Below are 67645 nucleotides of genomic sequence, written 5' to 3'. Positions count from 1 at the left end.
CATAAAAATCTCTCAATGTGTCCATCTCTCTTCTCCACCTGCTGTTTGGATGTGGGTGGTAGTGTATTAGTTACGCTGTGTAACAAATTACTTCCACCCCAATTCCTCTTAAAATTGGAACTTTATCTTTAAAGTGTCAAATAACAAACATTTACTACCTCATGTGGTATCTGAGGGTCAGGAATTCAAAACAGTTTCAGCTGGGTGGTTCTGACTCAGGCTTTCTTATGAGGTTTCGGTCAAACCGCAGTCATCTGAAGGCTCAGTGGGGCTGGAGGAGTCAATTCCAGGCTCACTCATGGGGCTGTTGGCTAGAGGCCGCACTTCTCTGTCTGATGGAGTCTCTATAGGCTATTGGGTGTCCTTGGAACCTAGTATAAGAGGGAAGAACAAATCTGACTCCATATTGGGCTTGTTTCTTTTACTTTAACCTTTGTATTTTTTGCTTTTACTACGAGCTAATCACTAAAGGGATGTTTCCTGTAAGGATAAATTATACATCTCGGGGAACACTTCCTCCCAGGTAATGAGTGTTAAGCTAATATATCTTTAGTTATTTAAAAAATATCTCATCGTGGTCTGTGTTTTTGTTTTACTTATTTATTCAGTAGTTGTGGCACGCAGTCTCTAGAGCACTGGCTCAATACCTGTGGTGCACAGGCTTAGTTGCTCCACAGCATGTGGAATCTTTCCAGACCAGGGATCCAACGTGTCAACTGCAAACTGCGATTCCCAAGGGAATTTGTTGGTTTTTTTTTTTTTTTTTTTTTTTTCTTCTCACTTGCTGGCCAGTGCTCTTGGCAAGTGCCAATTTGTCGCTGACACATGTTAAGACAATAGAACTGGGCTTCCTTGGTTGCTCGGTGGTAAAGAATCTACCTGCCAATGCAAGAGACATGGGTTCGATCCCTGATCAGGGAAGAACTCACATGCCTCGGAGCAACCTGGTCTGTTGTTCAGTTGCTCAGTTGTGTCTGACTCTTTGCGACCCTATGGACTTCGACACACTAGGCTTCCATGCCCTTTACTATCTCCTGGAGTTTGCTCAGACTCATGGCCATCGAGTTGATGATACCATCCAACCATCTCATCCTCTGTCGCCCCCTTCTCCTCCTGCCTTCAGTCTTTCCCAGCATCAGGGTCTTTTCCAATGAGTCGGCTTTTCGCATCAGGTGACCAAAGTATTGGAGCTTCAGCTTCAGCATCAGTCTTTCCAATGAATATTCAGGGTTGATTTCGTTTAGGATTGACTGGTTGGATCTCCTTGCTGTCCAACTAAATCTGTGCACCACAAGTGTTGAACATGTGCTGTAGAGCCTGGGAACCGAAATTACTGAAGTCCGTGTCCCCTAGAGCGTGTGCTCCACAACAAGAGAAGGCGTGGCAATGAGAAGCCTAGCACCGCAACTAGAGAGCAACCCTCGATCGCCCAAGGTAGAGAAAAGTCCGAGCAGCAACGAGGACCTAGCACAGCCAAAATTAAATAAATGAAATCATGTATAAAAAAAAGACAGCACAGCTGCCGTGAGCCTGCGTTCCTGCCCCGCTTTCTCTCTGATGACTGGACTTTATATGAAAGGAAAATGAAAATCAGTTGCATAAACCATTGACATTTCAGAGCTTATCAGCCTCGGTGATTAATATTGCTTTCACTAACTACAGGAATCAGTTGCCAAAGGAACAAGGTGTGGAAGTTTAAAGAGAACACAGCACTCTGAGACTTTACCCTGTGCGTGTATAACTTTGATTAAAAATAAACATGCAGTTACACGTAATAAAAAATAAGTATGAAAAAAGGAGAATAAAGACAACCCCACAGGGACTTTCCTGGCAGTCCAGTGGTTCAGGGGAGTGGGTTTGATCTTTGATCAGGCAACTAAGATCCCACATGCCTCTCAGCATAGCCAAAAAGAAAGAAAGAAAACCCCACAAACCCAATAGAAGGGAGGAAAAGAAAAAATAATATTCTGGATAAACTCCAAATGGATCTAAGGTATCAATGTAACATATGAAAGCATCAAAGCCTTTATCAGCTGAATATGGAGACAACCTTTGAACTATGACTCAAAATCCAGAAGCCATGAAAGAAAGCACTAATACATTTCAATGCATGAAACAGGATCCAATGTTCCTCCTCTTCTCTCTCCTTTTCTTTCTGAACAATACAGCCCTAAGGCCGTTATATGAGGCAGGCAAGGTGGGGTTGGGGACAATGGCCCAGCCTAGGGGCCTTGGTGGAGTAAGCAGGGTATCTGTGAGCAACTCAGCCTAGTGGGAGGATCCAAGTGGGAGATGTGCTAGAAGAGGGGGCCCTCTGGCCTGGGGAGTAAAAACCCCAGCTGGGTGATAAGGGTGGGGGTGGAAGGGTGAGGGAAGGGACGGGTAAAGTACAGGGGAGTTGATGAAAGAAATAAATTAAGGGGATTTCCCTGGTGTCCAGTGGTTAGGACTCCACGCTCTCACTGCTGAGGGGCCAGGGGTTCAATCCCTGATAGGAGAACAAAATCCCACGAGCCATGAGGCATGGCAAAAAAAAAAAAAAAAAAGTTAAAAACTTGAAAGTTGGATGAGGAGTAGGGTATGTGAACGGCTTCAAAGTGTCTCTCTACAGAGTTCTCATCAGTCACAGAGGCAGAAAGAGGAGTAACTTTGCAATGTGTAAGACTGTCAGATGCCACCTTTGAGTGAAGGAAATATCAGGTCTACGCAGAGAAGGAGAAATCGGGAGCCCCTGATATGCAGTGAGAACAGACCACATCAGCAGTTTTGCTGCTGAGGAATTTGATCCGGAGGAAATATCAGACAAACTCCTGGTAAGGGAGATTACACGAGATAACTGGCTTCTAGTCTTCAAAAATGTCAAGGTCAAGAGACACCGAAGAGCTGTTCTTTGCTTGGAGAGCTGACACCAGCAGCAATGCAGGGTTCTGAACTTCCCTCTCCTGCCATAAAGGATATTATTGGAGCAATTGCGTCCCAGCTGGCTCAGTGATTAAGAATCTACCTGCAAGGCAGGAGACAAGGGTTCGATCCCTGGTTGGGGAAAATCCCCTGCAGGAGGGCATGGCAACCCACTCCAGTATCCTTGCCTGGAGAATCCCATGGACAGAGGAGCCTGGTGGGCTGCAGTCCATGGGGTTGCAAAAGACTCGGACATGACTTAGCGACTAAACAACAACATCACTGGGGCAATTGGCGAGACTTGAAAGAGGTCTGAAGACTCCAGGATAGTAAGCTGTTATTCTAAGGTTGTGCTACGGTTCTTAGGAGAATGACTCTGTAAGAAATACAAGTTCCGGCATGTTATTAGCGTGATGATGAGACCTCAAGAGACTGAATTATGTGCAAATGGTTCTGGAAAATAAGAGCTGCTTATACTGTACTTCCAACATTTGGTGTAAATTTGTGATTGTGTCAAAGTGGAGAAAAATATTGTTTTCTTTTTTCTAAAGAACAAACCTTGTGTGGCAAATGAAAACACCTTCAGCAAAACTTAAAAGGTCAATAACAAATGGGGAGATATATTTACAACTCGTATTGATTTCTCATATACAAAGAACTATGGAAATCATTTCTGCTAAGACTCCACGCTCCCAATGTAGGGGACAGTGTTTGATCCCTGGTCAGGGGACTAGATCCCATTTACTGCAACTAAGAGTCCGCATGCCACAACTAAATATCTTGCTTGCTACAATTAATACCCGGCGCAGCCAAATTAAAAAAAAAATCATTATGAGAAAGACCAACAACCCATTACAAATATAGGCAAAAGATAAATACACAAAGTTCCCTAAAAAGGAAATTAAAATGGCTTGTAAATCTATGCAAGGATGCTTGATCTCATTGACAAAAAGAGAAATGCAAACAACTAAATACCATTTCTGTGCTTCAGATTGTCAAAAATCCTAAAGTCTGATAACACACTTTATGTGGGAAAAGGAATGCATGGATTATGGGTAAGTATACAAACTCATGCTACTTGTATAGAGGGTAATTTGGCAACATCTGTAATACTACAATGGCACCCCACTCCAGTACTCTTGCCTGGAGAATCCCATGGATGGAGGAGCCTGGTGGGCTGCAGTCCATGGGGTTGCTAGGAGTCGGACACGACTGAGCAACTTCACTTTCACTTTCCATTATCATGCATTGGAGAAGGCAATGGCAACCCACTCCAGTGTTCTTTCCTGGAGAATCCCAGGGACAGGGGAGCCTGGTGGGCTGCCGTCTATGGGGTCGCACAGAGTCGGACACGACTGAAGCGACTTAGCAGCAGCAGCAGCAGTAATACTACAACTGGGTTTATCCTTTGGTTTAGTCATCCTGTTTTGTAGGATTTAGCTTACAAGTTGGCTGTATGTATATATATGTGTGTGTGTGTGTATGTTTTATATAGATATATAGATATAGATATATATCAAATGAAGTTTTTACAAGACTGTAAATGGTTGCATTCTTTGATATGGCAGGTGATTAGAAACAGCTCAAATATCCATCAAAAGGAAGCAGATTTATGGTACATGTAAGCACTGTAATTATATGTGGCTATATAAAAGATGAAACGCTCTCTAGGTATCCATACAGAAAGAGTTCCAACATATAGTGATAGATGAAAAAAAAACCAGGGGCCAAAAAGGGATCTTAGTATTTGGGGTATTTTATGAGAAAAAGGGACTTCCCAGGTGGCGCTAGTGGTAAAGAACCTGCCTGCCAATGCAGGCAATGTAAGAGACAAGGGTTCAAACCCTGGGTTGGGAAGATCCCCTGGAGAAGGGAATGGCAACCCACTCCAGTATTCTGGCCTGGAGAATCCCATGGACAGAGGAGCCTGGTGGATTACGGTCCATGAGATGACAAAGAGCTGGACTAAATCACCACGGGAGCTCTAGTCCACATCCTGACATGTTCCAAAACACTGATTCTTGACATTACATTGTTCGGCTGGGCATGAAAATTAAGGATGACATTTTATTTCCTTGTGGTCATGACCAGCATTGTTCCACTTTATCTTGAAGTAATGCTTGCTGTGTAAAAGTCTGAGGCCATGCTTCTTTTAGTTTCCCCTGGTAAATTACATTTAGTAGTTCTTTTTTTTTTTCAGTTTGACTGCCTCACCTCTGTCTCAGCACACAGAGGTTGTGTCACACAGGACCTTTGCATTGAGGTGCCCGGACTCTCTTCTGGCTTCAGTACTTTTAGCACTTGGGCTTAGTTGCATGTGAGATCTTAGTCCCCCAACCAGGGATCGAACCTACATCGCCTGCATTGAAAGGTAGACTCTTTATCACTAAGCCACCTGGGAAGCCCGCGGCACGTCCTATTTTGTTCTTTTCTAAACCTGCCTGATCTTTTAATAATGCCGTGACTTTCCTCATTTCTGATCCTTTTTTTTTTAAATCTTTAAACATTTGAACATATTCATTTTGCAGTTGTTAATATTGTCCATCTTAAGCTTTCTTAGAAAGATAAGCTGTGACTTCAACATTAACCAAAGGTTTTCAATCAAACTGAAACCCCGGACCAGGTTTCTTGGTCTGCTGAGGAAAACAGAAACCTCTCCAGGTATTTAAAATACAGGAAATTATTAAGGGGAATTGGCTACACACACACTAAGAGGCTGGAAGAACCAGACATGATCCCTGAGGTAATAGGGGCAATAGTGACCAGAAGTAGCTGAGATTTCTGGGGCTGTGGGTTCCCCGGTGGCTCAGATGGTAAAGAATCTGCAATACGGGAGCCCTGGATTCTGTCCCTGAGTAGGGAAGATCCCCTGGAGGAGGAAATGGCTACCCACTCCAGTATTCTTGCTGGAGAAATCCATGGACAGAGGAGCCTGGCGGGCTACAGTCCATGGGGTTGCAAAGAATCAGACAGGATTGAGGGACCTACATCAACACATCTGGGGCTGTAGGAGCTCAGAGGATAGGTAGAACTGTCTACCTATCCAGGGTAGAACTAAACCTCTGGGCAGGGGGCTCCAGGCAGCTGGTGCTCTGGCCCGTGGATGATAATACGTCTGTCCAAAGAAACTGAAAATCTCCGTGCAGCCAGCTGTGGATGGACGTGCCGGGAATAACCGGTAGCATGAGCGCTTGTTGCCTGTGGCTCCTGGCGAGATGCAGACTGGAGCTCGGGGCAGGCGAAAGGAAGTTCCTTAGCCTGTCCTCCTGCCTCCTGCTCTCCTGCCAGGTCCTTCCTGCCACTCTGGTCAGTTGTCTGAAGGGATCACAGAATGAGAACGTGAGATTCACGCTGCAGAGACCGTGGTACAGCCTCGCCAGAACAAAGGGAGGGAAAAGTCTCACCCTTGCGTGCAAAACAAAGAGGAAATATTCCACATATTTAATGGGGTAGGCTCCAGAACAAACAGCCGCTAAATAATCTTGGGTATTAAACCAACAACGACTCTTAGGACACGTTGTTCGGGCTGTTCTACAAGGCGGTGACACTCTGAACAAACAGTGGTGAGAAGTAAATCAGGATCACCCAAGTCAATTTCCTAACTCTGGTGGTCATGTGGTCACAACAAAGTCTAATTGTCCTGGAACTCAGGCATGGTGTGAGTCAATTTTGGAAGAGACCCCAGGCCTGAATCTTCAGCCATCAAAACTGTTAACTCAGGTGGTAGACAAGCAAAGCTTAACTTTCTGGTAGGTAAGAAATATCACAGGTAAATATCAAGACTGTGGAATTAGGACTTCCCTGGTGGTCCAGTGGTTGAGAATCCGCCTGCCAATGCGGGGGACGTGGGTTTGATCCCTGTCGAGAAGCAGATCTCACATGCTCTGGGCAACTAAGCTCCAATAGCCCGAGGCTACTGAGCTTGTGCTCTGCAACACAGAAGGTTTTTGTGAATCAAAATCTTTGATCAAAATCGAAGCACCAAAGAACCACATGTATATCCATAATATAAATATGACATAAAAATATTTGCAACCAGTTTTTAAAAATCAATTTATTTTTGGTTGCTTTGGGTCTCCGTTTCTGAGTACACGCTTTGTCTAGTTGCAGCCACCGGGGACTCCTCTCTAGTTGTGCTGGGGCTTCTCATTGCAGTGGCTTCTCTTGTTGTGAAGCATGGGCTGTAGAGAGCAGGCTTAGTGCTTGTGGTCCATGGGCCTAGTTGGCTTCTGAGATCTTCCTGGACCAGGGATCGAAGTTGAGTCCCCTGTATTGGCAGGCAGATTCTTAACCACTAAACCACCAGGGAAGTCCTGCAACCAGTTTAATGTAAGCAAACTGATGAATGTGATCATCACTGTTCTATTTGTGGGTCTTAAAGGTCTGCTAGTCAAGGCTACGGTTTTTCCAGTGGTCATGTATGGATGTGAAAGTTGGACTGTGAAGAAAGCTGAGCACCAAAGAATTGATGCTTTTGAACTGTGGTGTTGAAGAAGACTCTTGAGAGTCCCTTGGACTGCAAGGAGATCCAACCAGTCCATCCTAAAGGAGATCAGTCCTGGGTGTTCATTGGGAGGACTGATGCTGAAGCTGAAACTCCAATACTTTGGCCACCTCATGCGAAGAGTTGACCCATTGGAAAAGACCCTGATGCTGGAGGGATCGGGGGCAGGAGGAGAAGGGGACGGAAGAGGATGAGATGGGTGGATGGCATCACTGACTCAATGGACATAAGTTTGTGTAAACTCCGGGAGTTGGTGATGGACAGCGAGGCCTGGCGTGCTGCGATTCATGGGGTCGCAAAGAGTCAGACACGACTGAGCGACTGAACTGAACTGAAGGTATTACAGTGTTTATAAGAATCTGCTATATTAGACTTGTGAAATATATGCTCCAGATGATATTATTCTGGGCTGCTCTTGCTTTCTGAGAGGGACTGCATTCTGCCTAGGGAATATTTCTCTCTTTTGATAAACCTGCTTTCACTTGGAAAAATAAAAAGATTGTATGACTCTTGTGCTTCTCTTCAAAGTTCTAGGTTTATTTAAGGGACTCTGAGGTCCCAGATTTGTAAAGTTTGTTTATTAAATTTGCAATCCTTGTTCAAATGTTTTGGGAAGTCTGAAATTGTGAAACTGGCGGCTTGCTATTTTTAGGCTTCAGAGTAGTCAGTGAATATTTAGAGAAAAGTTGATGGTTCGAAAATTAATTAATCATTACCCCAAGACCAAATAGTTGTGAATATTTGTGCACGTATGCAAAAGTTCTTCTGGCATTAAAAGATATCATTACAATCGTTTCAGCAAACGGTGCTGGGAAAACTGGATGCCCACGTGCAAAAGAATGAAGCTGGACCACTGACAAGCATACAGTTCAGTGGCTGTCAGTGCATTCACACTGTTACGCAACCATCCCCATCAGCCATCTCAGAACCTGATTTCATTACTGTAACTCTGAGCCCATGAAACAAATTCCCACCCCCACTGCCCCTGGCTGCCACCATTCAATATCCTGTCTCTATGAATTTGGCTATTCCAAGTACCTCTTTATCGGTGGAATCATGCAGTAACTATCCTCGTGTGGCTTTTTTCACTTAGTAAAATGTTTTCAAGACCCAGCCGTGTTTGGCATGCTTCAGAATCCCCTTCCTTTTCAAGGCTGAATAATATTCCATTGTATGTAGGTTGGTGGGGTTTTAAACTTTGAGTCACGTTGCATGCCTTTGAGCCTCACCTCGAAAACACGTCCTGTCACAGAATCAGAGATGCCGGGGGCCCGCGTGGGGCTTCACACTTTCCACTTGGTGTGTCACACCTTTCTTACGTGTTCTTTTCCCCCTCCCATCTCTCTTCCTCTTCTTTCACCTCTGCTTTCGCCTCTTTTTCTTTCTTTCTCTCTTTATCTTTCTTTCTTTCTTCTCTCTTCCTTTCTCTCTCCCTCTCCCTCCATTCTTCCCTTCTTTCCTTCCTTCCAATCCTTTCTTTCACAAGTGGGATGGGGAGAGCACCTGAAAATTTCCCTTTCTTCTTAGAAGCAGCATCAAAGGATGTCTGGAAAGAGGCCAGATAGCAGTGGAGGCTGTAAATAGCATGGATTTGTTTTGGGGGGCACTGGGAGTAACTTTTACCTGATAGAGTCTTGAACCTATAGAAAGTTTCAAGTTGCAGATAAAGAGCAACATAGGAGCAGGGGATTAAGGGGCATAAAACAAATCATCTACCAGAAAATACTGTATAATATGGAGAACACAGCCAATATTTTATAATAGGAAATGAAATCTATCCTTTAAAAATTGTGAATCACTATCTTGCACACTTGAAACTTATATTGTACATCAACTATATCTCAACTGAAAAAAAGACTTGTACAAAGAACTCATAATCTTAACTAGGCTCCCCATATTATCGCTATTCCTGTTCCTTTTTGCTTTCGAAAAAGCAGGCATTCACTCTCTATGTCCATATATTATTATGTGTTTACCTTTCCAGAAATATTTGAGAAAGCACTGGAGATACCATGCCCCTTTGTCCCGAAGTACTTTAGTGTGTATTTGCTAAGAACAAAGACATCCTGTTTAATAACCACTGTACAAAAATCAAAACCAGAAAATATTAACAAGGATAAATGACTACTTTCTAAAGGACAGAACTCATTCAAGTGTCATCAAGAGTCTTGTTAACATTCAGGACAACACCTGAATTGCTCAGCCAACTGTATTTCCTTGTGCTGACTCTGGTCTCTGTTCATTTAAACAGTTCTCCCACCTTCTTCTTGACCTTGACGTTTTCCCAGAGTCAAGGCCAGTTGTTATAGCGAAGGTCGCCGATTGGAGTTTGTTTGCTGTTTCCCCGTGATTAGACTCGGGTTAGAGTTTCTTAATCTTCCCAAATTCCACCCCTCCTCCCAGAAAAAACAAACCATGGGAGAGCCAGTAGGAGAACAGAAGCTCACAAACACTTTTCACAAAACCAGCAGACCGTGGAGCCCCAGGAACCCCGAAATATGAGGGGGCGGCGGAGCCAAACCAGTGCCAGGGCATGAAGAAAAGCAAAAGCGCTGTGAACTTCCTGGGACTCCCTGGTGGTCCAGTGGGTAAGAAGCCACATTCCAGGACCTCCCTGAGGGTCCAGGGGTTAGGAATCTGCCTGCCCAGTGCAGAGGACACGGGTCACATCCCTGGTTCGGGAAGATTCCATCTGCTGCGGGGCAACTGAACTCACGCGCCATAGAACCCGTGCTGCCCAACAAGAGAAGTCATCAGAATGAGAAGCTCGTGCACCCCAATGATGAGTAGCTCCTGCTTGCTGCAACTAGAGAAAGCTTGCACACAGCAACGAAGACCCAACGCAACCAAAACTATAAATAAATACAAATTAAAAAAAAAAGAATCCACATTATTCCAATGCAGGGGATGTGGATTCAGTTCCCGGTTGGGGAACAAAGACCCTATATGCCATGGGGCAGTTAAGCCCCCGGACTGTGACTACTGAGCCTGCCTGCCACAACAGCACTGCCCCAAACAAAAACAAACACACTAGAAACCCCATACAAACAAAACCAAATTGGAAATTTCCCACCAGTCCTCACCCCTAGAGAAGAAGTTGCCCTCTTGGCTGAGAACTTGGTGAGATGATCTGAGAACAGCAGGGTGTGGTGTGTGTGTGTGTGGGTGTGTGTGTGTGTGTGTGCGCGCGCGCGTGCGCAGCTTCACATAGTCCAATTAGTAGTTGGATATGGGACGCTATGGGAAGGTTGAAAGCTGCTGGGGTGGTCTGGGTCCTCAGAGATCACAGAATTACTCAAGGGAATCTCTTTTGGAAGAACAAAGCTCCATAGTTAAAAAAAAAAAAAATTACCCTTGACATCTACTGACAGATAACATTGTATAAATTTAAGGTGTACAATCTGTTAGTTTGATACATTTATATCTTGCAATATGAGTGCTATTGTAGTGAGAATTACACCTATCATGTGACATAGTTTTCTTTTGAGTACTTGGACAAAGCTCCATTCTTGTGAAAACTAATGGAAGCAAAATCCAGATTGATTTTGGCAGGAACTCCAAAGGAGAGAGAAGGTTCATGTATGGGTGGGGAAATAAATAGAGGAGGTATAGCTCTCTCTTTGAAATACTGGCGGTGTGGCTGTGCTGAAAGGTTATATTTTTTCATACTCTATGGAAACAGCAAAGAGTGAACTCTGAGAACAGTGAGGCTAGGAAAGTTATCCTGGACCACCCCACTCCCTACAAAGTGAATTCTTTTTTTTTTTTTTCATTATTTAGAGAATACTTTATTAGTTTCTGTAATCAAACTCATGTAAATAAGACCTTACATATTTAATACAGTGTGTTACCCCTGTACAAATGGAAAAAATTATGTTTAATGTTTCTAGACCAATATGGCTGTTAATTCAAAGCGAATTGTTAAATGTACTTTCATGAGAGGGGCTTTCCTGACAGCTCAGAGTGTAAAGAATCTGTCTGCAATGCAGGAGACTCGTGAGATGTCTCCTGACCCAATTCCTGGGTCAGGAAGATCCCTTGGAGGAGGAAATGGCAATTCACTCCAGTATTCTTGCCTGGAAAATCCCATAGACAGAGGAGCCTGGGGTGGTGGGGTGGGGCTACAGTCCATGGCATTGCAAAGAATTGGACATGACTGAGTGACTAACACTTTGATGTTTCAAGACCATAACTCCTGTGAGGCTGCAGTGATCAGTCAGAAACCTGGGACCCCACCAAAGCTGACCCAGCCTTTCTTCACCCCTTCCCCTGCTGACCCTCAGTGTCTGGCTCCACTAAGGCGTCCCCAGAGACTCTGGACTATCCTTGCCCTTTGACAGGACAGTATTTGTTATTCTTCCCTCATCCCTCTCCCTGACGCCAACCACGTGTTTGTGTTGTGGAACTATTTCTCTGCGGTAACTCAATAAAGGGACATTTTAAAAAATGGCACAAGCAGACCCACACCCTCATGGGAGATGTAGTTTTTGGGGAGTTCATTTAGCACTAGGGATGGTCCTAGGAAGTGTAGTCTAAACCTTTGTCTTCACGTCTTTCCTAACAGGAAAATAGCTTGAAGAGCAATATGGAAATCTAGTTGGTGGAAAGGAAGTGGGGATGGGCAACTTGCTCACTGAGATTGGATTCTGGGACAGTCATTCCTCTCCAAGGTCCATAAGCACCTGGATGGAAGCATTTAGATTCTCAAGTTCTTTTTCTGAGATCCAGGACTCTCAATCTCCAGTCCCTCCTCTCTCAGACAAGGATGCCCAGATTCCCCTGCTCTCCTGGGATCCAGGTGTCCAGATGTCCAGCCCTCTGAATCCTCAGGACTCAAAAGGGTCTTCCTAGCAACGACTGTATCTCCAGAATCCAAGAGTCCTTGCCCCAGCCCTGAGGACCATTCCTAGTGCTAAATCAACCTCCCAAAACTACATCTCCCATAAGGATGTGGGTCCGCTTGTGCCATTTTAAAAAGTGTTCCCGTTATTGAGTTACCCCAGAGAAATAGTTCCACAACACAAACACGTGGTTGGGGTCAGGGAGGGGGTGAGGGAAGAATAACAAATACTGTCCTGTCAAAGGGCAAGGGTAGTCCAGAGTCTCTGGGGACACCTTAGTGGAGCCAAACACAGGGTCAGCTGGGGAGGGGGTGCAGAAAGGCTGGGACCGTCTCAGCGTGGCTGGCAATGGAGGGACAAGGAGAGACGCGGAAGCAGACTCCCATTTTCTCCCTCAAACACACAAACTCACTCTGATCCTCCTCTCAGACTCTTTATTATCTCAAGTAAGAAAAATAAAAAAATAAATAAGATAAATAATGCCATAAATAAAGAGGAGACCCAGTACTACACAGCGGACGTCTTCAAGAAGTGTAGCTGGGGCTTCGGCCATACGAGGGTCCCACCATACTCAGGGGATCCGAGGAGCCCACGTCGGGAGGCTCGGGGGCCAAGATCCCTGGAGGATCCGGGGGCGCCGCGGGCAGGCCCGGCAGTGGAAGGAAGCGAGCAGGTCCCCGCGGGGCCGGGTCCCGGTTGGACGAGCGCTGGGGGGGCAGGCGGAGTGGAAGGCCCAGGGTCTCCGACTGGTAGACGTTGTATCCATCTTCAAGAAGCAGCTCCCGAAAGCTGCAGGCTTTGGGGTCAAAGTGCAGCTGCGGGGATGAGAGTCGGGTCAGAAATGTGGGGGTTCCGATACCCCCTTGCTCCTGAAGGACTCCCAGCCCCAACCTCTCCCAGACTCAGGAGTCCAGGCCCTCCAGTCCTAGGACTGCTGGGGAGCTGGGAGAACCCCCTCCTTTCTCAGCTTTATCGTCTAGGTCTCCCCAGCCCCTTCCTCCCAGACTCAAAACCACGGAGGCAGGTCCCTCCTTAACCCCTAGGTGGCGCTGCGAGACCCACGCACTTCCCCGCCCCCCACTTCACAGAGAAGACTATTCCAGCCCAGGGATCAGGGGAGGCTCTCTAAGTCCTGGCAGGGGCATCTGGCTAGCACCCAAGGTCATGTTCACTTTACAGGCCATCGATTCCTGGAGCGACCCTTCGCCCAGCATGAGCCAGGCCTGTGGGAACCTGTATGGTCAGCACAGGAGTCACAAGACTTGGCCTCCCAGGTCATTGTCATTCATGGGCCCTGTGACTTGGGGCCGGTGGTCGCCCTGCCAGAGCCTCAGTTTCTTCTTGTGAACGCTGATGACCACAGCGCTCTCCTCTGGGGATTGTGGCCAGGTTAGGGGCATGCGGAGAACGTCAAACCAAGCCTGACCAACATCAAAGGTGCAACCTGGTCCCTCAGATTGTGAGGATGGGGAGAGGAAGGGTGGCGGGCAAGGACAGGGATCCTGGAAACTCACCGATCCGTACAGCTTCCCATCTGGCCCCTGGCAGAGAAACCTGGATGTTTTAACTCCCAAGATCTGAATGACGCCTGGCTTCAGGGCTTTCAGCTCCAAGAGACCTGAGGGGAGAAAGTGGGTCAGGGGCTCAGAAGGCCTTGCCCATCCCCCTCCTCCCCCAGACTCGGGAGTCCAGGCCCCAATTCCCTACTGCTTCAGGATCAAGCCCTACCTCCCCATACACATACTCACTTTCGGGGCTCTGGCGGGCTGCCCCCACCACTGTGCCATCGGCCCTGATCTCCAGGTGGGCCTCTGTCTCCTGGGCATCATCCGTGTAGAGGTACCGCTGGCGGACTTGGCCCCCAAACTGGAGGAGGGGGCTGGAGTCTGGAATGGGATGCGCCCGGCAGGTTCCTAGCAGGAGGACAGCCAGCACAGGGACCCACAGTCCCAAGTGCTTGAACTTGGCCTCGTCCCAGCCCATCAGTGGTTCACGTCCTCAGGTGGGGTCTGGGGTCTGGGGTTTGAAGAGCTGAATGGTCTAGATCCTGTTTCGGAGCCCGGTTGCCCAGGAGAGCAGGTTCTCAGATGACTGCTTCAGTAGCCTGGGTCCCCTTGCACATGGACTCACAGCTGACTGGACACCCAGATCTCTTGGGATGGATGCAGACACTCCAGAATTTATATCCAGACAGACCCGCCCCATCACCTTCCCGACGCCTGACCCGTGATATTTGACCCACTTGGCAGATGCTAGGATTCCACGGTGTCCAGGTCAACCTGGACAGATGATGCAATCGGGGGTCCTTCCAGCTGGGGGCCTGGCCTCCACCATGTGAGGCACCAGGGGGATAGAAATCTGATGAACTGGGACCTGGGTGAAAGCAGCTGGAGGGCCCAGACTGTTTGGCCTGAGGGAGGAGGGAGCTGGGGTTTCAGACTCCTGGGTCTGAGGAAGGAAGGAAGGGGCTGGGAACCTTGACTCTGCAGCCTGAGCAGGAATGGAACGGGACCGCCTTTCTGGCTAACTGAGGCAGATCGTGCTCCGCAACTGGAATTTCCGCATCTCACCTGAAGTTCTGGGTTTTCTGAGGTTTGCTGATCATCAGGAAAGCAGCTAGCCACGCAGGATCAAAGCGTCCTCCTCAAGGAAACAGGTGTCATGATCTGGAAGTTACAAGACAAGCTCCTGAGTAACTGCAGGCTAGGCATTCACGCCCCGAAACATCCCAGCCTCCTCCTCCTCCTGGGTCCTGATGCAATCCTGATGTTTCTTTCACCACAGACGCGACCCAGGATCAGACAGGTGCCCTCAAAATAGCCTGGGGAAGCTGGGGGATGGTGAGAGTCTTTGACTCAGAGTTGGCAAATGATCCAGGCTATTCAGGGAAAAGTTAGACCCAAGATCCCAAGGGGAATGAGGGGGTGAGCAATTTCCTGGAACCAAAGGGTGCAAGGTCCATGGTAAAGACCACCTCCCAGGTGGCTTTGTGGTAAAGAATTGGCCTGCCAATGCAGGAGATGCAGGAGACACGGGTTTGATCCCTGGGTCTGGCAAATTCCCTGGAGGAGGAGCAACCCACTCCAGTATTCTTGCCTGGGAGGTCCCATGGACAGAGGAGCCTGGCGGGCTGCAGTCCATGGGGTCGCACATGCCTCAGCAACAGAGTCTGAACACCAGATCTGACTGAGGGTGAGTGGAGGGCCCAGATTTCTTAGTCTGAAGAGGGGGCCGGGGACTGGGGAGTCCTGGATATGGAGAAATTATGATCACATCTCTGGAGAGTCAAGTCCAATCAATCCCTGGGTCTTTGATTTCTTGAATGGCAATAGTCAGACTACTCAGGGCCACGGGGGAGGAGGGGGGGAATGGGTGCGAGTGGGGAGCAACCGTCGACAGGGGAAATGGCTTCAGGTCTGCAGAACGAGTCCAGCGTCTGTTCCTTGAAGAGGCCTGCTGCGACCTCTGAGGCAGACAGGGAGGAGAAACTCTATTCTATTTCTGCTTTCTCCGTTCCTGACCTCGGGAGAGGCGGGACATGCCCTTTTAGAAAGTAGAAAGGCAGGCGCCGGATACTGATTCCCTCGAAAGGACAGCCTAGGACTCTGGAATTTGCGAGTGCAGGGGAGCGGGGGCGGGATCAGCGGCCCCTGAGGGGCGTGGGGACACGTTCCGGCCGGAGGCTCTCACGCCGGGATCCTGAGAGCTGGAGAAGGCTTTGCATCCGCGCGTGGAACAGCCTGGCGACCAGATTCTGCACCTCGCCGCCGGCACCAGGATGCCCGGGCCAGCCCCAGACGCCCGGGCGTGGCCGGACTCGAAGCATCCACAGACACCGGAGTGGAAGAGGGAGAAGTCGACGGACCGGAGCATCCGGATCCAGCATGGCAGTTGCAAGCTAGATCTCAGTGTCCACGAAAAGATGCGGCTGCTAGGGAGGCCAGGTAGGCTGCCTGGGGCTGGAGGTGGGGGTGGTGATGGGAGGGGAGCGGGCTGAGGCGCAGGTTCTCCGGGTCGGAGGGCAGGAGGCGGGGGCTGCCGTTCCGGACCTGCGGAGCCGGGGCTCGGCGCCAGGGATGGGGCGGGGCGCTGCCTCTCTGAGGTATCTGCCGGGCCGGGGAAGGGCGAAGGCTGTGATTCTCGGAGCCGCGCCCACTCTCCTACCGCTCTTCCCCCGGAGCCTTCGCAGCCAGTCGCGGGAGGAGGCGCGGAGAAGGGAGGCCCGTCGGGTCTGGGAACCTGGAGTCCAGGTTTCCGAGGAGGGGGGCGGACGGGGGCGGAGGTGGGCCCCCCGCGGGATGTGGTCTGCACTTGCAGCCGGAGCGCTCCATTCTAGCCCAAGCCTGCTGTGGGTCCGCCACTCTCCAGGAGTTCAGGTGAGTGAGAAATGCGGATGCCTCGGACCCAGGAGTCGGGCCCTCAGTCCCAAGAGGTGCACCCCCAACCTCTAACCCCCTACGGCACCCGGGAGTCTCCTCCACCCCCGACCCCCCAACTCCTGCTCCTCCAGGAATCAAGGTCCCCCCCATCCAGGCCTGGGCCTCCTGCCTCTCACGTTCTACTTGATGGTCGCTTCCTGTCACCTCCGTGGTGGCCTCTGCCCCTCACACACAGGTACACCCAGAAAGGAGTTGGGGGCAACACTGCCCCACGTCAGGGCACCCGAGACACTGAGATTCCCGGACATGGGGACAAGCTGGTGGTTCCTGGATCACTTTCATTTTGGAAACCACTAATTTTCACCATCTTCCATTCCTGGAAATTCCAAGCCCTTAGCTCTTTCTCACTCAGATCCAAGAGCCCTGATTCCTTTTACCCTCAAGCCCAGGAGCCCAGACTTATTGTTTCCTGGTTCCCTCAGCCCTCTCTTCCCCGATAGTCATTCTCAAACTCTAATATCTCCTCATCTACTCTTGTTCTGCAGCCATGTGGGCTCCCGGCCACCATCACCTCTGTCTGATCTTCCTGCTAACCTGTGTTTTTGCCTGCGTCTTCTTCCTCCTCATCCACCAAAACCTCTTTCACAGTGGCTTAGACCTGTTCCTGCCGTGTCCAGACCGTAGCCGGGTGAGATCCCCCGTGGCCATCCTTTGCCTGTCAGGCACACTGATGAACCCCAATGCCACCTTTACCTGTCCCAGGCATTCTGCTTCTGTCTCAGGAACTTGGACTATCGACCCCAAAGGCCGGTTTGGGAACCAGATGGGGCAGTACGCCACGCTGCTGGCCCTGGCCCAGCTCAATGGCCGCCAGGCCTTCATCCAGCCCTCCATGCACGCCGTCCTGGCCCCCGTGTTCCGCATCACACTGCCCGTGCTGGCGCCCGAGGTGGACAGACACGCTCCTTGGCAGGAGCTGGAGCTTCATGACTGGATGTCGGAGGAGTACGCCCACTTGAAGGAGCCCTGGCTGAAGCTCACGGGCTTCCCCTGCTCCTGGACCTTCTTCCATCACCTCCGGGACCAGATCCGCAGCGAGTTCACCCTACACGAGCATCTGCGGCAGGAGGCGCAGCGTTCACTGAGTGGGCTCCGCTTCCCCCGCACGGGAGGCCGCCCGAGCACCTTTGTGGGTGTCCATGTGCGCCGCGGGGACTACCTACAGGTGATGCCCCTCCACTGGAAGGGTGTGGTGGGGGATCGCGCTTACCTCCAACAGGCTATGGACTGGTTCCGGGCCCGGCACAAAGCCCCCATCTTTGTGGTCACTAGCAACGGCATGAAGTGGTGCCGGGAAAACATTGACACCTCCCGGGGGGATGTGATCTTCGCCGGAGACGGGCAGGAGGGTGCGCCCAACAAAGACTTTGCGCTGCTCACACAATGCAACCACACCATCATGACCATTGGCACCTTTGGCTTCTGGGCCGCCTACCTGGCTGGTGGAGACACCATCTACCTGGCCAACTTCACCCTGCCTGATTCCAGCTTCCTGAAGATCTTTAAACCTGAGGCTGCCTTCCTGCCCGAGTGGGTGGGCATTAATGCAGACTTGTCTCCGCTCCAATGAAGGCTGAGTCTTGAGGAACAGGGAGACTTTCTGAAATAGCCTGATCCACGTAGGGCCAATAGTATGCATCTCTGGAAGCCCAGAAGATTCTAAAAAGCTTGTGGTCTTGCAGGTGGTCGACACCCATTTCTAGAGTCATTCTAGTTGTCTAGACTTGGAGAAAAGGGGCATGGGTGTTTTCTGCCACTGCTGGAACGTTCTAGAATCAATGGAAAACCTTTGCATGGTGGGTGGCGATGTCTGGAAAAGTTCATGGCAGTTCTAGAAGGCACAGTGCCTACCTGTTCTTCCCAGGCCATAACCAGAGTACTTCTATATCACTGCCCCCAGTAACAGGAATTCACCATTCCAGTGTTGACCATCCTGGCCTTTTTTGAGAAGAGATAGTTCTCATCTCTGGGTCAGCAGGACTGAAGGAACTCATGGGTGTTCTAATTAGTGAAAAGTGAAAGTGAAGTCACTCAGTCGTGTCCGACTCTTCGAGACCCCATGGGCTGTAGCCCAGCAGGCTCCTCCATCCATGGGATTTCCCAGGCAAGAGTACTGGAGTAGGGTGCCATATACAACCAGTAGATCAACAGCTCACGACTGCTGGAAAGGTTGATGGAAGACAAACTTATCTGTAGCTGGGACAGTGTGTGAGCAAAGTGGAACTTTACTTAACATTTCAGCTCCTGAAAAACCACAGATATGCTAAAGTATGAGATGGGAGGGGGAAGGGATGGTGCTGAATGCTTCAGCCTAAGGAGTAAGGCTCTGCAAAAATATCCGGCCACTTAAAAAAAAAAAAACAAAAAAACTCCAAAACTGCCAAAAGTGGACGTGCACACATTGGCTCCAAGTTCAGTTTGCTTCTGCCAACTAAAGAAGTTTCCTCCTCCATAGCTGGGCTGCTGGGGGTGATGGAGTTGATTTACTGAGGTGGCTAGTGGTAAAGAATCTGCTTGCCAATGCATGAGACGCAGGAGACTTGGGTTCCATCCCTGAGTCAGGATCTCCTGGAGGAGGAAATTGCAACGCACTCCAGTATTCTTGCCTGGAGAATTCCATGAACGGAGGAGCCTGGCAGGCTACAGTCCATGGGGTCACAAAGAGCTGGACATGACTGAGTGACTGAGCACACACAGCACACCAGTGGCATAAGGGTGCCTTCTGGGCTTGCAGAAAACGGTGCGCATTGTGTCCCTTGCCAGCCACTCTCTGTCCCTGAATTCACAGAATCTCTAAGTCTGGCTTTGCACAAGTGAAGGATGAAAGACTCAGAAGGTATGCAGACTCCAGACTGGTCTCCAACCCAGGCAGGAGCACAGGGTCTGGACAGGAGGATAGGTATTTTTTTTGCCATGCAGGACAGCATGGGGGATCTTAGTTCTTCAACTAGGGATGGAACCCGCAATCCCTGCATTTGAAGCTCAAAGTCTTAACCACTGGACCACCAGGGAAGTCTCAGAGAATGGAATTATTGACTCAGATTTTTAGAACTTCCATGAGGCTTTTTGAAAGAAATGAAGGTAGATACCTTTATTACAGAGTTGTCTGAGAATTTGAGACCTTTTCTAGTTTTCTCGGGGGGTTTTGGGGGACCAGTCCCTACTCGACTACCGTAGGTGGGAGAGAGGGATGTATGAATTAAAATCCACACCACCAACCAATCTCTGCAGGTTTTTTGGAGACTTGTGTGCATGAGGGTGTGTGAGTAGGAGTAAAGATGTGGAACTTCCGGGGACTTCTCATTTCTTGGGACATGAGTTCCTTCTTTTTTGGTGCCCTACTTGTGTGATTTGTGGTCTCAGAGACCCAATTCCTTCCTCGGAGACTCTCTGCATTGGCCCCCAGACCCCTTTCCCCTGGGACCCTGGTATCCAGCCCCACAGGCTGGAGAGAGAAGGTGGGGTGGGGCGTGAACAAAGATTATAATTCTTGAACTACGTTTCCCATAAAGCTATGGGGTCGGCTGCTGTAATCAGCTAGGGAGACACCCGGGGCCTTCTGGGAAGTGTAGTCCTAGGGCTAGAAAGGATCTTTTCCTACGTTTTCGTGGCTCGACGACAGGGTTTCCAAAGGGTCGTGGGCATCTAGCCCAAAGCCTGAGTCGGAGCCCTGAGAGGGGAGGAGACTGAAGGCTTGAAGCCCTTTCCTTGGCTCCGGAAATCAGAGCCGACAGGGATCTTCCCTTCGGTAGATGCTGGGAAAGTTCTAGTCTGAAAAGGCAGCTGTGACATCATGGAGCGATAGGTGGGGCCTTCCCTTTGTCGGGATCCAATCAGACTAAGAGTTGGGATTCTGGGCGGGGCCAAGGAAACTCCAGGGACTCTCTCTAGGGAATCTCGGGCCTCACGTAGGTAGCCGGGAGGAGGAGGCTGTGGGCGTTCCTAGTAAGGGGCAAACCGTGACTGTGACCCCAATCAAGAGCTTTCTCTACCACCCAACCAACCTTACCCTCACCCCCAACAAGATTCTTAATTTTAGTCGTGGGAAAAGATTCGAGTTGGAAGGACGTGGCTTAGTCATTCTCTCTAAAAGCTCTCAGAACGTGGGCTCTTCAGCGAACCCTAGTGTTCGAGGGTACAACAGTCAGGAGTCAAGGTCGAGGGTAGAGTGCTTTAAGACTCCTCGGTTCTCTAATGAGAAGTGTGCGCCCTGCCAATTGGGGTTCCGATAGTCTCGTGGAAAGGCTTCTCTCCATTTAGCGTTCACCTTCTCGGGTGGGGGTAAGAAGACCCTCCCCGGCGTTGGGCACGGACTGCGCACTCTGGTCGCAATGGGGCCGCGGGGGCTTCCCCTCCTGGTGGCGACTCTGGCCGGCTGCCTATTTCCTGCCAGGGGCTGTGTCATTTGTGATCCAAAGGTCAGGGAGGCGCTAAACTCCTTGGAAATGGATTATCTGCCTGGCCACCTGGAGGCCAACCATCACAAAAAAGTGATGGAAAAGATAAAGCAGGCACTGGAAGATTTCAAGGACCTGCCTATTGACGAGGACTCCTATATGGGGGTTGTCGGTGAGGGTGGAGATCGATAAGGGTTCTGGGGCTAGGGTCGCTGGGAGGTGCTGGAGAGAAAGGACTGAAGGGAGAATCTCCTAGGTTCGGGAATGGAAAAGGCTGGGATGCAGATTCTGGGGTTCCCCAAGGGCTGGCAAATACAGTTTCCCTACCTTTTAGCCTGCAATTTTGTATAATAAAACTACAACTCCCAGAAGGCAACGGGGTGGGGTAACCATTTTACCAGACCTACCCTTGTCCACTAGCCCCATGGGTACTGTAGTTTCTAAGACTAGGTGAGCGGATGAGACAGTAATGCTTGGAATCTGGGGGTTATCTCTCCCCCGTCCCCCACAGATGAGGCCACACTGGAAAAGTCATCCTGGAGTTTGCTGAAGGATATGAAACGCATCACAGATAGTGATGCAAAAGGTAAATGCTCAGAGAGGGCCTGAGAGAACTTCCAGAAACTCAGGGAAGGGACTGCTGGTGACCCCTGGTCTGGTGGTCAGGTACTGGACTCTGGAGCCAGCATTCTGTTAAGTGGTCTTTATATTTTTATTGTCCTAACCTGAGAAGACCGGAAAGCTGAATGCCAGGCTCTGCAGACAGAGGCCAACTTCGGGTACCTCACATCTGGGACGGGCAGGAGGGTGGGGGTGGGGGTGGGGACTACTCTGCAGTCTGCCTGCTTCTTCCCAGGTGAGCTCTTCGTGAAGGAGATGTTATGGATGTTGCATCTGGCAAAGAATACCTTTGCCAGCTACGCTGCTCAGTTTCAAAAAGAGGGTGAGAGAAGATGGGAGTCTGGCACCACAGGCTTCTCCTTTCACAGTCCTAGAGTCCTTGTCCCCTGCCTCCTGCTTCTCTGATCCGTCAGCTCTCCCAACCCCCTGCCCCCTCAGACCCAAGGATCCAGATACCCATGTCTTTCCTTTCTCCAATGCAAGAGCCCCAGCCCTAGCCTGTTCCTTCACCCCTTCTCTCATCCCCTGTAACTTAAGAAATCTTATTCTCTCTCTCTCTTTTTTTATTGTTTCTTCCGAGGCAGCTTTTTGTCCCAACAAATGTGGTAAGTCTCAATTATGGGAAATGGTCGTCCATCCCTCATCCCTGCCCTGTCAATACCCAGTCTCTCTTTTGGGTCTGTGTCTCATTCTCCCCGTCGAGAGGTTCCTGGGTCTCCAATATTTCTTGGACTTCTTGGGGGAAATGGTCATATAGTTTTTGCACTCTTTACTGAGCCTAGTTAGAGCCGACTTCCTACAGTGCTATGTTCCAGCCCCTGACTGACCTCCTTGGAGATTCGGCTGATCCCGCCTCAGCCCTTGGCCCTACCCTCTCCTTTTAGCCCCGCCTCTTAATTGGGAGAACACAGCCTCGATCTTGCCCTTTTAGGTTTGATGTTGCAGCCTCTCATCTGGTGCAGTACCTGCCAGAAGCAGGTTCACGCTTGTCGAAAGTCTAAGAATTGCGGAGGTGAGAGAGCGGGGCCCAGCCAGAGGGGTTGGCGCCAGAGGGGCGGAGCCAGAGGAGAGACTGAATCTAAAGAGGGCGAAGACTGGAGCCAGACCAGGAGGACAGGCGGGGCGAGACCAAGTGGAAGGGGGTTGGGAGAGGGCCCAGAATCTTGAGAGAGCACACCACAGTAACCCCCTATTCCCAGAGCGCGAAGTCAAGGTCCATCACATGGAAGACATGATCCTGGACTGTGAGCTCAACTGGCATAAAATCTCTCAAGGCCTGACCGATTACAGCTTTTACAGGGTGGGGCCCTCCAACTCCCGTTACCCTTGAACTCCAAGTCCATCAGGCTTGTATGAGCACCCCTAGACCCTGTATCCACAGGCCTGCATCCACAATGCCCATGACCTATGACCGACCAAGTCTGACTTCCTTTTATCCCCTGGGACCTCACGTCCTGAACAGTACACCCTGGACTCCCACCTCCCCACTGAAGCCCCATGATCATCTCACCCCTGTACTCCCCTAATCCCTGAATTCCCCAGGCCTCTGTGACCCCTTGAGCTTGGGTCTAGGTTTGGAAGAACAATTCTGAGACCTTGGTGTCCAAGGGGAAGGAGCCCATCCTGACCAAGACCATGGTGCGTCCAAAGGATGCAGGTACCTATCGCTGCGAGCTGGGTTCCATACAATCCAGTCCAGCCACGATCATCTATTTTCACGTCACAGGTCAGTGTTGCGGAGTTGAGAGAAGTGGAATTCAGGGTCCTGAGTTTTTGGGGCGCCCGATTCCAGGCGGGTGGCTTGCTTCAGGGGCGTGGCCTATGGGCATAACTTCCTGTCGGGGTGTGGCTTCAGGCCACGAGGGTGTGGCTTCCTGCCCCGAGTAAGGTTCCTGGTCACCCGGCCAGGGCGCCCCTCTGGGTGTGCCCCGGCTTCAAGCAGTTGGAGGTGTGATTATGTCCCGGAGGGCCTGGGTCCTGGGGCGGCTTGCCGCGGGGAGAACTTGCCTTGGTCTTGGCAGGACCTTAGCGCTCTCCCAGGATCACTTCTTACCCCTCCTCTATCAGTATTGCCCAAAAGAATCCAGGAGGAGATACCGTCACCAAACACCGAAACTCAGGATGAGACGGCCCTGGGAGAGGTGGCTTTGGATCGCCCACACACAACCACAGACTTCGAGCCACAGACTCCGAAGCCGGAGCAACTGCTGAGAAGACGCCTGTTGGGGGTGCTGATCTGGGGCTTAGTGGTGCTCACTGTCGGCGTTCTAACCGCGTGAGCCGCCCACTGAAGAAGGCAGGGCTTGGAGTGAGAGGCGGGGTTTCCCGCTACCCAATGCAGGCAGGGGTCTGCGAGCCGAGGAACGCTGAGAGCTGGACTGCCTTTGGGAGCCGGGCTCACCTAAGGAGGGCGAAGCTTGGATCACTGCTAGAATAAGATCAAACCTAGGGAGGCCGGGAGGGGGGGTCCTCACTCAGTGAGGACCTAACCTGTTTCCGCTCTGTGTACTCCCATCAGGATCCTTTTCTCTCGGTCTGGCAAAGTGGTCGATTTCATAAAGTCCCGGTTCAGCTCTGGCAGTCGAGCTGCTTAGGACTCGGGGGTTTCAAAGGAAAAGATCAAAGAATCCAAGAGAAAAATAAATATTTATCTGGTGGTCCAAGTATCTGACTCACTCCCTCGGACTGATTCTAACTTTTGGTCTCCCCCCACCCCCAAGAGAAGTTTGGGGATGGTCTTCTGTCCGAGAAAGGAGGGGCTGGGACCCCCGGGCCCTATGGGCCTGGAAGGGGCCAGCTGGCGGCGATGTGATTCCAGAATCAAGGAGTGGGGCAGGGCCAGCCTTCCCCAGATCTCCTCCCCCAGGCCCGGTCCCCTCACAGGACGCCCCCTCCCCGCTCTTCCTGCCGGTTTCCTCTTGCCTTTTCCTGTCCCCCACCCAGTGCTGGGAGCTGGGGCAGAGGCAAAGGCTGAACGGGAGCTGCGGGGTCAAGAGCCAACCAGGGCAAGCGGAGACAGGGCCCCCAGGTGCTGGCGGGACCCGAAGCAGGGTAAGAGCCCGGGGACCCAGGAGTCCAGTCGCCTCCTCCCTTCCTCAGACGTAGGAGTCAGTCCCCAGCCACCTTCCATACCAGCAACCACAATCCGGGCTCCCATCCCCTCCTCCAACCCGACTCTGGAGTCTGAGCCCCAAACCCCTCCTCCCTCTGACTCAGGAGTCCAGGTCCCCCTCAACCCCATCCCTACCTCGGGAGACCTCAGGAGCTGGGGTCTTCCCCATCCTCCCTTAGGGCCATGCTGTCTGGTGAACGGAAGGAGGGCGGAAGCCCCCGCTTTGGGAAGCTCCATCTCCCAGTGGGCCTGTGGATCAATTCTCCCAGGAAGCAGCTGGCCAAGCTGGGGCGACGCTGGCCCAGCGCCGCCTCTGTCAAGTGAGTGCCCACCTCCTCACGACACTAGCCCCTGCCCCACCTGCCCCTGTTTATAGCCCAGTCCCTGCCCCGGGTAATGCCAGGGACCCGGAAAGAGCTGGCTCCAGTTCCTGTCCTGAATGGGCAAGTGAGATGGTGGGCAGTGGGCAGTGGGCAGACAGTGAGGCCCAGTGGTAGAGGGTCGGGCGAGGGGAGTTCTGGGCCTGGAGATGGGTTTAGGCCGGGTGGACAAGGGGACCCCGACAGAAGAAGTAGCGGTTTGATTCACCTTCCTTCCCCCCCTCCCTGCTCACCTCTTGGAATTTCCTTCTGAGGGACTCGCCTTTATTTATTTTCTCTCCCTCTCTCTTTGCCTCTGGCCTGTGCCCACCCCCACCCCACCCCATCTCCATACACCCCGCGTCTCTCGCCCATCGGTGGGTATCTGTCCCCCACTATCTTTGGGTCCCTCCCTCTCCGGGTCTCGGTCCCCTCTCCGCACCCGCGTCTCTGCCCACCTCCCTCTTTCTCTAACCCCCATCCCCGTCTCTGCATGTCTTTCGGGCCTCTCTTCTGGGTCTGTGCTCCCCGGCGGGCTCCCAGGTCGTCGTCTTCGGACACGGGGAGCCGCAGTAGCGAGCCACTGCCCCCGCCGCCGCCGCACGTGGAGCTGCGGCGAGTGGGTGCGGTCAAGGCAGCCGGGGGAGCCTCAGGGAGCCGTGCCAAACGCATCTCTCAGCTCTTTCGGGGCTCGGGCACCGGAACCACGGGGTCCGGTGGCGCGGGAGGCCCTGGGACCCCGGGGGCCGCGCAGCGCTGGGCCAGCGAGAAGAAGTTGCCGGAGCTGGCGGCGGGTGTGGCCCCCGAGCCTCCACTGGCCACACGCGCCACGGCGCCCCCGGGGGTACTCAAGATCTTCGGCGCAGGTTTGGCTTCGGGCGCCAACTACAAGAGCGTGCTGGCCACGGCGCGCTCCACCGCGCGCGAGCTGGTAGCCGAGGCGCTAGAGCGTTACGGGTTGGCCGGCAGCCCCGGCAGCGGCCCGGGAGAGAGCAGCTGCGTGGACGCCTTCGCGCTGTGCGACGCCCTGGGTCGGCCCGCGGCGGGCGCCGTGGGCAGCGGCGAGTGGCGGGCGGAGCACCTGCGTGTGCTGGGCGACTCGGAGCGCCCGCTGCTGGTGCAGGAGCTGTGGCGGGCGCGGCCAGGCTGGGCGCGGCGTTTCGAGCTGCGCGGCCGCGAGGAGGCGCGCCGCCTGGAGCAGGAGGCCTTCGGAGCGGCAGACGGCGACGGTGAGCGGGATCTGGGGGCGGGGCCTGCGGGGGGCTGGCTGGGGCTGGGGGCGGAGTCGTGGTGGGCGGGGCCTGAGGGGCTGACGGGGCGGGCTGGGGGCGGGGTCTGCGGGAAAGGATGGGGGATTGGGCGGGACCTAAAGCACTGTTCAGTGGAAGGCGAAGCTGGGGCAGGGTCTAAGTCAGCCGGATGGGCTGGGCCGGGGGACGTCGCCCTTGGGATAGGTGCATAGTTGATGGACGGAGCCTGCGATGCTGGGACCCGGCAGCGGAATCGAGTGATAGGAAGGCAGAGATATTGCGCGCGGCGGGTGAGTGGTCCTCATGGCAGGTGGCCTCTCACTACAAGGCTGAGTTGGTTTACGAGAGACGGGGCCTATGGGGATGGAGGCTAGGAGGACAGGCTTGGAAAGTGAGGAAATGAGTTATTAGATCGCAGCCTAAGAATGGGTGGATCCTCAGAAGGGTAGGCCTTGGAGCAGATGACTTTAGGCTAGATTGGCTGCAAACCGTGAGAGGGGGCTTGAGGGTAGTGCACGAGAAATGAAGAGGTATTTGTATTGGCGGAGGACCAGGCTACGTGGGGGCCTAGCATTTGACTCTGTGGTAAAGAATCCACCTGCTACTGCAGGAGACGCAGGTTCAATCCCTGGGTCGGGAAGATCCCCTGGAGAAGGAAATGGCAACCCACTCCAGTATTCTTGTCTGGAGAATCCCACGGTTAGAGGAGCCTGGCAGGCTACAGTCCATGGGGTAGCAAGAGTCAGACACAACTGAGCCCCTAAACCACCACGACCAATATTCTTGCCCAGGAAATCCCATGGACAAAGGAGCCTAATTGACTACAGTCTATGGGTTCACAAAGAATCAGACACGACTTAGCGACTAAGCAAAAACAGCTGGCACATGGTAGTTGCTAAGTAAAGAATGGCAATTATAACCATCGTTATTCCATACACCCCCCCCCCAAAAAAGCATTCACTGGACACCTTCTGTGAGCCACACATTACCTAGGGCCCTTGGGGAGTACAATGGGGACACTGACAAGTGAAGTTCCCGTCTCCTAGATTCCACAGCCCAGTGAGAAACACATCAATTCACTCATTCAGCTCATTTCCACTGGGTACCAGTTAGGTGTCAGTGCGCTGCGTGTGACAAAGTTCATAGTGCCCAGCACGGCTCTTCTTTGCTTCGACTTGGAATGTTAAGAAAAGGTGTTCAAGAGGAAGTGATTTCTCTTCCTTGGTGCAGTATCTTCTTAGTTCATCGCGAAGTTCCTAACACCTAGAACAGTGCCTGGCATATAGTTCGAGTTCAAAAAACACTAACTGAAAGAATAAATGAATTTATTAGTTGAAATTACAAGATAGGCAGGACACAGGCAGGAAGTGTGTTCCAGGCACCAGGAACAGCATATGCAAAAATCTAAATGTGGGAAGCAGCTTCACTTTGCAGCCAACTGTCTATAATCTCTATAGCTCTGTAAGCCTGTCTCTCCCTTTGTCTCTTTCCAGCTGTCTCATCGCTCTCCATCTCTCTCCGCAGGCACAGGCGCCCCCTCGTGGCGGCCACAGAAGAACCGCTCCCGGGCGGCGTCTGGTGGGGCGGCGCTGGCCAGTCCCGGCCCGGGATCTGGGTCAGGGACCCCGGCTGGGTCCGGGGGCAAGGAGCGCTCGGAAAACCTGTCCCTGCGGCGGAGCGTATCGGAGCTCAGTCTGCAAGGTCGGCGGCGGCGGCAGCAGGAGCGCAGGCAGCAGGCACTTAGCATGGCCCCAGGGGCAGCCGACGCCCAAATCGGACCTGTAGACCCCGGCGACTTCGATCAGTTGACGCAGTGCCTCATCCAGGCCCCCAGCAACCGCCCCTATTTCCTGCTGCTGCAGGGCTACCAGGACGCCCAGGTAAGCGCAGCCTAATCTACAGAGAGAGATCTATGTCCCACCCTTTGGTTGAATGGGCGACAGAACTACAACTCCCAGAATTCCTTGGGTCGCGTTAACCTCAGGTTTGTTGGAAGGTAGTGCTGGCAAGGGAGAAGGCAATGGCACCCCACTCCAGTACTTTTGCCTGGAAAAATCCCATGGACGGAGGAGCCTGGTAGGCTGCAGTCCATGGGGTTGCTGAGTCGGACACGACTGAGCGACTTCACTTTCACTTTTCACTTTCATGCGTTGGAGAAGGAAATGGCAACCCACTCCAGTGTTCTTACCTGGAGAATCCCAGGGATGGGGAAGCCTGGTGGGCTGCGGTCTATGGGGTCGCACAGAGTTGGACACGACTGAAGCGACTTAGCAGCAGCAGCAGCAGCAGTGCTGGCAAGTGGTGAAGAACCCATCTGCTAATGCAGGAGACTAGGAGACGTAAGAGACACGGGTAGGAGGGCGTGGTAACGCACTCCAGTATTCTTGCCGGGAGAATCCCCATGGACAGAGGAGCCCGGCAGGCTGCAGTCCATAGGATTGCAAAGAGTCTGACACGACTGTAGCTACTTGGCATGCATACATATGGTTCCAGTCAGGTTCTAGAGGAGGAAATAACATCAAAGAAGAGAGTGGGAGGGTCTAGATAGATCTCGGAGAAGGATTTCACTGGAGGGATAAATAGGCGATGACTCATTCCGTTCAAAGTTGGAAGAAAGCACTGTCTCCCACCAGAAAAGATTGAGAGAGCCTGTTTTATTTTTATTGGCCCCATCACGCTGCTTGCTGGATCTTAGTAACCTCACCAGGGATTGAACTCTGGACTTGGCCGTGCAAGCCTGAATCCTAACCACTAGGCTACCAAGGAATTCCCAGGAGAGCGTATTTTAGAATGATCCTCTTGGAAAGCTTCTATTTCTTGAGGAGGAGTAATGGAAGAGTATCTCTTGGGGAGGGAGCTAATTTGATTGATATATGGAATCTTGTCCTGGGTAAGCCTATATGGTCTTGGAAGAAGTGGATTACATCACTTTTTAAAGTTGATGGTTACCATTGTCGATCGGGGCCAGTGGTACTGGTTCTTCTATTTTACATATTTGAATGGCGATAGGAGAACCTGTTTGAGTGTTGGGGAGCAGAGAGGAAGAAAGGGTTAGCAGTTGGGGGTCAGTGCTAAGTTATTTCATTAAAGAAATGTATTATTGAAAATATTCGTATGTGTGTGTAATGATGATGATGATTAGGGCTTTCCTGCTGGCTCAGATGGTGAATAATCTGCCTGCAATGCAGGAGACCTGCATTTGATCCCTGGGATGGGAAGATCCCTTGGAGAAGGGAATGGCTACCCACTCCAATATTCTTGCCTGGAGAATCCCATGGACAGAGGAGCCTGGCGGGCTACAGTCCATGGGGCACGAAGAGTGACGTTTAGGAGAATCATTCTTATGCTTTAGTCCACCTTTGGGTAATGGTGGTACAGCCAGGGTACCCCTGGGACTAATGGGAAAGCCTCTCTGGAAGGCGGTGGAGTTTATTGAACAGTTCCATTTTTACTCTCAGAGAGGGAGCCAATTGGGTTAGGTCATTTGGCTGTATATATGGGTGAGAGGTTACAACTATTCAAGGAACTTCCATTGGAGGAATTCACTCCTCCTTGTTGGGGCAACAGGACAAGGCAAGTTCATTGTAGAACAGGGTGTGTATATATTGCAACAGCTTATTCCTCCAGGCAGGGTTGGCAAATTGGAGGCTCTTTTGAGGAAAGGTGATCAAATTGGAAGGATCTATTCTGAGAGTATAAGAAAGTAGGTTATGGGAAGAGAGGGAAACATTGGAAACGTTCATTTCTTCAGGTGGGATTCATGATAAATTTCTTTGTAAGAGACTTCATTGGAAGTGTCCATTCCTTGGGAACAGGAATAAGAGTTCTATCCATGGGTGTCTGTAATCTGAGAGTTCATTTTTAAGTGCGGTGGAAGAAGCCCTTTGGCAGTTAAGGAACAGGAAAGCCTCTTGTAAAAAGGGGGTTCGTGTATTTCGGACCATTCCCGGTCCTCCAGACAGGAGAGTGGGAGGTTTTACCTTCAGAAGGTGGTCAGACTGGAAAGATCCATTTTTCTTGAGAGGTAGATGAAACAATATATTGTAGTAAGAGGATTTAAAATATACACATATTTTAAAGTTTATCTATTTATATTTGGCTGTGCTGGGTCTTCATTGCTTCGCACAGGCTTTCTCTAGTTGTGGCGAGCAGGGGCTCCTCTCTAGTTGTAGTGCAAGAGCTTCTCATTGCGATGGCTTTTCTTGTGGCAGAGCACCAGCTCTAGGGCTGCTGGGCTTCAGTAGTAGTGGCTCACAGGCTCTAGAGCACAAGCAAAATAGGGCCATGGGCTTAGTTGTTCCACTGCATGTGGGATCTTCCCCGATCAGGGACTGAACCTGTGTCTCCTGCATTGGCAGGCAGATTCTTTACCACTGAGCCACCAGGGAAACCTAGGAAGGGGTTTTAGAAATGAGCATTTATGAGGTGGGGGTAATGGGAGAGTTCAGTGTAGGAGGGGGTTTATGACTTTGGGGATGCCTATTTTCTCAGATGTGAATGAGGAACAGTGGATCTACTTTAGGAAGGGTGTCAGACTGAGTGCTTCCATTTTTATAGGCTGCAGATTGGAGAGTCTTTTTTAGGAATAGGTCTTCTGGAATCCACCTCTCCATTTAGTGGATGAAATGGGCCACTCCATTATAAGTGGGTCTCTTTGAAAACGTCCATTTATAAGATGAGGTTACTTAAAGCGCCACTATATGGAGATCTCCTTGGAGATGTCCTTGTGGGGGGGATGGTAACATTGAGAGCAACCACTGATGGGAGGAAGAGTGCCTTTGGAATGCTCCATCATGGGGGCGGGGGGAGTGGCAAACAAGTGAGTCTACTGTAGAATTATGACTCCTTGGAAGTGAATTCATCATGGGGTGGGGAAAAAAATCAGAGTCCATTATAGAAAGCGGGTCTCTTTGGAAGTGTATATTCATGGGCTGGAGATAATGGAAGAAACCTTTGTTTGAGGGGGAAGTCTCTTTAAAGGTACCCTTGCTTTGGGAAAACTGAGAGCAGCTATTATTGGAAGGGAAATGTCTTTGAAAGCCTCCATCAGAGGGGTGGCATGAAGGGCATTCAGGACCAGGAGTAGGGAAATGGGAGAGTCCCTAGGAGAAAGAAGGTTTCCTTGGGAAGGGCCATTGAGGGTGAGTGTAGTGGGAGAGTGCATTTTAGTAATGGGGATGTGGTGTCCTTGTAAGCACCTGTTCTTTGGGCTGAATGTTATGGGAGAATCACAGGATTGCCTTGAAGGAGTCCTTTCAGAGGAGATGAGAAGATGGGAGAAGCCACTGGAAAAAGATCTGCTGGGAAGCATCCATTCTTTGAGGGAGAGAAATGGTAGAGCCCCTGTCAAGAAAGGGGTTTCCTCCTATCCAGTCTTCAGGATGGACTTACGGGACAGTTCACCATAGGAAGTGCCTTTAAAGAGTCCACTCATGGGAGGTGGGAGGTAATTAGTGAGTTCTTTGAGATCCCAGGAGATCTCCTTGGAAGTGCTCATTCAAGAGATGTGGTTGACAGGAGAGTCGATTGTGGGAAAGGTATCTCCTTGGGAACATCCATTTCTCGTGGAGTTGTATCCTTTACTGCAGCTTCACTTTCCTCCAGGACTTCGTGGTGTATGTGATGACGCGGGAGCAGCACGTGTTTGGCCGAGGTGGGAACTCCTCGGCCCGCGGTGGGTCCCCAGCCCCGTATGTGGACACCTTTCTCAACGCCCCGGACATCCTGCCGCGTCACTGCACAGTGCGCGCGGGTCCTGAGCCCCCGGCGATGGTGCGCCCATCCCGGGGAGCCCCTGTCACGCACAATGGGTGCCTATTGCTGCGGGAGGCCGAGCTGCATCCGGGAGACCTGCTGGGGCTGGGCGAGCACTTCCTGTTCATGTACAAGGACCCCCGCGCTGGCGGCTCGGGGCCGGCGCGACCACCGTGGCTCCCCGCACGCCCCGGGGCCACACCGCCGGGCCCCGGCTGGGCCTTCTCTTGCCGCCTGTGCGGTCGTGGCCTGCAGGAACGCGGCGAGGCGCTGGCGGCCTACCTGGACGGCCGGGAGCCCGTGCTGCGCTTCCGACCCCGCGAAGAAGAGGCGCTGCTGGGCGAGATCGTGCGCACCGCGGCCGCTGGCGCCGGGGACCTGCCACCCTTGGGGCCGGCCACGCTGCTCGCGCTTTGTGTGCAGCATTCAGCTCGAGAGCTGGAGCTGGGCCACCTGCCGCGCCTGCTGGGTCGCCTGGCCCGTCTTATCAAGGAGACTGTCTGGGTGAGCTCCCCCAACCGCCGTCCAGACTCTTCTGCGCCCCGAATCCTTGCCCCAGCCTCCTCTTGCCATCTCAAACCTTAGTTTCGTAGTTTGGCAGAACAAAACTACATCTCCCAAGATGCCTCAGGAGGAGGGGGGGGTGGGGCTTGGGCAAGGGGCCCCACGGGATGCTGGTAATTGTGGTTTCATCCACAGTGCTTGACGAGAAGGCAGTACAGTAGTACCTATCTTTGCAGGTGTGGAATAATGGGAGAAACCATTCTGTGAGATGGAGTGGGGTTAGAGATCGCATTGGGTGAAAAGTTCAAAGAGACCATTATGAGAAGTGAGGCGGGGAGCCCATTGGGCCTGAAGCTTGGCGCCATAGTTGGCGAGACCATTCTTGGAGCCCGAGGAGAGCAAGCCCATAGGGCCAACAAATGGATATGCTAGGGAGAAACCATTAAGTTGCATCCAGTTGAGCTGAGCCCTAGTTAGAGAAAAGGTTTAGGAAATTTTGAGGGGTAAGAAGAAACTCCACTTGAGCAGAAGTAGACCTAAGGGGAGACAGACCACTTATAATCATAGGGGTGTGTGTTTTAAAAGGTAAGAAGAGAACTGATTATTCTGAAGCTTGAGGATCAGAGTTCATTAAATTTTTTTTATTGGAATATAGTTGATTTACAATGTTGTGTTAGTTTCTGCTCTGCAGATTAGAGCCTGTTTGAAAAGTGAGGAGAGTCTCTGTCAAAAGGAAAACCAGGGCATTAACTCATGGCCTCTCTTCCTCATCCCCCTCACCTTGATTCTGATCTTACTGTTCCACAGGAAAAGATTAAGGAAATTGGAGACCGTCAGCCAGAAAAGTAAGAGAAACTCTGGGGAGAAGGGTCGAGAGGGATGTAGCAGTCAGGAGGATTTGCAGCCAGTTCTGTGTTCACTTTTCCATGCATGTTTCACTGCAAGTTTCTTTGGGACTCAAATTTTCTAACTGTGAAATGAGGGTTGGACTCTGTCCCCAGTTAGACCCAGATTTCTGGGTTTGGCCATTATGGTGGGGGTTGGGCAATGATTAAAGGCCCTTTCCCCTTTTCCCAGCCACCCTGAGGGAGTTCCTGAGGTGCCTTTGACACCTGAGACTGTGTCTGTGGAGTTGAGGCCACTCATGCTATGGATGGCCAACACCACAGAGCTACTGAGCTTTGTGCAGGAGAAGGTGCTAGAGATGGAGAAGGAGGCCGACCAGGAAGGTAAGCCCTGACCCAGGCCCATGTTTGTCCAAACCCCCAGCCATTCCCTGCACCTGGGGACCTGGGTTTCTGCCTGGCACCCTCTGGTTCTCCTTCTCACTCCTATGCCGGTCTTCAGACCCACAACTCTGCAATGACTTGGAATTATGTGATGAGGCAATGGCCCTCCTGGATGAGGTCATCATGTGTACCTTCCAGCAGTCTGTCTACTACCTCACCAAGGTATGCCTCCTGTTTGGCATGGCATCACTTCCTGTTTGAACTGTATCACATTGCTCTGATGTCACTTCCTATTTGACCTAACAAGATTTCCTGCTTCTCTGACATCACTTCCCATGTCCCCACAGGCCACACTGCTTCCTGTTTGAGATTACATCACTTCCTGCCTTTCTGACTTCTTGTCTCTGCAACTATCCTCTCTTGATCGGCTGACTTTGCTGTCTGGCTATATCACCATTACTGCTTTCTCAAGCTCCTGTTTTCTAAGTCCACTCTTAAGTCACTGATAAGTTTGATAGATGATAGATATTAAATAGAATAGGCAGTGTCATTTAAACTAAACCTCTTTAAGCAGGCCTTTCTGTGTTTGCTGACCTCACTTTCTATAGCTTTAATTTCATTCCCTTTTCTTAAAAAAAAAAAAATGTTGTTTCTTTTCCTTTAAAACTTAAATAGTTTTTTTTTTTCCCCCCATAATGTTTAGCTTGTGGGATCTTAGTTCCCCAACCGTGGACTGAACCCATACCCTCAGCAGTCTATCTTCTTTTCATGCCCTCAGCAGTGAAAGTGCAGAGTCCTAGTCATTGGACTACCAGGGAATTCCCTTCACTCCCTTTTCTGAGTCACAAACCTTTTTCTCCCTGGAGTGCCCATCCTGCAGGACCTACTTTCTGCCCCAGTCCCCCGCCACCACTCTTGAACTTAACATTGCTTGTTGGAATTCTCAGGGTTTCTAGCTTATGATAAGCCTGATTCCTTATCTGTGAAATGAAAGGGGATCTTTTGGGACAGATAATCTCTATATTTCTTGAGCAGCCTTGATTTGTGAAGCTCTTTCCTCCAAGGCTTTACTTCCTGTACATCCCTGCCAAGTGTGGGTTTGTTTCTTCTTTGGCTCTGACCTCATTTCCTGTCCTTGGCCTGATCTCACTTTCCACTGGCTAACTGCCACCCCACTCCCACTTCCTGACTCTCCATTCTTTTCCTTTCCTTCGGGAATTCTGGATAAATAAATCTTTGATTGAAGGGAGCCTCTTTGTTCGATGTCCTTTGTTCTCCTTGAGCTGTCTCTGTTGAGAACTACAAGTCCCGTAAGGTACCAGAGGTGGTTTTAAAATACCCAAGACACTTCTGGAAAGCCTTTCTTAAACTTGAGGTATCCCAGGCTTGATGAATGCTAGGAACCCATTTGGAAAGGAGGAATTTGCTTATTGGAGACCTTTAGAGCGTTGAAAGTAGAATGGACTACAATTCCCAGGAGCCTTTGGTGGAGCTCCCTGGTATCTTCATGCTCCACTACCCTGAAGCTTCCTGGGAGTTGTAGTCCAATCTCTTGCTTGCATTTCTGTATCTCCTCAGACTCTGTATTCAACGCTGCCTGCTCTGCTGGATAGTAACCCTTTCACAGCTGGAGCCGAGTTGCCGGGGCCTGGTGCTGAGCTGGGGGCCATGCCTCCAGGGTTGAAACCTACCCTGGGTGTGTTTCAAGCAGCCCTGGAACTGACCAGCCAGTGCGAGTTGCACCCAGACCTTGTATCTCAGACTTTTGGCTACTTGTTCTTCTTCTCCAATGCATCCCTTCTCAACTCGCTGATGGAACGAGGTGAGGGATGGACTGGAAAGGGGCTGGGAGGCAGAGACAGGAACCACTGAGACTTGCGTCAGTTAAGACACATCACAGGCTCAGGCCTCATCCTTAGGGACTCCAGAGAGCGTGGTCCAGATCCCAAACTGAAGGACAGGAAAGGTCTGGGAGGCAGGAGGGCAGGGTCCATGGACCCATTGCTTCTCATACCCTTCCCCCACAGGTCAAGGCCGACCATTCTATCAATGGTCCCGAGCTGTCCAAATCCGAACCAACCTGGATCTTGTCTTGGACTGGCTGCAGGGGGCTGGGCTGGGTGACATTGCCACTGAGTTCTTCCGGAAACTCTCCATAGCTGTGAACCTGCTTTGTGTGCCTCGCACCTCCCTGCTCAAGGTGACTCCCGACCCCTGATCTCTGAGTCCCCAACCCCACTCACCCATTCTCTGTATTCAGCTTACCCTTCGATCTCCCCTTGGGCTCTGTGTTATTCCCAGCCCCAGCTCAGACACCATAGATGCTGCATTAGCAGCTAGAAGGAAGCCACCCACATCAATGTCTGAATTTGGCTACATCTGAATCCCAGTGGGAGTTACTAGTTTCCAGGGTCCCCTCCCTTAGACATGCTGATTCAGGAAGTCTGGTATGGAACCAAGAAATGTGACATTTAAAGTATTCATTGAACATAAATGTGCAATACTGTGTTTAGCCCTTTTCATTGAATGTTAATTAAGCCTTGTGAAAGGTTTTTAACTGACAATTTTGTTCAGACCAAAAAAAAAAAAAAAAAAGAATCAGGCAGGCTAGGTCACTTGATTTCATTTATTTACTTTTATTTATCAAACTTTTATAAAGTACTTAATAAGCACCAGACAGAGTTCTGAGTACTTTACAGTCTTGCCTTTTTGAATCCTCATAACAACCCTGTTGGGTAGTTCCTGTTCTCTAATTGACAGGTGAGGAAACTGAGGCACCGTGGTTTGCCAGAAGGTAATGAGTTGCCAGGCAATCTGGGTTCAGTCTCTGTTTTTAATCATGTTGATGATGCTGTTGCCTAGATCTAGGTTAGGTACAGAAATTTTCAAACAGATACAAAAAGTAGCTACAGTCGAATGAACATATATGCACACAATAACATAAACTAATGGTCAATTTGTTTCTTCGCAACTTCTACTTCCTTGTGTATTCTGAAGCAAATCACATTTTTCTTTTTTAAAGTTGAGAGTAGGCCCTTTCCCACCTTCACTTTGGTGATAGCCAGGCCTCACAGGGTCTTGGAAGACATTGCAGAGACACCAATTTCTACCCACTATATCCACACCGCCTGTGGAGGGCCTTCCACTTAGGATTTCTCAGCTGTCCCATAATGACTGTAGATCTCTCACCTCGTCTTCCTTTTTTTTTTTTTTTTCACCTCGTCTTCCTACCAGGCTTCATGGAGCAGCCTACGAACTGACCACCCTACACTGACTCCTGCTCAGCTGCACCATCTGCTCAGCCACTACCAGCTGGGCCCTGGCCGCGGGCCTCCACCTGCCTGGGATCCTCCCCCTGCAGAGCGAGATGCTGTGGACACAGGTGAGGAGAAATATGGACAGAGGCATCGAGGTGGTCAGCTTTCCTCTGTCCTCAGGACCTAGGAGTCCATAGCCCCAAGCCCTCCTTCCTAGCTCTCTCCTCCCCCTGGATCTAAGGATCTAAGTGCTGGATACAGGATTCTCCCACAGGATACAGGAGATCAAGCCCCCAGCTCCTTATTTTTTCCCAGGAGTCAGGCCTCCAGCCTCTTTGCCCCCACAGACTACCTCCATCACCTAAGAGGCCAGGCTCCAGGCCCCTCAACTCTAAGGAATCTGTGAAACAAAGTTCCCAGCCCTTTCTCCTTTCATCCTCGCGGACTCAAGAACCCAAGTACATGGCCCGTTTTCCAGGCAACGGTGGCCTTTCAGTCTGAACTATAATTCCCATGATGCTTGGGGACTCCAAGAGTCACGTTCGAGGGGACCCTGCTCCAGGAGTTGCTGGGTGTTAAGTTTTTCCTTCCTTCCGGCGTGAGGTAGCCTCGGCCGTCCCTGACATTGCTGCCTCACGCCCATTTTCAGGATTTAACTCTGTGTTCTTCCGTCTCTTAGGGGACATCTTCGAAAGCTTCTCTTCCCATCCTCCCCTCATCCTGCCCTTGGGTAGCTCGCGCCTCAGTCTCACGGGTCCTGTGACAGATGATGCTCTGCACCGTGAACTTCGCAGACTCCGCCGCCTCCTCTGGGATCTTGAGCAGCAGGAACTGCCGGCCAATCACCGCCATGGACCTCCCATGGCCACGCCTCCTTGAGAACCAATAGCAAATGAGCGCGCGAACCTTGAAAATTCATCGGCTAACCTCTAGAGCCCTCCTGAGCGCAGAGCTTTCTGGGAGTTGTAGTTTTTCTCCGCGTGGAATGCTGGGAGTTTTAATTTGGGGGAGCAGAGGATGGGACAGTGGGAAAATGGGTTTGGGATTTGAGTGCCAGGAACAATAAAAGCATCTGTGGTATTGGCAACGCCTCGCTTGTTAAGACTTCGGAGCGGTAGTGGTGATGATTTTTTGTGAAATAAGTCACCAGGGCCCTTGCCTGGAGCATTGGGCTCCTGCCCAATCTACGAGGTATTTATAGCCACGGCCTCAGCTTGCCCTCTTTCCTGTAATCCAATCCAGGTGCTGGGACCTCCCACACACCTCAGGACGGAGCGCTAAACTTGTTCAGCTAAAGATCAGTCCTGCCAGTGGGAAACAGCCAACGCTCCCTTCGACCCCTATAGCTCATACTCCAGCCTCTTCCCTCCGACCCAGGAGTCTGGGTTCCCAAGCCCCTTCTGGACCCTTGTGCCCGTTGGGCACCCTGATGAGTCTCAACACCTCTTGTCCCTGTTCTTGACTCCCTCCTCCCTCACATCCGAAAATTTGGGCCCCCAACCCACTCCTCTCTTGGGCCCAGGAGTTCAAGCCTCTGCCTCTTTTCCTTCAAACCCAGAAATTTAGCTCTCCAGTCCCCTCCTCCCTCAGACTCAGGAAGTTGGGGCTCCAGTTTGAACTTTCCCCCTCCCCCCACCCCGCCCCGAATCCGACTCCTGCTGCTGCGTCAGGGAAAAAGCGACAGGTGGCACCTGCCTGCAGGGTCGGGGCAAGACCACCTGCCACTGCTACTCATCCCGAGCTCCTCTCTTGGCACCTGCCTCTGTCAGTCTGCCCGCCGCTGCCCAGTCGACCCCGCAGCCCCAGGACGCGGAGGAGGAGCGAGCTGGGAACCCCGAGGTCCGCCCCGCCCCAGCCCCTCCCAGCCCGTGCTCCCTCCCCTTCTCAGGATGCCAGGAGGAGCTCCTGTCTACCCCGCCCCGCCCCCCGCCCCGCTCCAGACACGCCCCCAAAAGGGTGAGTCCGAGGCGGTCCCAGGCTGGTAGGGCGGAGCCTGCGGCCACCAGCCTTGACCACCCGACTCGACCCACTCTAGAGCACCGCTGCGCCGAGTCCACCTGGTGAGAAGCCCCTGGGATAGGGGCTGGGAGGGGAAGCCACCTTAACTCTCCTGTCACCTCTGTGATCCCAGTCCCTTCCCCACAAACCGTGATGGCTGACGCCCACCCAAGCCTCCGCACTCTTCTCAAATGCAAGTGTCAGAGACCCTTCCACTCCCTACGGTCCTGTGGGATCCTCGCTTCCCTTCTTGATCAAGGCTGTTGGATTCTAGGCCCCTTAGAGTTCCTGCCTTTCTTCCCCTTTTCCCTCCATCTCCTTTCATAGACCCGGAGTCCAGGCCACCAGTGCCCTCCTTCTTAAGACCCAGGAGTCCCGGGCCTCAGGTGCTTCTTTCCCCAGGGTCCAGGAATTGGGGCCCTCGGCGTGTCCTCTCTCACACCCAGGAGTCTGGGCCCCCAGTCCCCTCCACTCCCAGGATCCAGAAGGTATGGCCCGAGGCCGCTCCTTCTCTAGGTTCCTCAGGCCCTTTCCCTGCTGTGTTCACACGCAGGGGACGCCTCCTGACCTCCACTCTGACCCTGCCTCCCCCCTCCCCCCACACAGTCCAGATCCCCATCCCAGCCTTGGCAATGACCCTGGCGGCTTCCTCCCAGCGCTCCCAAATCATTCGGTCCAAGTTCCGATCTGGTGAGAGATTTCTTTCTGTGCGCGTCGGGAAGGGAGCCTCCTGGTCCTGGGAATATATTCTCAACCTGGGAGTATGCACCGCGGGGCAATGTGGGGAGGTGATCCCCAAGAGGCATGTGTTTTCCATGCAAAACATTATTTGTGTAGAAAGGAGGCCCCAGCAAAGGGGTGGAGTTCTGGTTGACAGTGAGTGTGCAAATGGCTGATGCAATGCTCACGTGAAGAGTGGGGAGTGGGTGGCCAGGGGTGGGTGTGCAGAGGACCTAGGACCGCAAAGGAACAGGGGCTTAAAGTGACAGATGCTCAAAGCAGAAAAGTGTCCAGAGTGGGGACTTTGGAGTGGAACTGCGGGCGAGGGGACAGTGAGCTCTCTAGCCTTGTAAGTGTCAAATGTGGCATTTCAGGTCTCAGCGCAGGTGGAAAGTGTGCAAGTGGGTGCACACCTGGAGGCCAAGTCCGGAGTAGACACAGCATGCTTGAGGGTGCGGACGAGTCTGCTTCTGTGGTTGGGTGGGTGCAAAGACACCAGGAACCAGGGAGCAAGGAGTGTGCAAGAGTACATGTGCACAAAGAAACATGCAAAGAGAGATCCTGGCTACAAAACTGGGGGTGAAATCCCTAGTGGACAACCAAGTGTGTTAATGTGGCGGGGCGCGTGCCAAGATGGTGAGGCAAGGATGAAGAGCAGCAAAGGGCTCTAGTGTATAAAAGTGGTATAAGTGCAAGACTAGAGCCTAGGTAAATACGTGTTTAGAGGTTGGTGTGCAAAAGGGGTGACTGAAGGGAGGCTGAGAAGTAGGGAGTGGGCGTGTGCAAAGCGGGATGCGCAGATAAAAGGAAGCAACGAAGCACAGATACTCAGATGGCAGTTGGGCAGAGGATAGGGTGGGTGCAGGCTTGCGAAGGGGGCAGGTGGGGGAGGGGGCAGGCTGCCTCCTGCCTGCATGCTGGCTGGCTCCCGCCCCAGAACAGCTCTGGCCTTCGCTGCCGTGCTGGCAGGGAGCAGGCAGGAGGCCCGGGAAGGGAGCAGGCTGCCTGCCCACCCGCCTGTACAGGGTGTGTAAGGGGGCTGGACACACATGTCCCGCCAACAACTGCAGCTCACACTCGCCTGCCAGGCCAGGCTCTTGGACACTCCCTTCCCGCCTCTCTCCTCCCACTCCTTCCACAGTCCTTCAGCTTCGGATCCACAGACGGTATCAGGACCCGAGTAAGTGTGGGCCCTGAAAGGGAGGGAATGGTGGCCCCACTTCCCTTAGGGCACCCTTGGGGGGGCAGCTGCCACACATCTTGCTTTGGTTCCCGAGCCCAATCTCTACGCCCCAGGGTTCATTGTGGTCCCCTCCTGTCCTTCCCCAGGACCCACGGGTACAGATCCCCAACTGCCCCACTGGCTAGGAGCTTCTCTTCCTGCCCTTGGGCTTTTCCCACTCCAGTGAAATGCATGAATCCAGATCTTGTTTCTTGGGAGAATATAGGCATCCCAGACTCCACACTTGGCACACATGCAAATCTCAGGATGTGACTTTCAGCTCCTCTCTCTCCCCAAGAACCCAGAGTGCTGGCTCCACCCTTCTCCCAGCAAAACCTCAGAAATCTGGGATCCTGTTACCACACCCCTTGATGGCTGAGTATGAGATTCCTGCCTTTCTTGAGAATGTAAAAGTCTGGATCCCTTATGCTTCTGCCCTTAGATCCAGGAATCCCGGCACTTAGCTCCCACCACTTGGTTTTCACTCCCCACGTATCCTTCTGCACTTGGGGGCTGGGGCCTCCAGGGCCCTCCTTCCCACACAGCCTTGTTTCTCCCTGCCTGGCTTGCTGCCCGCAGCCCTCTCGGGGTCCTTCACCGCCTCTCCGGTCTTGGATCCTGATCCATGGATCTCAGCTGCAGATCCGGCTCTGGCTCTGGCCCCTGCCTCCCCATTGGGCCCAGCCCCTTTCCTCTTCAACCCTGAAGTCCTTCTTCCTGAGCCGAAACCCTGCTGGTCCCTGAAGAAGGTGAGTCTCTATCAGGGTGAAGGGAAGTCCCCCTGAGAGTCTAGCCTTGGTCCTCCTTGCTGCTGCCCATTGTGCTTCTCTGTGATGGTAACAAGCCGACCCCATACTTTGCATGGGGCTCTGGGACAGGAGAGCAGGAACAGAGCAGAAGCATATGACATCATACCTGCTCTTTCAGGAGTCTCCCAAGACCTCCCAACACTGGAGGGAGCCCAAGCCCAAGGGGAACTTGACATACCACCAGTACATACCCCCAGAGCCAAGACAAGGGTACAGGGCAGACCCCCAGGTTGAAGGGTCGCCCTTGGATCCCCCTGGACCGCCTCTGTGGGAAGGGACAACCTCACAACAGCCACCTCCTAGGTATGACCCCCATTTTTGTTCTCCGGGAAGTTCAGGCCGCCAGCTCCCTCCTCCTCCAGGACCCAAGAGTTCAGGTCCTCAATCCCCTCTTCCTTCAGTTCTCAGGAATCCTGACCTCCTACCTAAGAGTCTGGCCCTCTCCCCTCAGTTCCTCTTCTCCCAGGCATGGGAACTAGCCTCCCGTGCTTGCTCGCTCAGAGCCCCATAACTCGGGTCCCTCACTTTCCCGCATCTTCATGAACCCATGTTTTTGGGGACTCCAGAATGCCTTTCCTCTCTCTGGTCCTTCTAATCTCTGTTTCCCCCTCGAAACTATCGCCAGGATGAAGCCCACACCCCTCACTCCCTCCCCACCAGGAGTCCCCAGCCCCTCGCCCCTGCCACATAAGTTGGAACTTCAGACCCTCAAACTGGAGGAGCTGACGGTGAGTTTGGGGAGTTTGAGGTTCAGACATCTAACCCTACAGCCTTTGCTCCGTTGGAGATCCGGGTCCCCAGCTCGTCCTCTCTCGGGTTCCAAATGTTCAGCCCCAGCAAACCCCCACCTGCGCCCCGGAGCCCGCCTAGCACGTCCTCTCCCCGCCTCCCACCCTAGGTCTCAGAGCTCCGGCAGCAGCTGCGGCTGCGGGGCCTCCCGGTGTCGGGGACCAAGTCAATGCTTCTGGAGCGCATGCGCGGCGGCGCCCCGCCCCGCGAACGGCCGAAGGCTCGGCGCGAGGACAGTGCGGCGGGCGCCCCCTGGCCTCGCTTCAGGCCCAAGGCTTTGGGAGCCGCCCGGAGTGCGTGCTCGGTGAGGGCGGGGCTGCGTACGTGGACCAATGAAGAGAAGTCAAAGCGAGATGGGACGGCAAGCTAAGAAAAGAACAGCCAATAAAGTGTGGGGGCGTGGTTAAGAGCCAAGGGGGAGGATCTTAGGAGAAGGGAAGCCAATGAAAGAAGGGGCATGGCCGAAGGGGTGGGGTCAATGGGTGAAGGGCGGGGCGCAGGCCAGGGGGTGGAACCACAGACGGCGAGTGGGTGGGGTTGACTCCCTAGTGGGCGCGGCTTATAGAAACTACCCCTCGTGGTTCCAGTTCAAGCTGAGTCCAACATCTCATTCGCCGCCTCCTCCACGTGCCGTGGAAACCCTGGTGACTGCTTCGGCTTCGGCTCCGGTTCCGGTTGCGACGACGGCTCAGGCTCCAACTCCAGCTCCAGTGCCAGTCCCTTCCTCAGCACCGGCCTCAACAGCCCTGACCCTGGAGGAGGAGCTGCAGGAAGCGATCCGCAGAGCGCAGGTGAGAGTGAGCGGGCCTAGGGTCTCAGACAGGATGAGGCTGGAGTCCCAGGTTCACGCTGCTGCTCCCTGTCCGCAGCTGCTTCCGAACCGGGGCATTGATGACATCCTGGAGGATCAGGTGGAGCCTGAGGGTAAGAGTCGAACTCCTAGATTTGAGGAAAAGGGAGACGGGGTCCAAGGTTCTGGATTCCTGGGTCTTAGGGAGGAGTGGTCTGGGGACCTAGACTCCTGGAAAGGACAAATAGGGAGCTAGGGTCCGCACCTCTGCCTTCCTAAGCTAACGCTGCATTTCTTCCCCTGCAGACCCGCTGCCCGCCATCCCCTTGGACTTCCCGGGCTCCTTCGACATGCTGTCCCCCTCCCCGGACTCTGAAGGCCTCTCTTCTGTCTTCTCTTCCTCACTTCCGTCCCCCACGAATTCCCCGTCCCCCTCTCCCAGGGGCCCGACGGACTTCTTGGATTGGCTGGAGGCTCTGAGTGGGGGTCCCTCGCTGGGCTGTGGCCCACCAGCCCCCAGCATTTTCTCTGCTGACTTATCTGATTCCAGTGGCACCAGGCTGTGGGACCTGCTGGAGGATCCATGGTGATGGATTTTGGGGTTTCCAGGGACTGCGAACTGGTGGGGATGGAGAGGTCACAGATAGGCTCTGTGTGTGTGTGTGTGTGGCGGGGTGGGGCTGGGGGGGTGGGCAGAGGTGGTTGGAACAACTAGCAGAGCCCCTCCCACCACAGACACAAAATCGGAGGTAACTCTCATCTCCACTTGGCCCCTCCACTGTTGCTGACATGCCAACCTCCTAACTTCTACCTGATCTCCATGTGATCCCCTCTGTACTTGTGTTGTTGGGAGCAAAGAGGTTTCGTTTGCTGCTGACCAGGACAAACAAGCTGCTTGATGCTTCCTTCAGAGACCTCATGGATGTTTTTGTTCCACACTATCACCCCCACATCTCACCGACTAGATGGCTGCCTGTTGCTGGGGAGCCTGGAAGGTGGTCTCTGCTCTTTTGGATGCGGATACAGGGATACAGGGATGAGTGGGGAGAGAGAATAGTCTGCCAGACCCTTGACTTCTGACTGGAGATGAGAAAAATCAGATGTGTCATGAATCTGAGGTCAGATTCTCTTAGAAGCAGAATCTGAGACAAGATCCTTGTGTCCATGATTTAGGAAAGACATGCTCCCAGGAGAAAACAATAAAGGAATAGACGAAACAGAACAGGGATGGGGGAAGAAGACTAACAAGGGTGTGATGTCAGGTGAAGTCCCAACCTGAGCCTGATCCCGTGGGGAGCTCTGGAGGATAAATCAAGTTGTAGAGTTGTTCCCACATTGAAGCAAAGGGAACTGGGCCTCTGAGGCAAATGGTAATTCCTGCTTGGGTTTATTATTACTGAATAACAAACCACCCCAAGATTCAGATTGTTCTCAATTCCATGTGTGTTAAGTCTCTTCAGTCTTGTCCAGCTCTTTGTGACTCCATGGCCTGTGGCCCACCAGGTTCCTCTGTCCAAGGGGTTTTCCAGGCAAGAATACTAGAGTGGGCAGCCATTTCCTTCTCCAAGGGATCTTCCTGACCCAGGGATGGACACTGCTTCTCTTATGTCTCCTGCATTGGCAGGTGGGTTCTTTATCACTAGTGCCACCTAGGACTAGCCTGTAATTATTCACAATTTCATGGATTGACTGGGCTCAGTGACATGGTTCTTTGACGCCATACAGCGTCAACTAAAGCCACAGTCATCTTAGGGCCCAGTTGGGCTATAATATCTGAGATGGCGCACTCAGCTGCATCTGGCCCCTTGGTAGGGATGGCTAGGAGGCATGACTCTACTGGACAATGGGATACCTGGACTTCTTGCATTCTCTGTGTAGCCTCACTGCTCTCCCTCTCCATGTGGTTTCTTTCTCCAACAGGTAGCTGGACCCCTTACTTGGTAGCTCAGGGCTCCCCAAAGTGAGCATTCCTCGGGGAAGGAGCAGAAACTTCCAATTTTTTAAAGACTAAACTTGGAACTGGCACAGTGTCGCTTCCACTACATTCTACTCCTTAATGTAAGTCGGGGCAGGCCAGGCTTAATATGAAATATAACTACACAAATGTATGAATTTCAGGGGCATGGTCATTGGGGGCTATCTTTGGAGACTTGCCACTATATGCCTTTAAGGCAATCGTGGGCCACAGGTCACAAGAAGGGGGCAAGAAATAAACTCCCAGGCACCTTGAGCCCACCAGCAGTCCTGGAAACAAAGTTGCAGGGTAAGCTGTTAGCAGCAAGCTGTTTTAAAATATAGGTTTTATTATTATTCAGGTATGGTGAGGCCAATAGATCAGGAGACAATTGCCAGACAAACAAACAAAAAACAGTTTTTTATTTTCACAGGTCCCGAAGGCAGGGGGCAAAGCCAAGCTACACAGGGCTATATGGAGAAGCACCAGGGTCAGTCAGGAGGTAGAGAGGAAGAGGAGAAACTTGGACCCGAGAGACTTTATTGTGGTTTCCTTAGGAAATAACAGATGTGCCGAGGATCTGTAAGCTCAGGATTGTCTAGTTTGAATAATGTCAGCAGGCTCTGGGGTGTAAGAGTTGTCCCCAGTTACCTGGAACTTGGCCTTGGAGGGGCAGATGAATAGTGGCCTGAACTAATAGAGATTCATACAGGAAGTGGTTTGAGGTACAGGCTCTGGGTTGGTTGGTTTGCATGTGAATGGCATGCTTAGGTGTGAGTCCTTTCTTACCTCCAGGAATTGGCCAGCCCTGGGAGGGCAGTCCCTCCATCAGCAAAGCCCCAGATGTCAAAGCTCCAGAAATACAGAAAATAAAAAGGCAAGATTAATGCATAAAACACTCAGAGGCTGAGTGCTGGGTACACAGAACTGGTAAGAAGAATCTGAGGGAACCTGGGCAGGCCAACAACGATGTCCACTACAAGTGAGAATGTGCTGCGGATTGGTTATGTGTTACAGTGCCTAGAGTCGTGACTTCCCTTGTCACTGTCGTGTAAGTTTCTTTATTCGTTCCTACAGCCCAGTGTGACTGAGAGAGTTCACGGAGACTGTCCACAAACCAGACCTGGCAAGTGACATGCACTGATAAATGTTAACCACCATTTCTAGTTGCTGATCAACAATTCTAGTGCCTCAAAGTGTGTAAACTCCAGTGAATGTCGAAGATTCAAGATAAAAATGGAAGGGAACAAATGCTCATTACCATGAGGGAAAGGGAATCTTTGGTGTCTTCCAAACCAGGTGGAATTTGTCACCCTCACTTTCCAGAGGAAATAATTAAAGATCGGAGAAGGGGAGTGATCTGCCCAGTATCACACAGACAGGAGGTGTTGGAGTAGGGTTTTAAATTGGATTCATAAATTCACAGCCTGTGCCCTCAGGGTTGGAAAATCAAAGAGCCTCAGTCTCTGCTCTGGTGAAGCTCAGACATTTGAAAAGAGAGAGTCCCAATGCAGGGTGATAAGTATTTTCATGGCAATGGGATAGGAAGGGCATGAATCCTAGAAAGTACCAGAATTTACAGGGGGATGGGACAGGGTGGTCAGAGGAAACATTTTTTGCTAAGACTCAGAGGATTGAGGAGGAGATAGTCAGGAATGCCTTGGAAGAAGCATCCTTGTTGAGGGTGAAGAACACACAAAGGCTTGAAGGTGTGAAGGGTGCTGTTACCTGGGGAAACGTGTGAGGTCAGGGTTCCTGGAATAAAAAGTGGATGTCCGTGCTATGGCAGAATCTGGGACTAGAGAGGTGGGTGGCGGCTGGTTCTCGCAGGATCCTTTATGTCAGGCTGAACGTTGCTGGGAAAGGGATAGAGTCAGCCCTGGGGAAGGTGTCTTCCTTTGTTTGCTTCCCTTCTGACACTTCTGTGCCTCTGTTCCCACCTCTGCCTGACCCCGGGTCCTCTTCACTCTGTCCCCATCTCTCCTACGTCCAGAGGAGGGCGGCATTGGGCTGAGAGCCTCAAAGTGTGTGCAGTCCCAGAGAAGAGCCGAGGCTAAAATCACTGCAGATGGTGACTGCAGCCATGAAATTAAAAGACACTTACTCCTTGGAAGGAAAGTTATGACCAACCTAGATAGCATATTCAAAAGCAGAGACATTACTTTGCCAACAAAGGTTCGTCTAGTTAAGGCTATGGTTTTTCCTGTGGTCATCATGTATGGATGTGAGAGTTGGACTGTGAAGAAAGCTGAGCGCCGAAGAATTGATGCTTTTGAACTGTGGTGTTGGAGAAGACTCTTGAGAGTCCCTTGGACTCCAAGGAGATCCAACCAGTCCATTCTGAAGGAGATCAGCCCTGGGATTTCTTTGGAAGGAATGATGCTGAAGCTGAAACTCCAGTACTTTGGCCACCTCATTCGAAGAGTTGACTCATTGGAAAAGACTCTGATGTTGGGAGGGATTGGGGGCAAGAGGAGAAGGGGATGACAGAGGATGAGATGGCTGGATGGCATCACTGACTCGATGGACGTGAATCTCACTGAACTCCGGGAGTTGGTGATGGTCAGGGAGGCCTGGCGTGCTGCGATTCATGGGGTCGCAAAGAGTCGGACACGACTGAGCGACTGATCTGATCTGAGGGGCAGCTAGCTAAGCAACTGTCTGGAAGGTGGAGATGGGACAGACAGACCCAGGAATGGGTGGGGTGTGCAGGTGTGAATCCAGAACCAGAGGGACGGGCTTGGGTCCTGTCTTCTCCTCTGCCTGTCCCCCAGCCCTTCTCCAGAAGTTTTGTTGCAGGAAGGGGGACCCCTTCCAGGGCTCGAGAGTGGGCTCTTGTCTAATACTGAGAAATGAATTGTCCAAGGAAACACATGGACAATTTGTGTTGACAAAGCAAGAGATTTTATTGGAAAGGGTGAGAACTGCTCTGCTACGTGACTCGCAGTCTCAGGGTTTTATGGTGATGGGATTTGTCTCTGGGTTATCTTTGGCTGATCATTCCGACTCATAGAGTCCTTCCTGGTGGCGCAGCCAAGATGGATGTCAGCAAGAAGGATTCTGGCAGGCGGTAGTACACATGGGGTTTCCTTTTCACCTCTCCTGAACTCTTCTGGTTGGCGGTGGTTTATTAGTTCCGTGTTCCTTACCAGGACCGCCTGTCATAAAATAACTCACCAGATGGTTACTATGGTGCCTGCCCAGTGTGGATGGTTTCAGTCAGTATACCTCCCCCAACAGTTTCAGCTGCTTCTTCCTGCCCCTGAAGAGAGTGCTAGGCCTCCCCCGAGGGGGCGGGAAAAATGAGGGCTGGACCTGTGGGGGAGGAGCTGGAGGGAGGATGAGGTCATATGGGGGAAGGGGTCTCCCACCTGCCTTTCCATGATCTCAATGGAAAGGTGAAAAAGACCAAGAATATATTTGGGGTAGCCATTCCCTTCTCCAGGGGATCTTCTCAACCCAGGGATCAAACCCAGATCTCCTGCATTGCAGGAAGATTCTTTACCATCTGAGCCACCAGAGAAGCCCAATGTTTGACAAACTACCCAAATTACCAATTTAGCTTACAGACATATTCCCCAGAAGGGTACATTCATATTCATTGGGTAGACTGGAGAAAAATATACATATATATAGGTATGTATTTCTCTCTCTTTCTTCTTTCTTTTCTTCTGGTGGTGCAGCTTGTGGGATCATAGTTGCCTAATCAGGGATTAGACCCACTCCCTTGGCCTTGAAAGCCCAGAGTCCTAACCACAAGACCACCAGAGAATTCCTTTAAAAAAAAAAAAATTCTTCCTCTTCTCTTTCCACCCCACCCCTTCTTCCCTGTCTCTTTTTCCCTTCCTTCTCTGTTACCACATATCTAGTTGGCTGCTTCCAATGCTGACTTCTAGTCTGACTTTTACCTCCACCTTATTTTTTCTTTCTGTTGTACCGGTGGTGGCCACCCCCCAGCTCCCAGCTCCACCAACCACCCGAGACCGTCATCCTCACCCTCACCATCTCCATCACTCATCCTCCTCTCCCTCATCGTCATCATCAAGCACAGCCCCTTGGGGACCCGTGGGAGACTTTCTCTGGGAAACACCCAGGAGTGTGTTGACATGGGGGCAGGTGCCAGGGTGGCTGAGAGTCTCATCTCTGGGGTCAAATCCACCTGAGTGGACTTATCTCTCCATCACTAACTTCATGGCCTAGAGCAAGCCATTCAAACTCTCGGTGCCTCAGTTCCTTCATCCATATAATGGGAACAAAGGCAATAGTACTTTGTGGGGTTGGTGTGAGGAATAACCAAGTTAACTTGTGTAAAGTGCTTAGAACAATGCTGGCATACAGTTCAGTTCAGTTCAGTCACTCAGTCGTGTCTGACTCTTTGCGACCCCATGAATCGCAGCACGCCAGGCCTCCCTGTCCATCATCAACTCCCGGAGTTCACTCAGACTCACGTCCATCGAGTCGATGATGCCATCCAGCCATCTCATCCTCTGTCATCCCCTTTTCCTCCTGCCCCCAATCCCTCCCAGCATCAGAGTCTTTTCCAATGAGTCAACTCTTTGCATGAGGTGGCCAAAGTATTGGAGTTTCAGCTTTAGCATCATTTCTTCCAAAGAACACCCAGGGCTGATCTCATTTAGAATGGACTGATTTGATCTCCTTGGAGTCCAAGGGACGCTCAAGAGTCTTCTCCAACACCACAGTTCAAAAGCATCAATTCTTCTGCGCTCAGCCTTCTTCACAGTCCAACTCTCACATCCACACATGACCACTGGAAAAACCATAGCCTTAACTAGATGGACCTTTGTTGGCAAAGTAATGTCTCTGCTTTTGAATACGCTATCTAGGTTCGTCATAACTTTCCTTCCAAAGAGTAAGCGTCTTTTAAATGCTCATTAAGTGTCAGTAATTGTTGGACTTCCCTGGTGGTCCAGTAGTTAATCCGCCTGCCAATGCAGAGGACACAGGTTCCATCCCTGGGCCGAGAGGATCCCACATGCCACGGGGCAACTAGCCCTGTCCGCCACAACGACTGAGCCCATGTGCTTCCACTACCGAAGCCCCAGAGACGATGCTCTGCAACCAGAAGCCTGCCTACTGCAATGAATAGCCCCCACTCACAACTAGAAAGCCCACACACAGCAACAAATATCTAGTATAGCCAAAAAACAAATAATTTGTTTTAAGTCAAAGACCTTTAGTTCCTCCTCAAGGGCTGTACATAATATTCTGAGTCATCCTTTGAGCCGTTTTGCAGATACTGAAACTCCCACCAGGTGAAAGGCGTTAATTATATGCTGCCCACAAGTTTGCAGACCCCAGACTGGTTGGAACCAGAAGGCTGATGATGTTGACTTCTGATTACCTCACCACCAACCAATCAGAATGTCCAAGAGCTGATTACACACCCCACAACCACCCTTCTGCTCCTATCTTTAAAAATCTTCCCCTAAAAGCCACGGGGAAGTTTGGGTCTTTTAAGCACCAGCTGCCTGGACTCCTTGCTTGGCGCCTGCAGTAAATGCTGTGCTTTGCTTCGCCACAACCCAGTGTCAGCAGATTGGCTTTACTGCACATGAGCAAGCAGACCAAAGTCTGGATTGGTAACAGAAGCAGATCAGTGGTTGTTTTTTAGGATACTCACAGAGTTGCCAATCCAGCATCACAATCAATATCAGAACGTTGTCATCCCCACAAAGAAAACCATATACCCGTTACCAGTCACTGCCCATTTCCTCGCAAACTTACCCCACTGTGTGTGTGTGTGTGTGTGTGTGTGTGTGTGTGTGTGTGTGTGTGTGAAGTTAGTCACTCAGTTGTGTCTGACTCTTTGGGATCCCATGGACTGCAGCCCACTAGGCTCCTCTGTCAACAATGGAGTGGGTAGCCGTGCCCTCCTCCAGGGGATCCTCCCGATCCAGGGATTGAACCTGGATCTTCTGCATTGCAGGCAGGTTCTTTACCGTCTGAGCCACAGGGGAAGCCTCCTCCCACTAGGCAACTCCTAATCTACTTTTTGTCTCTCTGGGTTTGCCTGTTCTGGACATTTCATATGCATGGAATTGTTAGTGGTCCATGTGTTCAGCTTCTTTCACTCAGCATAATGTTTCCAAGGCTAGCGTATGTTTTAGCATGTACAGTATTGAAACAGAGCAGGATCCCATGGTTCTTCCCCATCACGTCTTCTGCTTGCCTTTTGTCTGTGGAAAAACTTTAGTCAAAGAATTAATTTAATCAGAGAAGGGAGAAAATGCAGAAGCAAAGAAAAGCAGTCCAACAGGATGAAAAAATAACAATTTAGTAAGCAGAGTCAAGGACACTTAGTTCCTCTTCAAGGGCTACGTAATAGATAATAGTAGATATTGAAATCTCCACGGGGTTGAAGAAATTAACTAAACGATGACCAGACAGTAGCCAGGACATGAGCTGCTACAATTCTGAGAAGTGGCCTCAAGGAAATGGGAAAAAACGGACCCTGTACCTGAAGATTAACTGTATTTAAAACAATCAGGATGACGCTGATCATATCACCACATGACCAATTTCAAGATGACTATCGGAGCTGTCTGTGACATTTCTGCACGTAGCCTCCTCCTTCGGTCTATGAAACCTCTTTCCCGCTGATTGTCAGGGCGTGGTGGAGAGGGTGGTGGCGGGGGTCTGCCTCTGAACAGAAGCCCACCCTCCCTGCCCCCAGTTACCAGCATCCAAAACAACGCCGACTTTCCTTGCCACAAACTTTGCCTCTTAACCTTTGAGCAGTAAGCAGCCAGACCCCCACTTTTGGCCACAGAATTTCGCTCCTTTTTATGAATGAATAATATGCCATTTTAAGGACCCACTGCATTTTGTTTATTCCTTCAGGAGTTGATGGACATTTCGGTTGTTTTTACTTTTTGGCTATAACGAACAATGCTGCTATCAAGTGAGTGACTATTTGTCCATGAACTGTGTTTCACTAAAACTGGGAAATAAAGACCAAGGCAGGGACTTCCCTGGTGGTCCAGTGGTTAAGACTCCATACTGCCAGTGCAGGGGGCTCACATGCCAAGTGGCACGGCCAAAAAAACAAACCAAACAAACCAAGTAGAACAAAATGATTGTGTTTACAGACCCATCTAGAGATGGTAAAAGGATAAAGAAAGATAGAAATATGCCAGCAAAACTGAGAGTCACCGTTAGCTGCAGTAGGGGAGAGAGGTTTTCTGATAGCATCCCAGGTGTGCATTAAAGGGTGAACTCAGCAGTCTTGGGATGCTCAAACCCCGTGTATTCCAAAGAGAGGACTGACCCATGACTGGCTCCTGGCACATAACCTCAAAGCCCTTGGCTTGTCCTACCTGATAAGAGTGTCTTTGTTTACTTGGGGGCTTGGACTGCACTGTATCAGCTTGACTTCTGGTGGTGCTGGGAGACTGAGTAGCTGAGGTCAGTTACACGGGCATCCAGACATTCCTACGTGATGGACCCACAGTAAAAATCCTGGACAACAAGGCTTGCAGGAGCTTCTCTGTTTGGCAATACTTAGCACTGTGTTGTCACACATGGTTGCCAGAAGAATTAAGTGCTGTTCTTATGACACCACTAGGAGAGACCCCTGGAAGCTTCCACCTGATCTCTCTTGAACTCTACTCTGTGTCCCTTTTGCCTCTGCTGATTTTAATTTGTATCTTTTCACTGTGCATGCATGCATGCAAGGTCACTTGCCATGCACAATTCTTTGAGACCCCATAGACTATAGCCTGCCAGACTCCTCTCTCCATGGGATTCTTCAGGTAAGAATACTGGAGTGGGTTGCCGGGCCCTTCTCCAGGGGAATCTTCCTGGCCAAGGAATCAAACCTGCATCTCCTGTGTCTCCTGCACTGGAAGGAGGGTTCTTTACCACTAACTAGCACCATCTGGAGGAGAAGGCAATGGCACCCCACTCCTGTACACTTGTCTGGAAAATCCCATGGATGGAGGAGCCTGGTAGGCTGTAGTCCATGGGGTCACTAAGAGTTGGACACGACCCTTTCCCTTTTCACTTTCCTGCATTGGGGAAGGAAATGGCAACCCACTCCAGTGTTCTTGCCTGAAGAATCCCAGGGACGGGAGAGCCTGGTGGGCTTCAGTTTATGGGGTCGCACAGAGTCGGACATGACTGAAGTGACTTCGCAGCAGCAGCAGCAGCACCATCTGGAAAGCCCCATCTTTTCACGGTAATAAAACACAAACGCGAGTCCAATGGCTTTGCTGAGTCCTGTGAGTCATTCCAGCAAATCATCGAACCTGAGAGTGGTCGTGGGGTCCCTGGAAACATCTGGCCTTAATCTGGATAGAGGTTTCTGCTCTGTTATTCTTTAAACTGTACATTTTATGAATGTTTGACATGTACGATGTCAGAATTAAAAAAATAACCATCGGGACTTTGTAACTGACAGAAGGTGGCAAATAAAGAAAAGGAAAGAATTAAAACCCAGGGTTGGGTTGACGCAGAGGGCTTGGTGTGGCTGATGAGAAAAGATTCGAAAGAGAAATAGCTTAAGGGGAGCAAAATGAAGAATTACTGAATTCACCTTGGCCTTTCGAGTTTGAGAATCTGAGACTCTGGCTTAGTAGACTGACTTCAAAGCTCAGGAGAAGTGATAAAAAGACTAAAAGAGATCTCACTCACAGAGAAATATAATCGAAAAAGATGCCATTTCCATGCCCCGCCCCCCATCCCTGCCAAAGAAACTGAAGAGGGACTCCCCTAGTGATTAAGAATCCGCCTTCCAATACAGAGAGAGAATGTGGGTTTCATCCCTGATCAACGAACTAGGATCCCTCCTGCTGCTGGGCAGCTAAGCAGCCCTGCCACAACTAGAGAGCTTGCATGCTGCAACAACTTGCGTGCTTGCCCTGAGACCACATGCTCTAGAGCCCTTGGACAGCAACTAAAGAAAGCCTCTGAGCTGCAAAGCAAATATTCAGCACAGGCAAAAAAAAATCAGAGAAAGATTTAAAAGATAGTAATGTTCAACTTTGGCAAGACTGTGGGAGAATGGGCTGGGACAGAACTTTTTTTTCCCCACCAGTTATGCAGCACAATTGATTTTAAATGCATACTCCACGACCTAGAAATTTCAATTCTAATAATATATCCTTAAAAAGAAGTATTAGTACGCATGCATAAAGATTTTTCACACTACAGCCAAAAATGGCAAATGACAAGGATATTCTCCCCGGCATTATTTGTAAAAGCACAAAACAACAAACACCCTTAAAACCTTCAGTAAGAGTATGGATGTGCCACAGTTGATGAATACAACAGAATTTTCTGCAAGTACCAAAGGAACTGGAAGAGCGCTGCTTCCACACAGTGGAAAAACGTGCGTTCTGTCACTCAGTTGTGCCCGACTCTTGGCGACCCCATGGACTGTAACCCGCCAGGCTTCTCTGTCCGTGGGATTTTCCAGGCAACAATACTGGAGCAGGTTGCCGTTTCCTTCTCCAAGGGATCTTCCCAACCCAGGGATAGAACCCACATCTCCTTCCACTCCTGGACTGACAAGCAGATTCTTTTACCACTGAGCCCCCAGGGAAGCCCCCTTTACATAGCAGATTTATAAAGAACAGCAAGTTGCTCAAGTTCATATGATTCCATATTTGAATACAAAATGACACATGATCTTTTTCCATTTTATACTTGGGTTTTTAAATTTTCTATTTTTTAAGTTTTCTTTTTATGAGCTTGCTTTTTCTCCTCTAGATGTATCACCATTGTTTGTTAAGAAGCCATTCTTCAATCACTAATTTGTAATGCTATTCTCAACCTGCATTAAATTCCCCAGTGGATTTCTATCCATCTCTGACTTTTCCAAGCAGTTCCTTTCATCTGTTTTCCATGCACTGGGATCACACTGTTTTATTTATTGAGGCGTGACGTTAGTCTTTAACATCTGGTAGAGTCTCCTTTTCTCAGCACTCTCTGCTTTTGGAATTTTTCTTTTTTTTCCCCTTTGGCTGTGCTGTGAGGCATATGTGGGGTTTTAGTTCCTTGACAAGAGATCGAACCCATGCCCTCTGCAGTGAAAGTGTAGAGTCTTAACCAGCAGACACCCAGGGAATTCCCTGGAATTTTTAAAGTAATTCTATTATTAAAGTTTTTTTTTTTTTTTTGGTCTAAAGGAATGTTTCTGGCCCTAAAATAAAATTGTGAGAGTCATCAAAATATAGCTATGAAACTATGAAATCACCCAGGGAGAAAAATGAGCCATGGATAGAACCCCCAGGGAATGCTAATTCTTAGAAAAGAACACCCCATAACCATGAACATAATTAAATTGAACAGATAGGGCACAACCAACCTTTTACTGAAGCTTGGTTAACTGAAGAAACTCCATTAAACCATCAGAAACAACTCTCTCCCCTCCTATCTTGTTCAGTCGCCAAGTCGAGTCCAACTCTTTGCCACCCCCATGGGCTGCAGCACACAAGACTTCCCTGTCCTTTACCATCTCCCAGAGTTTGCTCAAACTCATGTCCATTGAGTCGGTGATGCCATCCAACCATCTCATCCTCTGTCACCCCCTTCTCCTCCTGCCCTCAATCTTTCCCAGCATCAGGGTCTTTTCCAATGAGTCAGCTCTTCACACCAAGTAGCCAACGTTTTGGAGTTTCAGCACCACTCCTTTGAATGAGTATTCAGGGTTGATTTCCTTTAGGATTGACTGGTTTGATCTCCTTGCAGTCCAAGGGACTCTCAAGAGTCTTTTCTAGCACCATACTGAATTAGTCTCCTAGGGTTGCTGTAGGGAGCCTGGTAGGCTACAGTCCATGGGGTCACTAAGAGTCGGACACGACTGAGCGACTTCCCTTTCCCTTTTCACTTTCCTGCATTGGAGAAGGAAATGGCAACCCACTCCAGTGTTCTTGCCTGGAGAATCCCAGGGACGGGAGAGCCTGGTGGCCTTCAGTCTATGGGGTCGCACAGAGTCGGACATGACTGAAGCGACTTAGCAGCAGGGTTGCTGTAGCAAAGTACCGCAAACTGAGTGGGTTAAAAAGCAGAAATGTAGAATTTTGGGGGTCAGAATAATTTCCTAGGTAATGATAGAAGATGTAGCAGTGAGGAATCATCCCAGGAGAAATACCTCCCGTCCTAATATCCTGCCCCATACAGTCACCCTCCAGGATCTGAGGTGAGCGGAGCAGGCTATGGGCTGGAGAGGATGAACTGTAAAATGAAGCAGTTGAGGGCAGACCTCGGGACGGTAACTGAGGTGGAAGGAAAATAAGCCACTTGAACACACATCTTCATGTGCTAACTGACACTTGTTAATCACCGTTTTCAAACCATCTCTTTTTTTTGGCCCATGTTTTCTAATGAAGTAATTATCTTTTTCTTACTGACTTATAGGCACTGTTTACATACTCTGCATGTGAGCCTTGTGAAATGTGGATATTGCAAACATGAAAATATATCTTTTTTTTTTTTTTTTGAAAGCGCCAGAGTCTTAACCACTGGACTACCAGGGAAGTCCCTGTTTAGCTTGTTTTTAGAGAGACTTGTACACATGTCCAGGTGGAGATGGTGGTGACTTCCACCAGGATGGAATGGTGATGATTAAGAAAAAAAAGATCAGATTCAGGGTACATTTTCAAGGGAAAGCTGACAACTTGCTGTTCAATTACCTGTGAAAGAAAAAAATCCAGAGTAAGTTTAAGTGTTTGGTTGAAGTAAACAGACAGTGCCATTTACTGAGGTGGGGACAGGCAGGGGAAGGCTTTGGGGGCAGCTGAAATGCAGAGGGAGACGTCATGGCCGTTTTTGGAAACTATGACCCACTGTGATGCACTTTAATTTAGAAGCATGTAAAATATGACTCCACAAATTCATTTTTAGATGTCCATGAAGAAAATAGAGAATGCTAAATTAATAAATGAATGTTGCATTTATTTTTTTTAAATAGCAAACCCTGGTCTAGTGATCACCACCCACTCAAGCTGTATAAAATAAGGCTGGAAATTTGAAAGGGGACTCCTTCAATAGAATTACCAAGAAACTTATCAGCTGAGTAAAGTAGTGTGGCCTTCCATTCCATGGGTACCAAGCCACAAGAAACGGGTCCCAAGAGCACCACCCAGAGAGACCACACGGGCCTGCAAGGGGATGTGAGGTAGTCGTCTATTAGAGCTGTGCACGAACCTGAGGCACGTGGGCAGGTTGCTCTAGCTCACCCTCTGGCGATACAAAACACATGCTTTATGGCAAGACAAGAAAAATTTAAACATAAAAATGCTTCTCTGCCCTTTGACCTCCCCTCTCCCCACACTGTGCATCATGTGTCTACTACCCATTGACCAAGCCTTCCCCATGGGCAGGAATACCTGCTCAACCATGATGGGCCCTGTTCTCCCAGCAACATCGAGACAACTCCTTGAAAGATAACATTCCTTCTTGAGCTTATAAGGGGTCACGTGACCCTGGATGACCCAGGATGACTTTTGGATTATGTAAACTGTCAATAACGTGTCATTTGGTGTACAATCCACTGACTCAAAAAAAAAAAAAAAAAAAAACCAAAACAGCTTATATAACTATGCCTTGATTTCTAACCAATGGAACAGTTCTCACACTTTTCTGAGATGCTCTTCTTGGGTTAAGTACTAAATCACTTCAGTCATGTCTGGCTCTGTGGACTGTAGCCCACCAGTCTCCTCTGTCCATGGGATTCTCCAGGCGAGAATACTGGAGTGGGTTGCCATGCCCTCCTCCAGGGGATCTTCCCGACCCAGGGATCAAACCCTCGTCTCTTCTGTCTCCTGCATTAGCAAGTAGGTTCTTTACCACTAGAGCTACCTGGGATAATCCTCAAATTTGTCTTGAATACAATTTTTCATTTCTTTCTTAGATCCACTGATTAATCTTTTCTCAACATCTCTTTGAAATTGGGTATGACTACATAACTTGCTTCATCATTGAAATGTGAGTGGCAAACCTTTTCTTCCCTATGTATTCATTTTTGGAGCATATTCCCAGTTCCTAGGGTATTCTTTCATTACCTTTTCTTGAACCAACCCCCTTATGAACACAGTGGCCATGTTGGTATTAGGTGATCCCCTCCCCATGGCCTCAGGTAATTGACTCACGGCAGATGCCTGACTCAAATATCCATCCGATTGAGCTATTGGATCGTCATTTTCAGGAATGTCAAACTGTGGCAGAGAGACACTAGGAGTCTTGAAATGAAACTTCTATGTCACCATTACCTCCTTGCTCCACTATCAAAGGGTGCTGGGAATGGTACAGTAACCTTCTGACTGGTCTCTTTTTCTCCACCCTTGCCCCTACAGTCTTACCTCCACATAGAAGACAGATACGTCCACACAGCAAATCAGATTATATACGTGCGTGTGTGTGTGTGTTCAGTCCTGTCCAACTCTTTGTGACCCTCTGGACTGTAACCTGCCAGGCTCCTCTGTCCATGGGATTCTCCAGGCAAGAATACTGGAATGGGTTGCCATTTCCTCCTTTAGAGGATTTTCCTGACCCAGGAATTGAACCTGCATCTCCTTCTATTCCTGGTTGGCAAGTGGGTTCTTTTACCACTAAGGCACCTGGGAAGCCCCAAATCAGATCATATCATGCCTCTAATGAAAGCCCTTTGATGGCTTCCCATTGGTCTTAGAATAAAACCCAGAGTCCTTATTATCCTGGTCCATAAGGCATTTCAGTCCCACCCTGCTAACTTCTCCATTTATATCTGTCTCCATGTACTCCAGTCACACCAGTCTCATTTCACTAGACTCCCCTCTGCCACAGGACCTTTGCATGTGGGATCTCAAGTCAGGTGGAGAAGTTCATGTTGGCCTATTTCATGCCAAGTCATAAAAGATTTTGCAAATACAGAGAATAATCTATTTAGTTTGTTACTCAGTTACTTATGACTGCCCAACAGATCATCCCAACACTTCACTGGCATACAATCAGAGTATTACTATACTCATAGAATCTGTGATTCAGGAATTCAGATATGGCCTGACTCTGCAACATGTTGTCAGGAGACTGAGCTGGCTTGCCAGAAATGTGAGGTTGACTGGAACAACTGGAGGCTTCTACATTCACATTTCTGATGCCTGGGCTGGGATGAAGCTCGGCTCAGCTATGACTGTTAATCGGAGCATCTCTGTGGGGCCTCCCATTGTGTTTGGACTTCCTCACAGCATGGCAGCTTCAGATAGCTCTACTTTCTACATGATGAGGATACCTGAAGACTCCCATAGCAAATGTGTCGGCAAACAACTTGAAAGCCATGTTGTGAGGGAGTCTGAGCTATCCTGTCCTGCAGGATACTCCGAATGAGCACCATAGAAATGCAGCTTCATAAGAGACCTCAGCCAGCATTGCATGCAGCAGAGACTTACCCAGCTGATCCACTGACCAGCGGGAAAGAATTAACTGCTGTCACTTTAAGCCATCATGTTTTGTCAACACAGCCCTTGAGAGCAGGGATCCTGTTGGGTTCATCATGACAGGCATTTACTAAAAGGATGAATGGACTCTTGTCAAGTTCATTGAGCCACACTGGTCTATGAGTTCTTAGCAATAGTCGTGGTACGTGCTAGAAGTCAGGGCTGCAGAGATGGGGCATGTGGGCTTGGATTCCAACTACTAGCCAATACAGCTCTCTTATGAAAATTGGACAAAAGGTCCCCACTCTGAGAAGACTAACTTCTAGAAAAAAGAGAGCCTGCTGGATGGACACAGTCCCAGGGGCACATGGCTTGGAGAGCAGACCATCGGCTCTATGCAAGCCCCCCTTGCCTCCTTGGCCAAATGCCTTTATGCAGTGACCAACCTGTACAATTATTCAAGGCTTCCCTGTTTTGCACCCTGCAGACATTCCTTCCTTCTTCCTTGGTAAGAGCACCCCAATTTTCTTATTGCAAGCCACAATGTCCTTCAGAGGAGGCCCATTGATTCCACAGCTGCAGGGAGCAATGATTTATTGATCTGAAGCTAAGTCAACCCAGGGTCTAATTCACCATGCCTTATAAGGCGTCAGAGGGCATGTGACACCCTTCTGGTCAATGAGACCTGGGACCAGTTGCAGGGAGATTTGGAAGGTTTCCCACACTCTTCAAAGGGGACATAAGATAAAAACAAACTTCTTTTTACTGCCTTGGAAAAAGGATATCTGTGCAACACCTGGGTATGTGGCAGCCCTCTTGGGACCAAAAGGAGCATATGGCAGCTGATTTAAGAGATTCTGGAAGCTCAACAAGACAGATGGTACTGGGATTGCTGATGACCTGTTGAGCTGCTGAATTAACCCCGGAGACCCGCCGTCTCTGGTCATGCTGTGTGAGACTCATGAATATGTTATTTAAACAAGTTAGTTGGGACTTCTGTCGCTTGCAGCCTGAAGCATTACAGTACAAGAGGGAAGCCCCCTGGAACATGTAACAATGTGCTCCTCACACCCCAGAACTGATCTTGGGGGAGCCCAAAAAGGAGAATGGGGTGCCAAGAACTAGCCAACATCAGTGCTTGAGGAGTGGGGACAGGTCAGCAGGGATCCCAATCCACTCTGGCAGGAAGGCTGCCTCTGGCTTAAAGACTTTGAGGAAGGGAGAGTCTGGGAGGGTGTAATTGGCTAGGTAGATGGTCTCTCCACCTGCGAGGTAGGCGGCCCATATCCCGAATGTCCCAATGGTCATGATGGTGTGATTACACTGCGTGAGCAAGGCAAAATCCTTGGCGGGCGAGCCCTCGTTGCCATTGCCGGCAAAGACCACGTCGCCACGGGAGGCGTTGATGTTTTCCCGACACCAGGCCATGCCATTGCTGGAGACCACAAAGATGGGGGCGCTGTAGCGAGCACGGAACCAGTCCAGGGCCTGCTCTAGGTATCGCCGGTCAGCCACCACGCCCTTCCACACGTTGGGCATAACGTGGACGTAGTCCCCTCGACGCACGTGGACCCCCACGTAGGTGCTCGGCCGACTGCCATTCACCCGCAGACCCCGCAGGAAGTTCTGGGCCTCCTCACGCACGTGGGCGTGCAGGGTGAACTCCTGGAGGATCTCGGCGCGGAGGTGGTGGTAGAAGGTCCAGGAGCAGGGGTAGCCGGTGAGGCGCACGTACTCCCCCGGGATGTGGCGGTACTGCTCCTCCATCCAGTCGTTCAGGTGGTAGTTCTGCCAGGGGACGCTCCTGGCCGTGGCGTCGTGCAGGACCGGGAGTGTGATTCGGAAGATGGGGGCCAGCGTGCTGTGCATCTGGGGCGGGATGAAGGCGGCGCGCCCGTTCATCTTGGCCAGGGCGTACAGGGTGGCGTACTCCCCCATCTGGTTCCCCAGGCGGCCTATGGCGTTGATGGTCCACATGCCCTTGAGCTGGGGCCTCGGCTGGGGACGCGAGGGCGTCTCCATAGTTGCTGGCTCCAGTGCCTCTAACTCCCACGTGGGTTGCATCTTCTCTAGCCTCTGATGAAGGTGAAATATGGTGGAAGCCGTGAAGACAAAGAGGATGAAGGGGGCCGTGGGGAAGAAGAAAAATGTCTGCGTGCTGAGCATGGCTGTCTGGGGAGGGAGAGCAGGGAACCGGTTAGCTGAGGGGAGGGAGGCCCTGGGGTTGTACATGAAGCTGGCGGCACAGCTGTGTTTGCAGACATTGTGGGGAATATGTGCTTGTGGATCGGCTCTACGTGTGCATGGACATAAGTGTGAGTGCTCGTGTACATGTATGCAGGTATATCTCTGGAGTGCATGTTACATGATTGTGTTTCCATTGGACCCACATGTGCATGTTTACACATGTATATGCATTGTATGTATGTCTACACACATGGCATGTGCATTTCATGAGTATATATGGTATCTTTACATTGTGTACTTATGTTCTGTGAAATTGTGTGCATATGAACGTACATTGTATTGTATGGCTGTATATATAGAGGCACACTTGATTCTATTGTGCTTCATGATTACTGTGTTTTTTTTTATATAAATTGAAGGTTTGCAGCAACCCCAGATTGTCAGATGATGGTGAGCATATTTTAGCAATCACCTGTTTTTTAATTAAGTTATGTACATTGGGTTTGTTTTTTAAGACATAAAACTATTGCACACCTAATAGACTACAGTATAGGGTAAATGCAACTTTTATATGCACTGGGGAACCAAAACCAAACCAACAACTTATGTTGTTGCAATATTTGCTTTATTGTTGTCGTCCTGGTACCAAACTCAAAATATCTGAGTGATATTTGTACTGTGTACATGCTGAGTATGTACTATATATGTGGTGTGAGGGTGGTTGTGAACAAATACCACATGTGTATGTGTGAGCATATGCGTACACTATGCATATACAAATTGTATTTTGAAATGTGGATGTTTATTGACTGTGAGTATACATGGGTGTGCGTGCATGCTCAGTCACGTCTGACTCTTTGTGACCCCTTGGACTGCAGCCAGCCAGGCTAGGAACTGGGAACAAATACCCGAAGTTCATACTATGAAACCACAGCAGGCAGTTTGGAAAGGGAGAGTATGGATTGGTGTGGCTGGACATATCAGATGCAGGCTGGAGCACAGGGAGCCAGTAACCAGAAGATAGCTGAAGGGACATGCAGGCATCTCAAAAGAACTTCAACTACTGGCAAGAGATCCCAGAAAGGACTTCCCTGGTGGTCCAGTGGTTAAGAACCTGCCTTGCAATGCAGAGGGCATGGGTTTGATCCCTGGTTAAGGAAGATCCCACATGCCGTGGGGGCAACTAAGCCTGTGTCCCACAACTACCAAAGTCCAAGCTCTCGAGCCCATGCTCCAAAACAAGAGAAGCCAGCGCGATGAGAAGCCCACGCACAGCTGGAGAGTAGTCCCTGCTTGTTGCAACGAGAGAAATCTTGCATGCGGCAACAAAGACCCAGCACAGCCAAAAATTAGAAAGTAAAAAAAAAAGAAATCCTAGAAAATCTGCTAATACTTGAACAACTGTACAACCTGTTCTTTTCAACCCTGGTTACAACAGAAGTTAGTTCCAGGAGTAGGGTGGTTGCGTCAGACAGACCTTCTGAAAATACATGGGACTTACTCTGGTATTGAGATAGGAGGGAAGGGGGCAGGACACACCCTTGAAGAATGACACAGACGTTGAGAAAAACAGGATGCAACAAGAACTGGTGAGAACCAATTAGGTCCAAGATGGCAGAAGATTCGACTTCCAGTAGACTTTGAGCCTCATTCTATGCTCATTGGAATAATTAGCATATGCTAGATGACACACCCACGGGTGCCATGACAGTTCTGAGATTGACTATATACAGTCAAAAAGTGGGCAATGACCCAGTTCCTGGAACTCTTTCTCCCTTCTCCAAGATAGTTGGAATAATCTTTCCACTTCTTAGCCTATGAAACATCCCAGCTTGTAAAAGCTAACCACCCATCTCTGGGTGGCTCTCACTTTCTGAGATGGTCCGTATTCTGCCTATAGGGTGTGTGCGTGCATGCTAACTTGCTTCAGACGTATCCAATTCTTTGTGACCCTATGGACTGTAGCCCGCCAGTCTCCTCTGTCCAAGGGATTCTCCAGGCAAGAATCCTGGAGTGGGTTGCCATGCCCTCCTCCAGGGGATCTTCCCAACCCAGGGATTGAACCCATGTCTTACGTCTCCTGCATTGGCAGGTGGGTTCTTTACCACTTGCGCCACCTGGGAAGCCCACAGACTGTGTATCTCTCTGAATAAACTTGCTTTCACTTTTTTGTGGTTCGCTTTTCAATTCCTTCCCGTGCAAAGCCGAAGACCCTCGGTGGCCAGTCCCACTAGAGACCTGGGACATGACCATCCTCTCATGCCACATGCTCCTGCAACCTCATTCGAGGAGGTCCAGGGCATTGAGAATTCCCCATCCTGGATCATACACCTTGACTCGGTGGTTTGTAGAGAGAAGCAGTTAATTAAGCTGTTGGCTGAGATTATTTCAAACAAATCAAAGACACCCCCCTCAAAGGATGAGACTTTGAAGGTATGGTTGCTGAGCATTTAAAAAAGCAGCTGTAAGGAAAGAAGAGGAAGGAAAGGAATTGATTCTGACTCCCCATTTTGTGGCTAGGAGCCAGTAAGGATGTAATTAAGTAATGTCCTCACAGTGAACACCTTATCATTGCTAAGATCACATCTAGAAAGACTGATGGACTTTGTCCTTCCGCAGTCTAGGCTGGGCCAACACACGTTGCCCCAGGGAAATCCGGTTCTGACCACTGTTTGAGCAGGTGTGGACTCTGAGTGAATGGGAAGGCCAGGGAAGAGTCCTGGGAGGGACGCTTTCCATTCTCTCGACTTTTTCGAAGACTTCCTTCTTCCTTCTCTGGGAACGTGGAGTTCCCACCCAGGTTAAAGTACATCTCTTTCTCCTGGGCAAGCTTTAACCACAACATATCCCGGAGGCTGTGCACCACAGTAGCTTAGAGATAGAAGTTTCTATTTGATTTGGTCTAGGGCTTGTGTTCCTGGGCCAGCTGCTGAGCCAAGTGGCCATTAAGGGGGCTTCCCCTGGTGGCTCGGTGGATAAGAATCTTCCTGCCAATGCGGGGGACACGGGTTTGATCCCTGGTTCAGGAAGATCCCACGTGCCAAGGAGCAACTAAGCCCGTGTGCCGTAACTACTGAGCCTGAGCTCTAGAGCCTGTGCCCCGCTACAAGTGAAGCCACTGCAGTGAGAAGCCCACACACCTCAACTAGGAGTAGTCTTCGCTCGCTGCAACTAGAGAAAGCCTGCACGCAGCAACAAGATTCAGTGCAGCCATAAATAAATGAATATTTTAAAACTGGCCACTAAGAAGAGAATGTTGGGGTTAAATCAAGTTAGGTGTGGCCTGATTGAAGCTGGGAAGCTGCCAGAAGCCATGCAGACTTTGTCCTTTTGGGTTTATTATGGCTGAGAAAAGTTATCACAGGACCTAATGAAGCCACAGCCTTGCTTCTGATTCATGTCACTGAAACCCTCTGAATCCAGTAAGATCGCTGGAGGGTTCACTTTCCAGAAGAGACTCAGGCTTGTCAACTAGATGCGTGGATTTGAATCGAACCAATTTGGGGGTATGGGCTCTTTGGGAATCCCCAGGTGTTGAACGTAGCCAGAAATAGAAGTCTGAGTGGTACGACCTCCTCTAGCCCCTTTTGCGTTGAAAGAGAGGCACTAGGGAGCCTGGGTTTACTGAGTAAGGCTCATTTCAAAGGACTTCCCTGGTGGTACAGTGGATAAGAATCCACCTACCAATGCAGGGGACACAGGTTCTGTTCCTGGTCCGGGAAGATTCCACATGTGGAGCCCATGCACTGCAACCAATGAGCTGGTGTTTAGAGGCAATGTTCTGCAACAAGAGAAGCCACTGCAATTAGAAGCCACATGCCACAGCGAAGAGCAGTTCCCTCTGCCCTTGCTGCAACTAGAGAAAGCCAGTGTACAGCAACAAGGATCCAGCACCATCAAAAATGAGATAAATTTTTTTTAAAGGTTCATTTCAAAGTTCAGCTTTTGCTCATGAGAGCCTCAGCCTTGTTGCTCACAAGCTCCAGATAAGGCCACTGAACCTGAAGCCTTCAGTCAACATACTTGACTCAGTAACCACATCTCTCTGTGGTTAGGTGTACACCCTCCAGCTGCAGGCTGTTGATTTTAGGCTCCTAAAGTCATTAGCTGTGATTCTGGACAAGTGGCTTCACTTCTCTGAGGATTAAAACAGTCCCTGGCACATATACACATGCGGTACATTTTTTATATTATCACATACGAAGCAAAACATGCTGTTCCATACGGGCTCTGGGCAAGCGACCAGTGGGTTTCCACTTTTCCTATTGGTTGTGTGTGTGTTTGCATAGTAAGTCTCTTCAGTCGTGTCCAACTCTTTGCGGTCCTATGGACTGTAGCCTGCCAGGCTCCTCTGTCCATGGGATTCTCCAGGCAAGAATACTGGACCGGGTTGCCATGCTGTCCTCCAGGGGATCATCTGGACCTAGGGATCAAACCCACGTCTCTTGCATCTCTTGCACTGGCAGGCGGGTTCTTTACCACTAGGGCCACCTGGGAAGCCCCCTTGGGTGCAGGTGCTGCTACTGCTGCTAAGTCGCTTCAGTTGTGTCCGACTCTGTGCGACCCCATAGACGGCAGCCCACCAGGCTCCCCCGTCCCTGGGATTCTCCACACTGGAGTGGGTTGCCATTTCCTTCTCCAATGCATGAAAGTGAAAAGTGGAAGTGAAGTCGCGCAGTTGGGTGCAGGAGTCATGGTCAAATCTAGCATTTAGACCACAGATCACACACATCATTGGGAGAAGTCAGACATGACTGTGAAGAGGGCAGACCTAGAGGAGGAATCAGTTTCATCAGAGGCTGGGAATTCTGAGACCAACAAAGTAGCTGCATTGGTCAGATACAGACACAATGGATGGAGCTGACTCTGGGGGCTGTTATTCCAGAGAGTGAGTGAGTGTGTCTGTGATTCACTTGCCATGATTGAAGTTTGATTTAAAAAAAAAAAATAGAGTTAAGGACTTCCCTGGGGGTCCAATGGTTAAGAATCCACCTGCCAGTGCAGAGGACTTGAGTGTGATCCCTGGTCAGTGAAGATTTCACATGCCACGTGCAACTCAGCTTGTGCACCACAACTACTGAGACATTGCTGTAGAGCCCAGGAACCGAAACAAGAGAAGCCACCGCAATGAGAAGCCTTATGCCCCAGTGAAAAGTAGCCTCTGCTTACCGCAACTAGAGAAAGCCTAGGAGCACCAAGGAAGACCCAGCGGCAACCAAAAAAAAAAAAAAAAAACCGCCGTGGGGAGGGGAGGAGACCTAGAAAGTAGGTCCGCCCCGTACCCCTCCCCCATGTCTTCGGGTTCTGGGGGTGCGCTCCGGCAGGGAAAACCCTGACAGCTGGAGTCCTGAGCAAAGTCCCTATCCAAGGCAAGTGGGAGGAGCCTGCCTTTCCCTCCAGCCCTCTGACGTCAGGAAGTACATGTCCTTATCTGCCCTCCGTCCTAACAGCTGCATCACACCCTTCAGAGAGGGATGAGAGGGGGACCCCTGGGGGTTCATCTCATTGGAGGTTGCGATAGGATAGGGAACTGAAAGGAGCCCCAACTTTGCAGGGGGAATCCAGCCTCCAGGTCCCTCAGAAAAGTGAGATCGTCAAAATCTGCCCATGACTCCTTTTAAACGTTCTCTTTC

The 67645-nt window shown here is 50.7% G+C and overlaps 6 protein-coding genes across 13 annotated transcripts in view; 4 read left to right on the top strand and 2 right to left on the bottom strand.

Annotated features, from left to right (window-relative positions):
* Positions 1-12663: 12663 nt before the first annotated feature.
* Positions 12664-14401, bottom strand: FGF21 (fibroblast growth factor 21). Its single transcript, XM_005219486.5, has 3 exons — positions 13995-14401; positions 13761-13864; positions 12664-13061 (listed from the first exon to the last, which is right to left on the bottom strand). Exons 1-3 carry the CDS (start codon positions 14227-14229, stop codon positions 12771-12773), a joined length of 630 nt encoding a protein of 209 aa, XP_005219543.1. The 5' UTR covers positions 14230-14401; the 3' UTR covers positions 12664-12770.
* Positions 14402-14888: 487 nt separating this feature from the next.
* On the top strand, positions 14889-19975 carry FUT1 (fucosyltransferase 1). Of its 2 annotated transcripts, none has more exons than XM_005219151.5 (2): positions 14889-16190; positions 17171-19975. In XM_005219151.5, exons 1-2 carry the CDS (start codon positions 16025-16027, stop codon positions 18253-18255), a joined length of 1251 nt encoding a protein of 416 aa, XP_005219208.2. In that variant the 5' UTR covers positions 14889-16024; the 3' UTR covers positions 18256-19975. The 2 variants fall into 2 exon arrangements, with proteins under 2 accessions (XP_005219208.2, NP_803465.3); NM_177499.4 differs by lacking the exon at positions 14889-16190 and adding an exon at positions 16443-16622.
* Positions 19976-20080: 105 nt separating this feature from the next.
* On the top strand, positions 20081-24367 carry IZUMO1 (izumo sperm-oocyte fusion 1). 3 transcript variants are annotated; one of them, XM_024979242.1, is made up of 9 exons: positions 20081-21254; positions 21594-21668; positions 21939-22025; positions 22288-22308; positions 22635-22715; positions 22903-23003; positions 23276-23429; positions 23771-23978; positions 24222-24367. In XM_024979242.1, exons 1-9 carry the CDS (start codon positions 21017-21019, stop codon positions 24295-24297), a joined length of 1041 nt encoding a protein of 346 aa, XP_024835010.1. In that variant the 5' UTR covers positions 20081-21016; the 3' UTR covers positions 24298-24367. The 3 variants fall into 3 exon arrangements, with proteins under 3 accessions (XP_024835010.1, XP_024835011.1, XP_024835012.1); XM_024979243.1 differs by lacking the exon at positions 22288-22308; XM_024979244.2 differs by having other exon boundaries at positions 23771-24367.
* Positions 24368-24662: 295 nt separating this feature from the next.
* Positions 24663-38270, top strand: RASIP1 (Ras interacting protein 1). Its single transcript, NM_001193160.3, has 12 exons — positions 24663-24754; positions 24995-25135; positions 25718-26403; positions 27949-28304; positions 32029-32682; positions 33490-33527; positions 33760-33911; positions 34030-34133; positions 35490-35733; positions 35939-36111; positions 37146-37293; positions 37848-38270. Exons 2-12 carry the CDS (start codon positions 24999-25001, stop codon positions 38045-38047), a joined length of 2892 nt encoding a protein of 963 aa, NP_001180089.1. The 5' UTR covers positions 24663-24754; positions 24995-24998; the 3' UTR covers positions 38048-38270.
* An 881-nt stretch (positions 38271-39151) lies between these two features.
* Positions 39152-44919, top strand: MAMSTR (MEF2 activating motif and SAP domain containing transcriptional regulator). 4 transcript variants are annotated; one of them, XM_005219194.4, is made up of 11 exons: positions 39152-39228; positions 39494-39654; positions 39773-39856; positions 41028-41066; positions 41688-41857; positions 42036-42220; positions 42543-42645; positions 42816-43010; positions 43294-43497; positions 43576-43630; positions 43803-44406. In XM_005219194.4, the coding sequence occupies exons 3-11, from the start codon at positions 39799-39801 to the stop codon at positions 44084-44086; spliced, it is 1293 nt and encodes a 430-aa protein (XP_005219251.1). In that variant the 5' UTR covers positions 39152-39228; positions 39494-39654; positions 39773-39798; the 3' UTR covers positions 44087-44406. The 4 variants fall into 4 exon arrangements, with proteins under 4 accessions (XP_005219251.1, XP_005219252.1, XP_059732530.1 ...); XM_005219195.4 differs by lacking the exon at positions 39494-39654; XM_059876547.1 differs by having other exon boundaries at positions 39152-39654.
* A 12426-nt stretch (positions 44920-57345) lies between these two features.
* FUT2 (fucosyltransferase 2 (H blood group)) overlaps positions 57346-67645 on the bottom strand; it is an 11836-nt gene continuing 1536 nt past the window's right edge. The window contains exon 2 of one of the 2 annotated variants that reach the window (XM_005219153.5): positions 57346-61997. In XM_005219153.5, the coding sequence (XP_005219210.1) occupies positions 60957-61991 (1035 nt within the window). In that variant the 5' untranslated portion in view covers positions 61992-61997 and the 3' untranslated portion in view covers positions 57346-60956. 2 annotated transcript variants of the gene reach the window in all.

This window comes from Bos taurus, chromosome 18, assembly GCF_002263795.3.
Source record: "Bos taurus isolate L1 Dominette 01449 registration number 42190680 breed Hereford chromosome 18, ARS-UCD2.0, whole genome shotgun sequence".
Lineage (NCBI taxonomy): Eukaryota > Metazoa > Chordata > Mammalia > Artiodactyla > Bovidae > Bos > Bos taurus.
The sequence above is the reverse complement of the archived record's forward strand: the minus strand, read 5'-3'. Positions and strand labels throughout refer to the sequence as shown.

Excerpts from the sequence above, each read along its gene's own strand:
- FGF21 (XM_005219486.5), bottom strand. The coding sequence starts at position 14,229 with ATGGGCTGGGACGAGGCCAAGTTCAAGCACTTGGGACTGTGGGTCCCT. Across the intron at positions 13,865-13,994 it reads AGCCCGCCAGAGCCCCGAAA|GTCTCTTGGAGCTGAAAGCC; the intron begins GTGAGTATGTGT and ends TTCTCCCCTCAG. Across the intron at positions 13,062-13,760 it reads ATGGGAAGCTGTACGGATCG|CTGCACTTTGACCCCAAAGC; the intron begins GTGAGTTTCCAG and ends TCATCCCCGCAG.
- FUT1 (XM_005219151.5), top strand. The coding sequence starts at position 16,025 with ATGCCCGGGCCAGCCCCAGACGCCCGGGCGTGGCCGGACTCGAAGCAT. Across the intron at positions 16,191-17,170 it reads GCGGCTGCTAGGGAGGCCAG|CCATGTGGGCTCCCGGCCAC; the intron begins GTAGGCTGCCTG and ends CTTGTTCTGCAG.
- IZUMO1 (XM_024979242.1), top strand. The coding sequence starts at position 21,017 with ATGGGGCCGCGGGGGCTTCCCCTCCTGGTGGCGACTCTGGCCGGCTGC. Across the intron at positions 21,669-21,938 it reads CACAGATAGTGATGCAAAAG|GTGAGCTCTTCGTGAAGGAG; the intron begins GTAAATGCTCAG and ends GCTTCTTCCCAG. Across the intron at positions 23,004-23,275 it reads CCGATTACAGCTTTTACAGG|GTTTGGAAGAACAATTCTGA; the intron begins GTGGGGCCCTCC and ends GCTTGGGTCTAG.
- RASIP1 (NM_001193160.3), top strand. The coding sequence starts at position 24,999 with ATGCTGTCTGGTGAACGGAAGGAGGGCGGAAGCCCCCGCTTTGGGAAG. Across the intron at positions 32,683-33,489 it reads TTATCAAGGAGACTGTCTGG|GAAAAGATTAAGGAAATTGG; the intron begins GTGAGCTCCCCC and ends ACTGTTCCACAG. Across the intron at positions 33,528-33,759 it reads GGAGACCGTCAGCCAGAAAA|CCACCCTGAGGGAGTTCCTG; the intron begins GTAAGAGAAACT and ends CCCTTTTCCCAG.
- MAMSTR (NM_001195011.1), top strand. The coding sequence starts at position 39,799 with ATGACCCTGGCGGCTTCCTCCCAGCGCTCCCAAATCATTCGGTCCAAG. Across the intron at positions 42,221-42,542 it reads TCACAACAGCCACCTCCTAG|GATGAAGCCCACACCCCTCA; the intron begins GTATGACCCCCA and ends AACTATCGCCAG. Across the intron at positions 43,011-43,293 it reads CCGCCCGGAGTGCGTGCTCG|TTCAAGCTGAGTCCAACATC; the intron begins GTGAGGGCGGGG and ends TCGTGGTTCCAG.